This window comes from Ixodes scapularis, unplaced genomic scaffold, assembly GCF_016920785.2.
Source record: "Ixodes scapularis isolate PalLabHiFi unplaced genomic scaffold, ASM1692078v2 PGA_scaffold9__187_contigs__length_104089568, whole genome shotgun sequence".
NCBI lineage: Eukaryota > Metazoa > Arthropoda > Arachnida > Ixodida > Ixodidae > Ixodes > Ixodes scapularis.
In genome coordinates this window covers 102650880-102722968 of record NW_024609884.1, presented here as the reverse complement: position 1 = coordinate 102722968, position 72089 = coordinate 102650880, and the positions used below count along the sequence as shown (strand labels likewise).

The window sequence follows — 72089 nt, the reverse complement described above, 5'->3', positions numbered from 1 at the left end:
GAAAGGCTGTCTTCGCTATGCGAATCTGTAAACATTTTTTTTTAAAGGTGGAGACCAAGTGAGATAAGTATCATCTGCTGTCTTCTCAACTGGTTATTTCAATATTTTATTAGGAGTACTTGGCCATGACAAACCAAAGACCAGATTCGGGCTCATATTCGAGCCGGTTAATTGTTTCCTGCCAAACTTCAGTAACATTTATCTAAGCAAAGATGATAGACAAATTACTATTAAACTTAGTGTCCCGCTATTTCTGCATGCAAAGATGCCTATATCGGTACAGCACACAAAAATTTGTAGGATACTTCGTAATGCAGAGGTGCATTATTTTGTTACTCAGATGGAAAATTATGATGATTACTACCTTGTAGTAGGCCTTGTACATGAAGCGTTCCCTCACATGCACACAGATGTTAAAGCAAGCATTTAGCCCTCTCTAAATTCCATCGTGGCTTGCTTTCGTTACAACTAAAAAGGGAGCACAATAGGACGGGGACGAGAAAAGAAGAAACATGTGCTCACTACCAACTAGTTTATTCAGAAAAAAACGTCTTCCTTTCCTTCCTTGTTCCTGTCTTAATGTACTCTTTTTGTCATTGCAGTCACGAAGTAGCTCGCCCAGCAAAGAATTTTATAATGCTTTCTTTGACTGTACTAGACTCTTTCACTAGATAAGCCCCAGTCTTGCCTAGCACCTAGCTTATGCAGGGTGCTGCAGAACAGGTGCAGCTAGACTTAGTACCCTTCCCTGTTTCCTCAATAAGGACCGTGCCTTTGTGCTTCAACTGCTCTCAGTGCACTTACTGATTTATTACTTACGTTCCCTTTGAGCCTTAAATTGATATTCTTTTAAAATAAAAATTAGACAATAGCAGCAGCAGCCTTCCCCGCCCCTCCACTCTATCTCTCTCCATGCGAATGTTTTAGGTTCCTCCTGATGGCTAAAATAATTTTGAATGCAATGGTCTGCATTTTTGTGGTGTCCATCTGTAACCTGATACATCATCAGGGTGTCTACCAACCTGAAATTCTCAGGAAAATCGTCAAAAAGTTGGCTTCATCAGGGAAAACGACCAGTGAAAGTGGAACGGCGATGCGGAACAAAGCTTGACGGTTGCGCATTGGCACGACTATGCTAAATAACGTCTCCGAATTTTTATCCTTCAAGCCAAAAGTGGTCAGGAAGTTTTTATCAAAATAGTCGAGGGAAATTCTAGAAAAGTCGGGGAATTTGAAATCGGTAATTTGGTAGACAACCTGATGACTGGTTCCACCGTACGAAACACTTCACAATCAAGTGAGAATTGGGGAAAGCGAAATATAGAAGGGCAGCAACGGGCGTCTGCCTCACTTGCCTTCACTCTGCTGCATGGACTTTGCATCTATGACACTGTGGGCACTTAACATGTCCTCGACAATTTTACTTTGCTCACCTACAACTTCGTCTGACTTCCAGAACTTATTTCTTATCATTAACTTTTTTTTCATTTTTTTTTTTCAGGACATAGTAAAGATTTTCGGGTACGCGGCGTTACTTTTCACTGGAAAACACCCATGGACATCTGGCGGCATGTGTGTTTTCTGCAAGGACCTATGAATCGACGTCCTGGACTTTTCAGCAGGAATCTCTCGGGTATTAGCCATGTACTGAGCGTAGAAAGGTCAGTATGGGGGGGGGGGGGGGGGGGTCGAGGAAAGCACACTTTTTGTGCTTGAGCACCCTCATGGGTAAAAAAATACAAAGATTTCGGTAAGAGGTGTGAAAGCTGTGACAGCACTCGGAGCACATTCCTAGAACAGGGAAAAAGAATTACCAATAACGGTTACTGTTGTGATGTTTTCCATATTTATTTGGTGAATATTCCAGCTATAACACAAATGTTTGTGTGTTCCATTGTGTATCCAAACTTCTGTTAGATTTCTTTTTTTTTTGTGTGTGTGTATCTGTTGATCTGAGGATCCAATACATAAAAGAAGAAACTGCAGAAAAAAAAAACAAAGCTTTGAAAAAACAGAAAGTAATCAAACCAAGCTTTTAGGAAACTTGTCATTTTTTTATTCTAATTTAATCCTCAACACCAAGCAGGCAAAGCAAGCCTTCACAAAACTTGTCATTGTAATTTATTTTCATACTTGCCTAATAGCTATACCAGTTTTGTGTATTGGTATTATTTCTTATGATTTTATTTGTTTAGTTATTGTGATGAAACACATGTGATAAGCCGAAGCACGCTTTTGAGCCAATATGTATCACATTAGTTTCTAATAAAATAATTGTTTTAAATACTCGTGGTTTGTTTTGCAGTACCTGCATAGTAGGACTCATGAAGTGGCATTTGCACAAATGGCAGTGATATGAGCTGAGACACAACAGCTATCTTTATTGTTAAATTTGAAGATTCCTGCAATTTATCGCTACCCACCTGTTCACTCAAAGCAGCATGAAGCAACAGAACGTGCTCATTCACACCAGCTCTTGCCAATAGTCCAGACATGTGATAAAAAGATATATAACCTATTGTAAATGATAAGTATAATCAAACTAATAGAAAGTTAAGCTGCCGATTAAAAAAAAAAACTTTTACTTTTTTTATGTGTGCAAATTCCAATGTAACAAAACAATGCTGTCCTAAAGCTTCTGTTGTGTTTCATGATAAATTTTAGATCAGCATTCAGTTCAGCATCGTTAAGACAATCATCGTTCATTTTTCCATGTTTCATTACAGGAAATTGTAAGATATCAATTCTGCATTTCGACGTTTACACTTGCAGACAATTGATGTTACCGCTTCTTTTAGGTGGAATCCAAGTTTCCATTTCAACTTTTATACTTTCACACAGTTGATGTTACTACCCTTTTTTAGGGACATTCAAGTTGAACCTCGCAACCGGCAAGAAGTCACCTAACGATCACAATGCCTTCCTTTGTATATAGTATACAAGTATATAGGTCAGACCGGTAGGTGTGTTAATGATAGGCCGAGGGAACACAAACTTAAAGTAGGAAATTATCGGGACGGTCATCTGTCTGATCATTGTCAAAGCTGCAAGTGTGTGCAGGTGTTTTCCGAGAGCAAGATTTTGGCACGGCACAAGGAAAAAACTGTGAGGGAGATAGTCGAGGCAGATGAGATTAGGAAGGGTGGTGCAGCATGTGTCAGCGTGGCCTCAATTGATCTACTGGACAAGGAGCGTGCGTTCCTCAATGACGCGGCCTGGCATCGGGTTGGCTAGTGGTGGAGCGAAATCAGAAACTCGGATGGTATAAAGTGTCGTTTCATGTAATAAAATCAGTTCTTAGTAGCGCACGGTGCTGTCTGTCTCTCGCCTCTTTGTCCTTGTGCTTTTTAAGCGCTAAAATGTATTCCAAGTCACCTGGAGTCGCCCATACACTGCCATGACTCGAGTGTGATGAGAGTCGCAGGACTCCTTTTTAAATAAGATTCAAGTGACTAAAAACTGGAGTCGTGGAGGAGTCAAATCTGCGGCGCGCCAATACCCCCCAAAGAGAGTCATAACGACTCTCTTTTTTTTAAGGGTGTAGTGAGACTCAATATACACGCGGCTCAAGTCACCGGATCCTGGGAAAGTAGCGCGATTTCCTTCCCTGCCTGCGGAACACGAACAAAGCGTGCAGACGACCAAACCTCGCGAGGTGATTGCCTGGATCGCATTTCGGTTCCTTCAAATCTTCGAAAGAGTTATTGTGAACCAGTCGATCCAAGATCACTATACATAGAGCATCATCGTACGAAATCCGTTCCTCGCCAATATAAGCGTCTTTGGCAGTGTCCAATGAATCAACTTATCGATCTTGTTTACCTCCAAAGATATCGTACAATGGTTTTGTTGCTCTTGCGCATTTCAAGAGAGGAGAGTTTTTTGTTGCCGCCAAGCACTGACGCCGCATGTGGTGGCAATCCGAAGGTGTATGGTTGTTTCGTCCCAGTGTGGATAACAAAATCTGTTTGAGTGTTTATAGATAAAAGAGGCTACAAGTGGCTATTATTGGCTATAAGCATCTATTCTTTTTAGATTGGTTTGCATTGGCAATAAATGGCCATTAGTAACTAGTGTTGATAGTTATGAGAGATTTTTGTGTTTATTGACTGGAATGGCTTTTAGTGCATTTGTTGTCTATTAGCATCTATGTCTGACCAGATTGGCTTCAAATGGCTAGAAATGGCTATTAACGAGCATAATTCACAATCCTGTGCAATTTCAGTGTTTACCCTATTGGAAAAACGTACAAGAAACACACCTGCTGCTTGTACAGTTCTGGTATGACACCACCATAATTTCTTTGTGTTATGCATGCAGCTAGTTTGGTTTGGCGTTCTGCATAACTGGAGATACCGGCACCGCTATGGCTCCGGGTCTGTCTATACTGGCAGCCACTTTGCTTGCCGATATGAATCGGTGTGGCTGGTATGATTTTGCGTCCGATGACGTAGGTGACTGCCGTCTTTCCAACAAAACGCTTATACCACAGGACCACCGGTATAACCAAATCATACATGCAGAAAGACGACCGCCATCTTCCAACAAAAACGTCCATCGTTCACCACCGCTATCGTTACATACACCATACATGTCGAAAAAGAACATAAGCCACGTTTACACGAATGCCACTTAGTCGCATTGAATCCAGTTGCCGCATTCAATATGCGGTCATGTAAACGGCATATTGCGCAAAGCGCATCGCATTTTGGAACGGGGAGGATTATCGGAAGGCGCTCGCTGCGGGAGCGAGCGAACAGCTGAGAACATGGCGGCGGCCAACCTCGTCGGCGGCGCGGAGAGCGGTCCCGCAATTTTTTTCCCGAGAACGCAAGCTTTTATTGCGATCATAAGTAAGCGGAATATAGCGGAGCTGCTCGGTGAGGGCGGCCCCATCCAAACCTTTGCGAAGTACGACTTGCGCGTCCGAAGGGGTCACAAAGGCTTCAGTGCAAGCACGAATGACACCGAGAGCTCCGAGCACTGTAGAGCACTGCATGGTAGCGCAGAACGAGCAGCTCCTACCTCGGTGCAGTTCCTGACTCCGCAAGAGCCTCTCGGACTCGGGGTCCGGTTGGTCCGGTCGCGATCGGCGAGGTCTAGCGCGGCGAAACGCGGAGGCTTCCTCAAAGCGTGCACACACACGTCGCCTCTCGTTCAGAGTGAACCGGCGGCCCGGCCTGGAGTCCTAAACGCCTTCCGTCTCCCAACTTCTTCCACAGCACCGAAGACAGCGGGTACGATCTTTACGTTCACTGAATGCGTCGAAAGGCCTCCACGTGCGATGCACAGGAAAACGTGGTGCGGCTGGTGCCGGAACGGAACTGCATAACTTTGAGCTTTGAGTCAACGTGCACGGCAACAAACCGATCGTGACACCAAGCCGCGGATACCGCATCGCCGATCGACAGCGGCAAACGGCCCGTTGCTCGTATCGTGGGCCGTGACTCGTACTCGGCCAACTTGGCGTCTTTTCGTGGCCCCTCGCGTCGTCGCAACCAGCCACAAACCCGACAAACCCACCAGCCCGAAACCGTAGCGACCGTAGCCTGCGTTGGAGAAAAGCGAAACCGAAACTTAAAGCTTCCGCCCAGTGGCTTCCGCTGCCGCGGCTTTTCTAACTTTGCGGCTTCCACTTCCGGTCGTCGCGGAGATGGCGAAGATAGAGCGGTGTGGGGGGTCGTTTGCTCGTTTACGGTTACGGGACAGATGTTTTGCGGTCCGTTTCTACTGCGTCTCTGGCTCTCAACTGGACGGCGCCTCTCATAGTTCAACCAGGCGTGGTCAGCCTGCGTCAGGCCGGCTCGACTCGTCCGATCGCCGGACCGCAGGCGACTTCCAAGTACGGCCGTTAGGCCTAGGATCCGAAGGCCTAGGATCCGTGAAGCGGTAAGCGAATCTCGTCCCGTTTTCGTTCTACTTTTAAATTACGTTAGGTGCGCTACAGTATAAGCATGCGTGCCAAGTGTTCGTGACAATTTTGAACTAGAATAATTGTGCTTCATTGCGGTCATTTGCCGAAAATGTAAATCGAGCAATGAACGAGGAGCCATGCTTGAAAACGGTGTATGTACGATGTTAACTTCTACGTGGGCGGCTAAAAAAAAAAAAGTCAAGACTGGTTACGGTTGGATGCGAGGCTGGTCCCAATGCGATGGTAAGCACTTAGAGCGCCTTTCTGAACGGCATGTTAGCAATATAGCGATCAACGAGACGAGCGACGGCGAGAAGCTACGAGAGCTGGCGCATATCGCCGAAGATTTCTCACTCTCGCTGCTTGCGCCGCTCGGTTCTTGGGCTTCTAGAAAACGTCGCTCATCGCCTTGGTCGCTCGCACCAATCGCTTTCACAATGTGTGTCTCGTCGCGCGGCTGACTGCCGTGTTTATTCGAATATAAGTCGACCTTTCTTTTTTTTTTTTTTTCCGGAAATTGTGATTAAAGAATTTCGACACCTACATTAGCGACCAAATTTTGCGACCCTACCGGAGGCATGAAGCTATCGAGTCACCGAGCCGGCGTTGCCGTAGAGCCGCGCCGCTTCTTGTTTCAAAAAGCTTTTGGTTACCGAAATGGCTCGCCGACCGCGGTGGCCGGTGCCGATACCGCGTGCACCCCTCGGGCGTCCGATTTCGACATCGCGCCTCTAGCGTTCCCTTTGCTGGGCAACGGGGAAGGAGAGGAACGCGATGCGCCATGCACTTTACCCTCCATCCTCGCAAACGCGCACAAAAAAAAAAAAAAAGAAAAGAGAAAAGATGTTATTTTTGTTAGTCGCTTGAGGCGGCTCGGCTCGCGTGTTGCTCATGGCGACACGGCGGCTTTGCTTGTGTCTTTGTAGTTTGTCTTCCGTCGCTTCGCACCTTTTTTCGTTTCTTGTCGTCATTTTACAACGGTGTCAGTGAAGTATTGCTGCGAATTTGCGAGGATGTCTACCCAGCTGACGAAGCTTCGGACGATGATAACATGTCCAGAAGTTCTGACGGTGATGAAGTTTTTGGCATCGCCCCGTGATTTAGCTGAGAGTGATGTAAATAAAGGTTTTTTCCTTTCTTTTGCCCAAAATTTCCCCTGTTCTTAAAAATAAAAAAAAAGGTCGACCTATATTTGAATTTCTTTTTTTGTTGTTCTTGGTGGATCCAATAAATAGGGTTCGACCTATTTTCGAGTAAATACGGTAACTTTAATTTTTATTTTGGGTTACGTCGGACGCAACTCGAATGCTTGACAGTTACGTTGGGCGTAACTTTAATTTTTATTTCGGGTTCCGTCGGACGTAACGTTAGACACTCCGTTACACTTAAGGAAAATAGGGGCTGCTGGTTCGACATATAAACCAACCATTTGTGTTTAATTAAAATGCATCACTGACCTAAAAAAAAAAATACTGCTATCCTAGAGTTTATGCTATAGGAATGTAGCGCTTCAGATAAATTTGTTAATTTTTACTTTTAGTTCCTGCCCCCTCCAGATACAACATCTGGCCTAAAGCGGTGTTCCGGATCTCCTTCCAAGACCTCAGGCGGGTCGTCATTCAATCCATGAGTCGGCGGCGTCTCATGGGCGTGTTGCTGGTGCTTACTGGATGGTGCTACCGAGGGAAAAGTGGTCATGCTTGGGAAAGGCAAGTATGGCCGCCGTAAGTATACATATTGTCTTTACCTTTGCTCAAATCCACTTTTAAGAAATGCACAGTTCGCATGTGTGCATCTCTCAATGTTTCCACAGTCGGCTGTTTTTTTTTTTTGAGTGCTCCAACTCTGTCAGCGCTAATTTCTCTAGATCATGCAAATGGGATGCAACACTAAACCACATATGTTCTCGCAACAAACAGTGCTGTGCAGAAGCACAGTGGAATTTACTCTAGCTTTATAATGCAGCACAAAATAGTTGACTCCAAGTACAGCTACTTTTGTGACTCCGTTTAACCAAAAGCTCTGCCGAAACAAACTTGCCGCCTTATAGGTAGTGCAAAAGAACCTCGCGTGCCTAACCTGGAGAAGGGCATTTTTTTTCATAGGTCAATTTTTTCTTAAACCAATACCTTCGGCCTCCTTGAAATGTTAACATCATGTGACACACGGAAGAACTGTAAACTCTTTAATGTTGGCGAACCTTTAATTTTCGCGGCCTTTAATTTTGCAGAATTCAGTGGCTGCGATTATGTCCTCTGTGACCGATTCGAGAAGAAATAGGGGCCACGAAGATAAGGGGGTTTTACTGTACTATCGGGGAAAAATGAAATGCGAACAGAGGAGCGCGTGGCTCGCGGTACAGGCTGCGCCGCCTGGAAGGGAACCTAGGGGCGAGGGTGCGTGGCCTACTTCGATGTGTTCACGACCCTCGATTGACGCTCCCCCAGCTTCGGCAGTGCGCCTCTCAGTGCGCTGAAAGCTGTCACCGCTATCTTTGCCTGCTCGGCGAGTGCGGCGAGCTTCTGTGCACCGCACGCGCTGAGCCAGCAAAGATAGCGGTGACAGCTTTCAGCGCACTAAGAGGCGCACTGCAGAAGCTCGGGGAGCGCAGAGGGAGGGGCGTGAACACGTCGGAGTAGGCCACGCACCCTCGCTCCTAGGCTCACTTCCAGGCGGCGCAGCCTGTACCGCGAGCCACGCGCTCCTCTGTTCGCATTTCATTTTTCCCCGATAGTACATCGGAGGAAAGAGGAAGTCACTTATGTTTGTATGCAGGAGCAACAACAACAATCATGGTGTCGACACTTTGTAAGCCTATCTGTGTCTATTGAATGATATCAATTTTGTTTTAGTTCGTTAAACATTGTTGCCTGTACATTGTGGGATGTCGTCTTCAACACGAGCAGTGGTTTTCTTCTCAAGCAGGCAGCATGGATGCGTGTCGCAGCACAACATAGTTCATTTGCAGGTGGTACCGCAGGTTGAAGGATGGTGGGCACAATATGAGGGATTCACAATTCAATGTTCTACCTCGGGCGTAGACAAGATTTGCTTATTCTAAATCATTTTGTCTAAAAATCTGGGATTTGCTATGAATGTACCCGCATGGTTGGAAGGGCCAGACAAGCCTTGTGAGCGCTTCATTTTCTAACGTCTCAGTCCTGAACCCACTCACGCACCACATGTGTAGATGTTCCGATAGGTGGGAGCACTTATTTGGAAAATGGTGAATGGCAACTGTTATCTTTATCAGACTTCTGTATTATGGTCAAAGTTGGACTGCATATTTGCAATACTTTTTCTCAATTAAAAATATGTCATACTAAAATATGTAAAATAGCCGATGACAAAAAGAGAATGGCTGGGTGTCCTCCAGCACGTGCTTGTGCTTTTCACCCCACTTTGGACAGATGTGCTTGCTCCAGGCTCATGAGGCGCTGAAACGTCATCGAAGGTAGCAGACGGGCTGGTGGTGGAACAACGGAGACTTCTCCCTGCCTTTCTCATGCTGTCAGTGAGCGTGTACCTCTATACTGTAACTTAGCTTAACCTGCACAGAGCGGAGGAGGATAGGCTTGGCGAGTGCCCTTACTGCATATGCATTTGTACAGCTGAGGCACTTTCTGAATCAAGAACATTGTGTATCTTACCTTCAAAAACACATCATTTTGGGGGTGCAAAAGGAATTGTAAGGCATATCTTTGTTTGTATTGTCCTATTACGCATCGCAGGCACGTAGCCAGGGGGAGGCTTATGAGGCCCGGCCCCCCCCTCCCCCCCGATATCTTCCATTTTGCATGGGTCCTCCTCTCCCCCCTCCCCCTCATACAGCGTTTTGTTATGAGGGGGCCCCCCCTGAAACAAAATCCTGGCTACGTGCCTGACGCATCGACTCCAACTTAATGCGGAGTCGACCCACCCTGTTGATAAATTTAATGCCTGCCAGGTAATTTGTTTTGCATTCAGTTAATATATCAGTATTCAGTTAGGTATCCCATGTCATTAGTCGTTGAGATGCAGTCTCTCTGCAAGTCAGTCATGTTTAACATTCATAAAACTGCTTGTCAAATAATGGCACTGTCGAGGACATGTACTCGGCTCGAGCAATCGCTGTGCATAAGCTGGTCGTGTGGATGCAGACAGCAAACATCCCGGTTGAAACGTCCTTCCTCGCAATGTAGCTCAAGACTAGGTCAGGGCCCCACTCACAAACGTCTATACTTTGCGTCTCTTTAAGCTGGACCACATTTGACACTACAAGCCATTGCAGAAAAAACAGTGTGAGACATGATTATAAGCTCGACGTACCATGGCATCCAACTAGAAGGTCACATGGCTTGCAGCTTCTGCCGTAATAAACTTTAAACTGAGATAGTTTGGAATAATGCTCCCGGTTTTTAGTCTTGCCCGGCACGGTTAACAATTTGGTGATATAGTGCTGCATTGAAAAATCTGCATTCGTGACTGTATCACCTTATGAATGCATACTAGCTATTAAACTCTCCATTCTGCAGAGAAATGAAATGCACTTTGCTTCCAATTGCAGCTACTTCTGGAACTTCATGGTATGAAGCACCTTATGGCTGCAAGCTCTGACCGATCTTGTTCTCTGGTCTGCGCAGGCCCATTGCAGGGAGTCACTCCGAGAGCCTCACCAGAGGTTCCTGCCCGTGGTCGTTCTAAATTTTTTTGTTGTAGGTATGCATCCTTTCTGTCTTTCCCTAATGTACTCGGGCGTTTTCTTTTCATTGTCGCAGATTTGCCTCAAAATTGGTTCAGCACAAAAATGGATGCTGTACAACTGTATCCCGCATATTTTGTTCAAGATAACTTTTCTTTGCGAAAGTTAGATTTTTTTTTATGAAGGTTAGTCTTTTTTGTTTTTATTCACAAATTTATTTGAGTTTCCATGGGCAACACTAAAATGTTATGCCAAGGGCAAGGACAAGTTCACTGCTCTAACTTGTTCTCAACTGATTGCAAGAAATTTTGTTAATGTCGTGAAACCTCTTTCCAGCACTTGCTTTGCAGCATGGAAACAAATTATACATGGGACATACTCTTCTTTAGACTGCTTGTTCGTTCTGCAGGTCTGCCTTCTATAGATGTCGTGCTACTGGAGAGCAGGCGAATTTGATTGTTGGTTTTGCCATTGCTTTTTTTTTAGCCGTTGTCTTAATAGTTCTTGTAAATTTAAAAATTTTCCTAAAAAGCAAGTCGGCAAGAATATCTATTTTGACTAGTTAGCTGGAAATAATGATCTAGCACCCTTTAGTCAGTAAAATAGATAGTGTGTGCCGCTGTTAGTGCCAAGTAGAGAATCACGCTTTTTAGGCATTTTGCGCAGAGTGGTACCCATTTTTATTGGTTAGCCTCTTGGTGCGCCAACTAAACTCTTTCTATCCAGACACCTGCCCTTTGCTTTTATTTGGCAGGCTCTGGAAATAAAATATTATAGTGTTATTCCTCGGTGGCTTAAAAACCTAAAGAAAGAAGTTTCTCCATGTTTAAACGCAAACCTTTATAAAGGCAAAAATGAATTAAGCCAGTAGCAGACGACACATAGCCTCAGCAGTGCTCCGCGCCAACAGCGTTGCGTCAAAATAGCGGTCGTCTCCTTTTTGCTGCCTTCTCTCTCTTTCCTTCGGCGCTCTCCTCCCTTTCCTCCTCTCCGGCACCTTTGTCACCACACCCACTGGCTAAACTCTCCCACTATACGGCTCTGCATTGCAGTAGTAGGTTTTTTTTATAGTCTTTAGAGTTAAATGTGAATATTTGACAGAAATCTCCCAGGTTGGGGTGAAAGAGGGTTAAATGAATGCATTTGATCATTCGCCTTAATTCGGTACCCATCATTTCAAGGCCTGTGTGGCCTTGTCCTGGGGTGTGTCTATGACTGTGGCTGTGAAGGAGCAGTTTTTTAATAGGTACAAGTACAAAGTATAAAAACAAAAGGATCTATGTGCTGATCATGAAAGAATATGCTAGCCATTCTAATATAGCTCTGCCAAGTACTTGATTGTGATTTGTTTTTATTTCCAGCTACTTGGATGCCTCAAGATCTGGAGATCCCAGTGGCCACAAGCTTGGACTCAATCTTCTTCTGTGGTCCGGCCAGGACCATGGGGGAGGTAATCCCAGCAACAAGAGCATCACAGTGTCTTCCTGCCTGTGACTTTCGATTAGCATCACGACAAGGGAGTCCTCATGCCACCAAGTGTTAGGTATGCTACTCGAAATAAGCATTCTTACCTATTCTTAAGTGAAACACCAAAAGCACTACTAAGCCTAAAATGCAAAAAACACTCAAATCTCGGGTTGGATGGAGCTCCAATTACAAAAAGGCGTCTGCAGACATGATTCACATGTGAACTTAAAGTCCACAGATGTAGGTTCGACGGAGCCACAGAAATAACTTCCCGCAGATGGCTTCGCTAGTGCCATACCCAAACAAATTCTTAAAATAATCATTGTGTTACGTTGGTGTCATTAATCTTATGTACCTACCCCACCCAGCAGTCGGGAGATGTGAAGTATAAAAAAAATGGGAACTTGCACATTGTCAGCTCTGCAAAGATAATATATTGAACCGAGCATAGCACGTTCAACTTAAAAAAGCAATTCAGTGCAGGCCTAGTTTTAAGCTTCACATATTTGTTATTGCCCTTCATAATGAAGTAAAAACTGCTTAAGTTTAACCCACTACAGGCTTTCTATTAGTGTTAAAAAGTGTTATGGCAGTTTAAACAGCTCGCTCCAAATATTTTCTTGAAATGCATAGGTTCATTATTATGTGGATGTTTGCAGACAGTCATGGTGAGACCAATCTTTAGTGCCAAGTGTTCCACTTATTCAGAGTTGGTTGAGTCTGTAAATATTGTAGGTCGCAAATTAAATTTTTATGGTATGCAATGGGCACAATCATCCGTAATGACTAGCTCTACCTAGGGGAACTTTATACGTTTACAACGGCAAGATGGTTTCACAAAACTAAGTATTTAGTTTATTCAACTCCTGCACTAAACTTATCTCTAGAAACTTTTTATATTCTTTACGATGCTGAGTTAGGATTCTGGAAGTAGTTTTTCCAGAACTACGCTAGACATTTCCAGTTCATAATTTTTCTCGCGAAGAATTCGAGAGAGCCAAACCCTGTAATATACGGATGGAACTCGCAGAATGATGCGACTGGCAGTTTGAAACATTCGGCACTGTAACAGTAACAATGACATGTCACTTGCCTATGTAATGCTCATTGTCTCAGATCAAACTGCTTTTTCCGTCTGCACTCATTTTCAGTGGACTCATTCAGCGAACTCGCACCCGAGACTGCAGCGCTGGGTTGTGCGAAGTAATTTGCATGAATATAGATGCAACAGGTTTCTTTGAGTGTGCGTCTAACACGTATTCTTCATATTGAATCTGCTACTGTATTCATGACCATGTCCTTAATTGTATCCACATTCCAGCTTATTTTTATTTTGACATTTGAGTTTTCTTCAGTACTTTTCTCAACATCTGTGCTTGTTGAGCCGTCCTCAAGACCATTAATCTTGTCTTTCACTATTACATTAATATATAAAACTGTTGATGCCGAGTGAGAATTCAAGGTCCCGAATCTGTCGTGCGAGTTAAATAAGAACCAATAAAAAGCTCTACAAAGGAAATTTTGTTAAAGGAGGCTGTATAACCATTAAAAGCGCACATGCCATGCTAAAAAAAATATACAAATTCTTGTTGGGTATGCAAGGATGACACTGCTGTTTCTGATGTGTCACAAAAAAAAATCAGTGCCATACAGTGTTCCTTATGGAAGTACAAACTGTCGAATTCAAAGCCCAGAAGTTTTATTCAAGAATGTTCCTCAATACAAATGTATTTAGAGATCTGAGCCACTGACTCATACATGACTATGTGGCGAACATTCATTTTCATGTGCATTATAGTTTACAAGGTCTAGTCTGCATTGATTTATTGCATTCATGCTGAAACTGGGAGGGGTTCTCTGGGTATGAATAAAGATATAAACATTTCTTGAAATCAAAACATTTGAGAACGGACAAAAGGAAGGATCTGAGAACGGTATCTTAGATTCTCTTCTCTTTTTCTTATCTCTAATTTTCACCTTATTTCACCTGATGCATTTAGTTTTTTTAGCGCAGCTCTTAGCACCCGTTTCCGCGTTTCGCGGCGTCGCCCTCGGCGTAACCGCCCAACTAAACTTGGCAGGAAATTGAATTAATGTTGCGGTCATGTGACGTTAATATTTCCACTAAGTCTAGCTGAGAAACTAAATTTTTTATGGATGACATGACACGGTCATGCAACGTCATTTTCCCCGCTACTTTTAGCGGGAAAACTGCATTTGTGTTGAGGTCATGTGACATCAAATTCCGCGCTAAATTTTGTGAAAACTTAACCCGTTAAATTTAGTGGGCAAATTTTCCCGCGCAATTCAGGGAAATTTTTCGCTAAATGGGAGGGAGCAGAAGAGTAGGAGGGTTAGGGGGTGGAGGGTCATACCCTCCCATCCTCCTCTTCAAGATCTGTGCTCTAATTTCACATTACAGAGAATTGTAAACGTCTCATATTTCATCTCATGTTTATTCAACTTTTATATTGCAGGTGCGCTTGCGGCACAAATCTGGGTTGTGCTGATCTTCTACGCACAAGTTGGGAACTCCTGAGTGGCAAGAGTGGGAGTTTGGTCTGACAGCTCAAGGGACACCATTGTTCAGTATTGAATTTTTAATTATCTTCTTTTGAGCAAAGTTAAGCTTTGCTGCTTGCAGTTCTTCTAAAAATAAATACCTGCAACCAAATTTACCACGTCACGACATTTTGCCTCTGCTCTTAGTGCTCCTGGTGAGCCTCGGATAAGAGCTTACTGGTGTGCAAACATCATGCTTGTTTGAAACCACTCACTGATGTAGACTCGCTGACATCCAGCATTCCAATGAAACGCTGGATGTCCACAGGTCTTTCTTCAACAATGCAAGCGGGAAAAGAACCATACAATCGTATCGTATTGGGGGACATTCTAGAGAGTGTTTTTTTGTATGTTTTACAGCTTTTTTTTAAAAAAGCCGTAAAAGCTACATTTACGCGGTCTGTGCACGTGAGTTATATGGCCAGGGCGGCATAGTATAAAAGGCTAATTTGTAATGATCAGTCAGCTTATTACAGAGATGTGCCAGTCTTCTTTCAGAAAACTAGATGGAGGTTTATTCTAGCATAGTTTTATCTCGCGAATCTGAATATCCCGTTCGTTTTCCACAAAGATATAACTAAACGTGAGAAAACAAAAAAAAACATCCTACCAATAGTGACATCGTAAGAAGACCTTTCGGCCGCCAAGCGTGTCGCTTAAGGGCCGCGCGTCCAATCTCAAGTTTTCTAGGTATATTCTCCCGCATTGGCACCAGTCGCGACACATTTTTCTGCCCTTTTAAAAAATAGCACGTGCGTGCATAGCTTTGATAGGTGCTGAAGATGCATGAGCAAAGATTTCGAAAGCCACTTTTGTGAAGTCGCTCTCCAGGGAAGTGCTTTCACATCGCTTTAAAAATGACTCTATGCAGCCTCGATTCATAAAATTACCAAATAATTTTGATATTTGAGATTCTGGAGGTCATATGAAGAAGATTTAAAAGTGTTTTCTCAAATACAAAACTGCTTCAGCCTCTCCTAAGTATAGTATGTTCCTGAAATTTTTAATCAGTGAAAATAGACCCATGGTTCCAATTAGAAACTTGCTAAGCATCATCAAAACACACTAAATCAACTTTCTTTGTGAAGGTATAAAACAAGAGCAGCATTTTATGGCGTTCTAGAAAAATGGTCAATTTGGACGTGTTTCCAGACTGGTTTCTTACGAGAGCGCATCTTTGCACCTGCGGTCCTGCTGCCCGGTGGCCACAGTGCGAAGCCGCCCCTCGCCTCCCTCGTAGGATGGAGGGAAGCAAGGCGCACGTGCGTTGCGTGTCTAAGGGGGAACAGGACCTTGGGCGCAGAGATGAGCTCTGATAAGAAACTGAAACCTAGAAACTCGTCCAAATAAAGCGTTTTTACAGAACGCGTAAAAGGCTACCCCTGCATTATATCCTTCTAAAAAGAGTTGATTTTGTGGTTTTCAATGACTCAGCAAGTTTCTAATTGAAACCATATTTTCATTTTCACTAATTTAAAAGTTAATTAACAAATTGTATTTAATTATCTGACTGATTGTTACGATTAGGTCCCTATACTACGTACGCCTGGCCGTATAACTCGCCTGCACAAACCGCATTAATTTAGCTTTCACGACCTTTCTAAACATATATGTAAAGCTTAAAACTAAATCGCCCTGTACAACAGTGAAAAGGCGAAACCAGCATGTTGGAGCCATATGGCTCCACCGTGGTGGTATCGCCTTTTCGCTGGTATAGGTTGTCCCATATTACGTTATGCATGTATGGATCCACATGGTTCCGCCATATTCCACTACGCTGGTATAGGATGTCCCATAATACGACACGCTTGTATGGTTCCGCCTACCTGTATCGTTCCGCCTTAATCCATTATACTGGATCCCCCGATTCGCTTGTATAGGATGTCCCATATTACGGTTACGCTTGTATGGGCCTTTTCCGTCATCTTTCCATCATCGAAATTTTCCAACAGGGTATGGATGAAACTGGCAAAAAGTGGCTATTACTGGCTATGAACATTTATTCTTTGTTAGATTGGCCTAAAATGGCTAGAAATGGCTAGTAGTGACGAGTGTTGATATTTATAAGCAATTTTTGTGTTTACTAACTGGAATGGCTTTTGTGGCAATTGTTGGCAATTATATATTTCTGACCAGATTGGCTTTGAGTGTCTAGCAATGGTTATTAGCCAGTGTAATTGACAAATATGTGCTACTTCAGTGCTTATGGATGAAAATGACTACATGTGGCTATTATTTGCTATGCACATTTTTTCATTACATTGGCTTGAAATGGCTACAAGTCGCTATTAGTGACTAGTGTTGATAGTTATGGCGTATTTGCATTCACAAACTGGAATGGTTTTAAGTGGCTAGCAATGGCCATTAGTGTGTACAATTGACAATTGTATGCTATTTCAGTGTTCATGTAAGATAATGTCTTCAAGTTGCAATTATTGGCTATCAGCACGTATTTTTTTATTAGATTGGCAACTGAAATTGCCAGAAATGGCTATTAGCAGCAAGTATTGGTCATTATGAGCTATCTATATGTTTACAAAAGGGAAGGGCTTCAATTGTGTATTATTGGCGATTAGCATCTCTTTTTTTGTTTAGATTGGCTTCAAATGGCTACTGTGATAGTGCGTGGTTCGTGTGTTTAAGGTCTTAATAGAAGTACGGAAGACGCAGGATGCGTTACGGAATATTTCACTATTGCGACCTAGACATCAGAAGAAAAGAAAAAACAAATATTTACACCGCGGCTATTTACAGAATGTCATCGTACGTGTCGTCTCCCTCAGAGTTTTTTTTTCCTGGTCACATGGAGGGGTAGCGCCGAGGGAGGATGGTGGAGGGCTCATCGTTGATGGGCTCGGCGGCAGTTGTTAGCCTGGAGCGTCTCGTTCCCGGAGATGTTGGTGAACCCGGTCGCTGGAGTTATCTTCAGCGCCTCAGGTAGTCCAGTCGGCCTCAGGCAGGCCGGCGCCTTGACCACGAGAGGAGGTGGGGGCAGAGTCGGGCCTCTGACGCCTGGTCACCTCTACCGAGGTCCGAACAGCTGTTCGCAGCTTCGCCTTCCGAGTCCGAGCTGTGCTCGTGCCCTTCTCAAGCCCCGTTTCAAAAACCGCGCCATCCCCAGCGCATCTCTTTTCTTCCTTCTCTTCGTGGTGGATCACCCATCACAATGACCCCCCACCAAAGTTTTTTTTCCTTGTCTTTGTCTGTCTTCGTTTGAAGAACAAAAAAAAAAAAAAAAAAAACACTTCACATGGGTAGATCCCGAAGTTCCATTTACACGTTCCGCCGCAGTTCGAACAAACCTTTGTTTGTAGTCCTAATTACAATGTCACACCCTCATTCAAACACACGCACCATACAAATATTGACAATAACGTGCCCCGTAAGGGTCCTCAGCTTATGTCACACCCGGCTCAAATAATCACCTCCTACATTCCCTACTCCCTTTATATAGTGTACCCGGAATTGGTATTCTTGTAGAAGCAAACTCCATCTCGTAATTCTACTCTTTGCTGTTTTCATCTTATGTAGATGTTCCAGCGGCTGATGATCCGTTTGGACTATAAATTCTCGCCCGTATAGGTAAACCTGAAACTTTTGGATTGCCCAAACTAACGCTAGGGCCTCTCTCTCAATGGTAGGGTAATTTTTCTCGCGAGGAATCAAGCCCCTACTGGCATACGCAACTGGATGTAGGTACGACGCGTACTCCTGCTTCAACACCGCACCAAGACAGCTATCTGACGCGTCTGTCCTAAGCACAAACACTTTCGTCAAGTCCGGCTCCCGGAGAATCGGTCCTACCGAGAGAGCTCGCTTCAATTCTCAGAAAGCTTCTTCGTGCCTACTAGTCCAACGCACCTTGTTGGGTTTCGTTCCCTTCGTGAGCTCAACTAAAGGAAGAGCTCTCTCCGCATAATTCGGAACGAACTGCCGATAATAACCCGTCAGTCCTAAAAAGGATCTCACTTGTTTCTTTGTTGCAGGTCGCTTAGAGCCTACTATGGTTTGTAGGGTCTCAGGTAGTGATGCTAGCTCCCCATGCCCCAATTTGTGACCTAGAAACGTGATTTCTCTCATTCCCAGTTGGCATTTCGTCGGTTTAACAGTCAGTCCTGCTTCGCTAATTCGCCGAAAAACTTGTTCGAGCACTTTGAGATGTTCATCCCAAGTGTCAGTGGCGATAAGAATATCGTCGATGTAATGTTGTACCCCTTTGATACCTGTGAGAACCTTCCTCATTAGTCGCGTAAAGACGGCAGATGCAGTCTTAATCCCAAAAGGCATGTATTTGAAGTGATACAAACCGCTCTCGGTAGAGAATGCTGTTTTTTCTTTAGAATCGCTGGCAAGGGGAATCTGCCAGTACCCTTTTGACAAGTCTAGCTTCGAGAAATATTTTTTCCCAACTTCCGCGAACACATCCTCTATCCGCGGAATGGGCTTGGCATCTGGAATGAGTACGTCGTTTAGACGTCGGAAGTCAATGCAGACGCGATGTGACTTATCTTGCTTCTTCACTAGGACTAGAGGAGAACGATATGGTGACGTTGATTGCTCAATCACCTGTAGCGCCAACATTTTTGCCACTTCCTCTTCTATCGTCTCCCTCGTTGCGAAGGAGATTAGGTATTGTGGAGTCTGGACAGGATCGCTTGTCGTCAACTCAAGCTTGCACTCCAACAGTTCTGTTCGTCCAGACACCTCGGTAAATATCCCTTCAAATTTTTGTAGAACGCTCTTGACGTCCATTTTCTTTCTCTCCCTGAGGTCTTCACCACCACCACATCATGGATTCCCTGGGAAGGCCTGACGCCCATACACGGTATGCCCTGCTCCGCTTCACCCTCCTCGATAGCTATTATTGAGCACGCCTGATTCTTAACCTCGGTATGACTCTCTCGCTCCTCATACTTTTTTAACATATTAATATGAAATACCTTCGTATTATGGCCTAAATCTATGACGTAGTCGACCTGGCTTATTTTTTCTACTACTTTGTAGGGACCCTTCCTGTGCACGAGCAGCTTGTTCTTCTTGGCCGGTACCAATAGCAGTGCACTATCTCCTACTTTTAAAAGTCGTCTTCCTGCCTTTTTGTCGTACATCTTCTTCTGGTGTTTGCTGGCGGCTGCCAAGCTCTGATGTGCCAGTTCTGTGGTTTCTTCAAGGCGATCCCGCAGGTCCAAAACAAACGAGTATGTTGTTTTAGGATCTCGTCCTAACTCCTCATCTGTCCAGATCTCTTTTAATATCGTCAATGGTCCCCGAACATGCCTCCCATAGATCAATTCAAATGGAGAGAAAAATAGGCTCGCTTGGGGGACTTCTCGATAGGCAAACAGGAGTGGGGCGAGGTACTTATCCCATGATCGGGGCTTCTCCTGGCACATCTTGCACAACATCTGATTCAAAGTACCGTTGTAAATCTCCACTAAACCGTTACAAATGCGGTGGTACGGAGTCGTCAGCAGCTGTTGGACGGACATCATTCGAGTGAGCTCCCACATGAGCCCCGATGTGAAGCTTGTCCCACGATCAGACAAAATCTGTCTGGGGAGGCCCACGCGCGAAAAGATCTCCAATAGGCCTTCCGCTACTGTGTGAGAGTCACAGGATGGTAGCGTTACCGCATCAGGGTATCTCGTCGCGAAATCTACCTGAGTTAGAATGTAGCGGCTCTTATTTTCGGAGCTCGTAGGAAGCGGACCTCTCAGGTCAATAGCCACCCTTTCAAATGGAGTATTAATGATTGGCATACGGCCGAGGGGCGCCCTCTTGACCGTTCCCTTAGGAGTGGCCCTCTGACATGCATCACATGATTTCACGTATCTTTTAATGTCGGCCTGCACTCCTGGCCAATAGAAGGCCTCTAGTACTCTGCCAGTGGTACGCTTCATTCCTTGGTGGCCAGCCATTACGCTGTCGTGTGCTACCTCCATGACGTACGTTCTCAGGGCGGCTGGGACGACAACTTGCTTAAAAACCTTACCTCCTTCCTGTTTATAACGTCGACATAGTACTCCTTTCGAGAAATAAAAACTGTATGTTGATCCATCCTTGGCGTGGTGTATCTCTCCGATTTTGTTCCGACAACTCTCCAACGTGCGATCGCATCGCTGATATTCCTTTAGGACTTCGGTGGTGACCTCCTGCCTTTTCATTTCCTTAGATGTGCCCTTTTTGTTAGAGGGCTTCAGTTTATTTGCAGCTGACACGTCAGTCGTTGCTGCAGTGTCTATCGAGGCCTCTTCCTTTTCAGGTTCTTGTGAGGCCTGCTGGACCGTTTTGTTTTTCCATTCGGAGTCCGGCTCATCAACTCCTCGTGCACCCTGAATATTCCCTACAATCACATCATAGAGAGGTGTGTCCATGCACTATACGATCAATTCCCCAACAAAGTATAGAGAACGCAGCATTATTTTGCCTCCGGCAGCTGCAAGGATGTGCCATCTACGAGAAAAACCTTTCCTGTCTTTCCCGTGAGACAAGAATCTTATACCAAGTCGCGTCGAACTATCACTGTATTGCTACCTGTGTCACGTAGCACGCTGACTGGCTGTTGATTAAGCAACCCCCGTAAGACGGGCATGTTATATACATCGAATACCTCGTCGTTTTCGTGAACCAGGTTAACTAGCCCTGCATCGCCATCCTGTGTGGATCCAAGACCTGATCCCTTTACAAAGTTTCCAAGTGGAGTTTGTGTGCTTTCTACTGATTCTGGCTCCACCATACACAGGATTCGCGGATTTTTTTGTTTCTTGGGGCAATCTTTTACATCATGCCCTTCTCTTTGGCAAAACGAACAGGATGAAATTTTTTGCCGGAAACTACTTCTGCACTCTCGTGCTTTGTGACCGAGCTTGCCACACAGGAAACATTTAGGTTTCGCGAACGCCGGCGCATCGAGGTTAGGTCTATGGGTTGACGTGGCTCCTGCGTCGTCTCTGAAGGAAGAGAGGTTCTTTTGTTGTTGCGCCTCAAAAAATCGATCGGCGGCCCCAACCATTGATGCTAGCGTCTGGCAGTTTCTCTCTTTCAAAAATATGGTAAGTTTTGTGTGACACTGTGATAGGAACTGTTCTGCCAGGATCTTATCTCTCAGCGCTTCGTATGTTAAAGGCGTCTCCCCCACCTCCATCCACCTATCGAAGTATCCTTGAAGCCGGGCAGTGTACTGGCTGGCTGTCTCTTCTTCGGGTTTCGATTTCCTGAACTTCTCTCGATACCCCTCAGTTGCAGAACGGAATCTATCCAGGAGAGCTCGCTTGGTCGCTTCATAACTGATACAATCCCGAGGCGATAGTCTGCCGTAGACTTTCAACGCCTCTCCCGTCAGGCACATGCTTAGATGGGTAGCCCATTTAGGTTCTGGCCAGTCTTCCCCCTTAGAAATGCAATTAAAACGCTTCAAGTAGGCGTCTAAATCGTCTCGCCTTTCATTGTATGGAGAAATAAATTTCCGGGGACAGATGTGACTGGAGTTGGTTCTTCCGTTATTGCTGCCCTCTGTTGTGATCTCGGCAGTAGTTGTCGCTCCCGTCTCAGCTAGCCTTATGCGTAACTGTAATATTCGTTCTTCCACTTCAGCCTTCTCTCGGTTTGCTACTCTATCCGCAGCCCTTTCCTCCCCTCACGCGCCTTCTCTTCGCGTTCGTAAGCGACTTTCTCGTCCGCCCATTCTTGAAGTTCAACACCTTGTAGGCCTAGCTGCTTGCCTAGCTCTATAATTTCTTTGAGATCCATAGCTTAATGATTATTTCCGAACGATCCAATGTGTCCTCCGTCCTGTCGCGGACGCCAATTGTGATAGTGCGTGGTTCGTGTGTTTAGGGTCTTAATAGAAGTACGGAAGACACAGGATGCGTTAGGGAATATTTCACTATTGCGACATAGACATCAGAAGAAAAGAAAAAACAAATATTTACACCGCGGCTATTTACGGAATGTCATCGTACGTGTCGTCTCTCTCAGAGTTTTTTTTTTCCTGGTCACATGGAGGGGTAGCGCCGAGTGGAGGGCTCGTCGTTGATGGGCTCGGCGGCAGTTGTTAGCCTGGAGCGTCTCGTTCCCGGAGATGTTGGTGAACCCGGTCGCTGGAGTTATCTTCAGCGCCTCAGGTAGTCCAGTCGGCCTCAGGCAGGCCGGCGCCTTGACCACGAGAGGAGGTGGGGACAGAGTCGGGCCTCTGACGCCTGGTCACGTCTACCGAGGTCCGAACAGCTGTTCGCAGCTTCGCCTTCCGAGTCCGAGCTGTGCTCGTGCCCTTCTCGAGCCCCGTTTCAAAAACCGCGCCATTCCCAGTGCATCTATTTTCTTCCTTCTCTTCGTGGTGGATCACCCATCACACTACCAATAGGTACCGGTAGGTATAATTAAGTATGTGTTATATCAATGTTTATGCATGAGAGTGGCCTCAAGCAGCTGTTATTTGCTACGAGCATTGATTTTTAATTAGATCGGTTTTCATTGACTGCATATGGCTGTTAGTAATTATCATTGATAAATATATGCTTTTTTATAAAGGAATGACTTCAAGTGGCTATTGTTGGGTATTAGCGTTAAGTTTTATGAAATTGGTTTCAAATGGCTAGCAATGGCTATTGCTAGGCATTGGTAGCCAAACTTGTCAATAATAGCCACTAATATTCATTTTATAACATTGTAGGCTGATTTTATTAATATGTGCTAAAGCCGAGAATTGCCACTTGAAGTCATGCTCTGCCCTATGTATGAAATAGCAGAACATTGCGGCTCGTAAGCACCAAGGATCTTTGTAGCCAATTTAAGACACCCAGGTCAGAACAGATGCTTATAGCCAATAATAGCCAATCCAAGCCAACCTTGTCCAGGATAGCTGCTATAGCCAATATTATCCAGTAAAAGTCAATCATATCTCTACATGCTCAAATCGTATATACAGTGAATAATTCGTGCTGATTGCTATTAGTCATTTAGTCATTTCAAGCAAATGTGCTACAAACGCACGGTTATAGCCAGTAATAGCCATTTGAAGTAATTTTCATCCATGAAGACCGAATTAGCACAGAATTGCCATATATAATCACGAATAGCCATTCGTAGTCAGTTCCGGTCTTGTGAAAAATAGATGCCAATAGCAAAAAAGAGACACATGAAGCCGTTCATGTAGGTAGAAACCGAAATAGGTAATAATTATCAATGGTAGTCCCTTACCACCATTTGGAGTCATTTCACGCCAGCCACGTCAAGAAGTGATGCTTATAGTCCCAAAATAGCCAATTAAAGCCAACCAAGCAAAGATTAGATGCCTATAGCCAATAACATCCAGTTGAAGTCGTTCAAATCTATACTCGCTCCAATTGCATAAATTGTAAATAATAGTGGCTGACAGCCATGTATAGCCATTTCAAGCCAAACTAATAAAACATTGATGCATATAGCCAATAATAGCCATTTGAAGTCATTTTCATCCTTAAACACTAAAATGTCACGGAACCCTACTGAAAAAACCTGTACAATTGTATACCGGCCTATACCGGTTCACACCGGAGTCCTGTATTCTCATATCGGTAACCGGTAGCTCTGTACCGGCGACCTGTAATCACGTACTGGCGAAGCCGATACGCCGTACCGGCTGCCCATACCATGTACGGGCGGCCGGTAAACACGTACGGCCAACGCCGGTAGGCCACACCGGTGGCCGGTAACCACGTACCGGCGAAGCCGATACGCCGTACCGGTTGCCCATATCATGTACAGGCGGCGAGTGAACACGTACAGGCGAAGCCGGTACGCCACGCTGGTGGGCCGTAATAACGTACCGGTGGCCAGTAATCGATGCGCGGCTAACAGCAACCACGTATCGGAGCGACCGGTAACGCCTTACCGGCGCCGGCACTTAAACCGGCGGTCAGTAACCTTGTATAGGCTCTACCGGTATACACAATAAACTGATCTCACTAAGCGTTGGGCGCATGCGTAAAGCCGCCATAACCTTAGTTCACAGGAGGCAGACGGCCGTGCACGCGAGGGCTCGTGCCTTCTCGTGCTCTACACGCGAAGAGCTCCAGCGAGGTTGTCGCACGTACCCAAAAACTAAAGTTCCCTCGCTGCATTGCGGCAGCGGTGGCGTAGTCAAACTGGCCGGTGAGGTCGGTCTATTTAACGCGACCAGAAATTATCAGACCTCGACGGGAACGCGCGCACCGCGAAACTAAACTGTGATATTTTTGTCAATAAAGAATTTTAATCAGAAAATCACATATTAGGTCAGTTAATTTAACAGTTTCAGCTATCAAACTCAACCATTTTATGACATGCATATTTAAAGTCATAAAATGCGAAAACCAAATCCATGGGAAGCGAGGCCGAGATAAACGAGCTTGCTTCATAGCTTTGAGCCCTGTACCGCGGTAGTTTCGGTTTCGGTTTATTGACATCAGATTGAATTGGATTTTGTAGCTGCAAGCCAGACTGCAGAAAAACAACCGTCGACGGACAAACAATGTTTTTCTTAACAAGAAATAAACTTAACATGGTAAGTTTTTATGCTTTTAAATGTTTTAAAACTATTTTGAGCAATAATAGTACTAATATAAACTAAGGCAGATTATTTCTTCAATCCAATCCAATCCTTATGTATCCGCGCCGCTGGCCAGCTGGCCAGTTGTCTAAACCAAAAGCCGCATTGACGTTAGGGCTATCTCGATCGGTGTGTATCGGTGTCGATATGTTACGAAGCGTACGTGATTTATGTTGATGGCGCGAAGGCAATAGTCAGCGTGAACCGTATCAAGATGTTCAAACCGGCGAGCGTTGGCGACTTCGACCCCGACGTGCCGAGAAGCGTCTACTGGGAGGCTGTTGGATCGTGCACCGGGGAATGGTAAGTTGTTTTCTGCCCATCAGGGCCACGAAGCACAACGTTTACTGCAAACCGTTAATAGGGAGTTTTCGTAGATAGTTTTCGCCGTCCCGCAACGCCCTCCGCAACTCGCTATATACCTGGAACTCTACGGTCAAGGCTATCGGCGCGCAGGCGCAGTAGTAACTTCTTCGTTGCGGAAAGATTAGCGGAGGGGGAAACGCGGTCTACGAAAACTCCCTAATGTTCGCGAGCCCCTAATTTTTGGCAAATTCTACACGTCCAAAAATTAGCGAAATTTAAGGACACGTGGAAAGCGGAAATTTAGTGGGCCCCCGTTCCGGCGTCCCCCGTTCTGGCGTCTAGAATTCGCGAAATGTGGTGGGCACGAATATGTCCTTGCGCCGGATTTGTAAACAACTGGGCGGCAAAAGTAAAGGGTTTTGCATTGTTGAACTACAGGGCGCTCGAGATGGTAGCCACGACATTTAAAATAAATAACAACAAATCGGCTTTGTAAGCTACGACAACTTTGCCATATAAGTTCGACTAGGTGCTGCATTTAATTTGTAAAAAATATAGAAGAAAAGACTTGTTGAAACAAGGGTTATAGCGCAGGCTAGCTGGTGAACGATCATATTTATAAACTTCGATACAAAGGGGTGGGGGGGGGGGGGGGAGGGGAAGGGGTACAAACACGACTTTGAGATGTAGCTCAATGTGCATGTTTTGTCTTACAGAGACGAGGTGAGCTGGTTGCTGCTTTGAAAAAGAAGCACGTGGCCATCCCTATGATATTGGACTCAAGGTTCGAGGTATATGTGCGTCTTTAAACTGTTTTTCTTACCTCATTCTTAGACTCTGTTCAGAACCAGCGGCCTTAAGTTCGTCTTTTGTGTCCCTTTTTTAAATCGGCACCATACTTCACTTCTGTTACCAGTGGGCAGTAATTGTGGGTAAAATTGCACGGTTAGGCTAAGGAATTTCTTACATTTTGTTCGCCTCATGAGTAATTGTACCGATCATTCAGCCCCATATTTTGTCAAATATCGAATTTTAAATATCCATCAGCTCTTTCTTTTAAAGCTAGCGATGATAATATACCGCGAGTACAGCGGTGACCAAAATGAATTTTGTGACATCTACCACCCTAAAACAACACAATATAATTTAAGAAATGAAATATACACAAAGCACAAAATACGGACGAATTACGGCTCCCAAGCTCTAGCGTATAAAATACCACAGCTTTTGAACGATCATCCAAGTGTTTTTGAATTAATGAGGAATGCTACTTCCCTTATTGCCTTCGAAGGTAACATGAAACGCTATATTTTACAATAGGAAATTGCGTTTTGGTTATGCATTGGGTTGAATAGCGTATAATCAGCTCTGATCACCGTTATTTGTGTTAATTCGCTTGAAAGCTCATTGCTCCTGCCAGTTTGTACTTTAATAATTCATTTTTCTGTAGAAGGATTGTTTCGTTTTTCGTTTCGCACAGTGACACATTTTTTTTATAAGATTTATTGTCGTTTTTATTCTCTGCTGAGCAATGTACAGGGTGGTGGGGCCCCGTCAGGTAAATTTGTTTACCTTTTGCCCCTCCACCTGAGACTCAAGGAGTCCAAATAGAGATTATTATTATAATTGTGTCCATTCATTATGGCTGGTCAGGACTATTTGTATAGACATTTTTTATTAAATTGCTCGCTATTCTGTTACACAGATCCGGTGGGTAGATACGCTCTATGAAAGTGGACCACAAGCCGCACTTTAACACACAAAGAGCCGCAGCTTGGCCACTCCTGGTCTCGATTGTGCTGTAGCCGAAGTTCTCCGTCTTCAATTTTAACAGATACTCTCCTGCTTGTTTTTCGCCCGCATTATATTTGAATTTGACCCTCTTCAGTCTTACCAGGCGTCCTCACCTGCTCTAAGTCTCAATCTCGTTATACTCGAAGGTGCATCCCTTCTCCACTATCGCAAGACGTCCTCGTTCGTTTGGCGTCCTGCTTGCGTTGCAGCCAAAGTTTTCTCCTTTGAATCTTTTCATCCGCTTCGATGGTCCTCTTGTTGCTACTTTCCTCTCTAGCTTTCACCAAACATGTTTCATGTTGTTCCGAAGTGCCCTAGGCCCTTTGCTGTCGCTGTGCCTCAGCACGCTTGCGTGTATGTTTCTCTGGTGAGACCTGCTTTCGCATACCGACAACGATAGATAATGCTCAAGTTAGGTTCACAGTGCTCTCCTCAGATGTGGCTATGCGCGACTGCCACCAGATTTGACACTCATTGCTATGGCAACAACGGCGTTGAGCCACTGGCACGTGCATCAATGCAGCTCTTGCCTGCACCCAGTAACTCTTTCGCAAATGCTTGCCCATGTGTGCTCGTAGTGAACCGGATACGATTCCCGGCTTAGACCCCAACAGTTGTGGGTTTGAGGCACAGTGCCGGCCGCATGTTTTTCTTTTTTGAATTATAATGTGCCGGCGCATGCTGTTTTCAAAAGCAGTTACAAATCCTCGGACCAATGGAGGCCTAAAGTGCATAGGGTTTGCTATAAATGCTATCGTATTTAAAAGTACTGGATTGCAAGCACAAAGTAACTGAGAGTTTACGTACCTCATAGAAAGTACACTGGGTGCAAAGCAGTCTAATCATAATTTACTTTCTAACTAACTGAGAAGTACCTTTTAACACAATATTTTATCATACTATTTCGTTTACCTATACAGTGTTTTCTGCCAACAGGTACACGTAGCGCAAACAGATACACGTATCGTCCTTTACACACTAGAGTGTGTAAACTACGACGTAGCAATTATTTGCTGAAATGACAGTGAATACCGTATATATGGTCATGGGCATCTGGAAGCATTCTTTCAGGGGGAGGGAGCAATCACAGGTATTGGGCTGAAACATACACCTAGAAAATAAAGGGGGGAGGGGGGCAGTTTAATGTGAACTATGTGTGTCCGAATCCTGTGTCGGAAGTTAATATTAAATGAATATTGAAATGCGTGGACCTTTTTCTTTTCCAGATTGAGATGTCGCCATCCCCTGCAGTGGGTGGCAAGTACAAGAAAAAAGAAGACGGAGGACAAGACGTCCACTGTGTCGCTTGTGGAGCATGCCTGACTGGTTGAAAAGCTGCGGTCGGCAAAGCAGAGGGTGGTCAACCTGGAGCAGGAGCTCCAGATAGAGAGGATGCTATCAAGAAGACTGCAGTAGCAGCTGCTGGCACTACTGGGTAAGCGTGGAGGCACTTTCAGTTGCCCACCTCAAACACGACACATTATCTGCTCACACTTTATCCGAGGGATGAAAAGTAACTTTAATTTTTTTGGGGTTGCAAACAGAAGTAAGCATATACTACAGGGTATCCTCAAAGTATCAATGAGTTGGTGTCTATAATTCTCTTTTCTTCTCTTAGGGTGCAAATGGAGCTTTGAGAGTTTGTTTCTTGTTGCTGATGGCGATGACCCCGTTTTGCTTGGCACCACTTGTTTTGACCGAAGAAATATTTTTTTGCAGTTCGTAAAACAATCATGTCCATACCAAGACACCATGGTCTGTGCGCATAGATGAGGCTTGAAGTGAAAGTTTGTTCTGTCGGTCACAACATTGTAAATATGCACTTTCCGATGAGCCCGGCCAGCAGACGTCCTTTCGTCATTGGGGAGAAAGGAGTTCTTTTTGCTGAGGAGGAGGGAGTGAGGAAGCTGGTCGTAGGCATGACCACAGCACCAACAAGGCTGAACTTTAATAGGGCGGCAGATTGTGCCTAGCTACGCAACTGTGCAACTGGTTAAAAGGTGGCCAGATGATCTGCTACAGCATTGAATTTCGTCAAAAAGATTGAGCTTATATCTCGCAAACCGTCGGAAGTGCTAGGTATGAATATTCATGAGCCATTCACCGGTATTTTTTGTAAACATGCTTTCTGCCGCCCACTGCCGGCGAATTTGAGCGCATTTCCTTTTTTCCTCTTTTTCTTTTTTGGTTTTGTGTCTCGTCCTTTTTTTTGTGTTCTGCTCGCACCACTTTTTCAGTCCCGGTGTGTTACGGAAAAACAAATAGGCACACTGCCGATAGTCTTCTGTGGCATGAAGTACTATGAAGCCCTCATGCCATCAACGGACCAGGAAAGTGCTCAAGTCCGAATAACCAAGCATGTCTGAATTTTTGGCGTCCGAAAAATCTGTTGACTCCTGTACCGTGTCTTGTTTCTAAACAGTGCTTTATTATGTTGCAGTGGACAATGTCCCGTCTGGCGGTGTTGGGTCAGCTCCTACAGCTTGCCCAGCAGCAGTCCCTGCAGCTGGTGCTCCTGCTCCAGTTCGCGTTGTGCGAGCTGGTGTAGATCACACTCAACCCGTACCGGCCGCTGGTGCTGCTGTTCCAGCAGCGGTTCTTGTAGCAGGCCCTCTGGAGGCACCTCCCGAGTGTATGCCAGTGCTTGCAGAGGTCGATGATGAGGCAAGTTCAGAATTTCATTGAATATTCATTTCAGATATTGGGCAAGTGACTACATTTTATGGTTTCCACAGCTCCTTGAATGAGGTTATTTGTATGCTTCCTTAAATTGAACCATCGTCCTGCTTCAAAATGCTGATGAATGTAAAGAGTAGAATCGGGCATTGATAAGATATTTCTTCCCAATTAATTGGCGCTTTTCTGCAACGTCTTCTATCTAGTGTCCTCGTTTTATTTCGAGCTTGTTCATAAATCGTGTACCACGAGCCCAGATTAAAATTCCGTTATAATTAGTACCATTCTTTCGCTCTTTCTCTTTACTCAGAACTCACTTAAACGGACACTTACAACCTCCCCCCCCCCCCCCAAAGTTTCATTTTTTGCCAGGCGATTTGTTATGGTGTCGAAAGACTACATAATTAATATTTTGCAACAGAATCACATATATTTTTATTAAAGCCAGAAAACGTAACTGCTCAGAACCGAAGCAGAAACCTGTGCACGGAGGTCGAAGAAGTGGAGAGGAGATAGTGAGTGGAAGAGGTCACGTGGCTACACCCGACTGTGAGCTTTTTGTTTTCCCTTTCGTGTCCTTTTCTTTTGTGTGTACAGCAGACAATATGCATGGCTGGAACTGTTTGCTATGCGATTCCTTTGCAGTTATGTTTGTTCCGCTTTCTGTTCTGCACTTCAAGATGAGTTGTTCTGTACATTGAGAAGTTGGAGATGAGTAGTGAGTGCCCGTGGTGAATTTCCGTGATCAGCTCCGAAAAGAATACCACCGAGATGTTGCGTGAAAAGCTGCCTCGCATGTCCTGCGTCCAAAAAAAGTGTCATTGTGCGGCAGACGTCTGCACAAGTTTCCGAAAGATCGAGATTGGGACCAATGGCTGGCTGCATTTCCTGTAGAACATTTCTATCTATTTCTAGGTTCACCTTCGCAACGGTGTCTTGGTGCAAAAGTACAAACTGTCCTACGTCAGGGGAGCCCGGGGAGACTCCATCCTCGTTAAAGAGGCCACGAAGCTGATCTTCGGCAGGGAGGACCTGCATCGGCCGAGTGTGAGGGGTGCCATGACGGCGCTTCAAGGCCGCCGTGGCCCAGAGGGCCCTGACTCCAGTCCAGTCAAGTTGGCAGCAGTCAGCAGTAAGTGCCCACTTCTCACAGATGTCTCATACTTGGTGAGACATTCAAACCTTATGGCTTCCGAAGTTGCAATCTGCTACGGCAAAATGAATGGGATAAAATATTCCAAGGCTTTCAGAACTTTCAGTGTTATAGGCTGTTGAAGGGTCACAGTTCGACTAGCTCAAGCTTTAGGAACGTGAAGCTCCGAGAGCAAAACCGAAATGAAGAAGCCCTATCTCCTTCTTTGTTTTTAATATATGAAGAAAAATAAAGTGACCTTGTCACGGTCATCTAGGTCGCTTGGCACTTTCTGAAGCATTCACACTATGGAGGTTTTACAGCAACATGCTCCGCGTCGCAAATATCTGCTAATCCCTGCAAGTTTTGGGGGAGGTCCATGATATCAGTGGCCTGCTCGCAGGACCTTCTGCTAGCTCCCCGGCGGAGCTGTGAGGCACTTATTTTTTTCTTTTGAACGAAAAGCTGGCACTAGCAAAGTTATGAAACGAGTCTGTTTGTCCACTGGAGCTGCTGCAACCGAACTATGTTTGGCTCTGTCCTTTGAGTACTGCCCATTTTTTTCTAAACTACCATCTCATCGCGGGTATTCCTCCTATCACGTATGTATGGACTATTGAACGGTGGTGACTCGGATAGTAAATTTGTTAAATGATTCTTGATGTCAAATCTGTGTTGTTAATTTATATACATGCCCAGAACAACATTTGCGGCTCAAAGTCTTTCTTTCGCACAAAAACCGCCGGCCGAGGATTGTGTGTTCAATGTTCCTTTCAGTCGTTTCTATGGTGACATTGTTGGGCATGAAATGTGTTCGAGGCTCGAGGCAATCGGAGGCCCATGTTCAGAATTGAAAATACATATTTCGATTCATACAACATACTTTCATTTTAGTTAACAGGCAGGCGGGCTGGTTAAGGATAGACGTAGTAACCCGGGAGCGTGGGGACAAAAAGGGTCAGACAGACATAAAGCTCCCGAGCTTCGTGTCTTTCCGTTCCTTTTTGTCCCCGTGCTCCAGGGTCTATAATTTTTATAGACACTGAAATGCAAGGAACACTCTGTTGCTAGCAAACTTTAAGTGCATAGTTGTGGGAAGTCACACTAGGTCTTTTCGATTTGCTTGAACCAGCCGATATAGTTCAGATAGTGTAAGAACTGATGCATTAGATTCAATCGGAAGTTGCTTGGACGCTGAACTGACTTGTTCGATTTATCCCAGTGCTGCACGAGTTCAGCCTCAGTTCCATAGAATCTTGCGCTGGCTGAAGTCAGTTCAGCGTTCATGCAGTAACAGGTGGCAACCCCTCGGTCTTTCGGAAACCAATTACAGGGTCGTTTGTAACGCTGCAGCTTAACTTCACGCAGCCGCAGCCCGACTTGCGCACTGCTTCTGCACTCCTCCGAACTCGGTCTGAACTGGTTCAAAACTTTCTGGCCGAATCATGCATACCTGCTGTTTTCAGCAGACTGCGTAATCGTAAGAAGTTGCTCTTGGAGTCTACATGGTATCACAAGATATTAACCAAGCATAAATTGTAGTGGAAATTGCTTGCTTATAATTGCAGGAAGTAAAATATTAAATTTTTCAGGAAACTTTAGATATACATGACTTATTGTTGTATTATTTTCCCCTGCAGATGCCTTCAACGAGTACATATGGAGGCATCCTCGAGAGGCCTCTCCAGGAAAGAGGACAGCTCGGGTCAACCGACTGCAGTATGCCAATTTGTTAATATCCAACTGCAGGATATTAACAAGAAGCTTGACTTCTAAGCTTGCTTAGAGGTTAAGCTTCTTGTTGATGTTCTGCAGTATGCCAATTTGCCTTCACTAAATACAGATATAACCTGAAATGACCTGGTTCATGCTCATTCTTTGCATAACAAATGCATGCGAATTGTTAAACCTGCAAAGATCCGTACGTCCGTATGCAAACGTTCAACACCATGTTGAATCCTATTACTCTGTCACAACGGGTAAAGATAGAGGTTTCTCTATCTGAACAGGTGAATCTGTATAAATATTGGTTCCTATATCTGAATGGGCCAACCTGTAAGGTACGGGCTCCTATATCTAAACGGGTCAACCCGTACAGGCACGGCTTCCCTTACCTAAACGGGTCAACCCGTACAGGTCATACTTGGGTAGTAATTCAATTACAGTAATTAAATTACAGTAATTTAATTACTTTTCCTGGTAATTTGTAATTGCAATAATTACTTTTGGCTAAAATGAATTGTAATTGTAATTTAATTACTTTCTAGCGTCAGTAATTGCTAAATTTCAGGCACAATTACAATTACTTATGCAAGATTTTGTGGCGGCGGCGCTTTTCCCCCCTGACCACGGAGACGACAGCACAGTCAAAGCGACAGGGGCGAGTGTGTCTCCCAACCTGCTCGAAAAAAAGGAAAAGAGGGATGGGAAAGAGAGGCTGGGATAGAACGGAATGGAGGATTTTGTAGACTGTAAAACGATTTAATGAAGAATTTGAGAAATAATTTGATAAATGAGGGCTACATTCGCGTCCGTTTTCGTTCCTGTCGTAGTTGAATCTGACTCTTCGTCTCGTTTGCTTCCTGTTGCTCCTGCTTCTAGGGGTCTTTCTTATTTCTCATTCCCACACGGGGGCATCGGAGGTCGAAGTCGAGTTGGTTGGCTCCGATCACATCATTCGGTCGAGGCGGGGAGGTTCGAGGTTCTCCTTTCGCGTCTTCGCCGCTAGCATATTCGCTTACATATTTCAGTCAGGTTTGGAACTTTTTTGTTCATGAAATTATTCTATTTTCTTTGAGTTTTTCACGTCCTTCTCCTCTATCTCGTATGTTGATACCACTAACAGCAAGTCGAGCTACTCTAACATCGAGGCGAAGAAGCAAAGAAGCTTCAGGTCTCATTAACACGACTCACCCTGCCTTACTTCCAACTGTTCTTGCTACACTGCTCTTCCTTCTCCCAATCCTCGTCTACCTTTTTGTATAAATCTTCATTATTTAGTGTTCGCTCTACCTAACCCTTTCAACCGTTTGTCAGCCTGATTGGACGAGATTCCAAAACTTACAAACCGCGGCTTTAGCTGTAGGGAGCTTGTTTTTGCATTTGTTGTTCGTTGAAGGCTTCTTTTTTTATAGAGGGCTTGCCTTGCACTTTGTTTTTACACCTCTATCGTGACCCTCCACGCGTTGTCCTCTCGTCTTGGCCTGTGGAACCGTCCCGAGGCGCGCAGTGCTGCTTTGCATTGAGAAGCTGCAACAGTCTTATCTACAATGGAAAAGGAAAGGCTGCCGAGGCCTTGTTGCGAAAAATGCTCTAAACAGATTAGCACCAATGTAAAAAACTATAATCGTGAGGAGCAAACTCTCCGCACCGTTTCTGAAAACAAATTCAATAAACCGAAAGGGACCTCCAATTTGCGGAAACACTTGCAGGTAGGCAACTTTCTTGTTACTTTGAATAATACTTACAGTTATAAAAATAATAATAATATTAATAGCTTGTCTATATCTTCCAGCTGAAACACGATCAAGTAAATCGTGAAATCGAGGCGTCCAAGAGGCCGCAGTTTTGGAATAATTCGCGGATTCTAATTTTCGCGACGCGGTGCGGTCGCGATATAGATTCCGATATGTTTACATTTTTTTCGCGAATTGTAGGCGATTCGCGCAATTCGCGAAAATAAAGTCGTTTGCAGTGTATCATGAATTTTTCGAGGTTGTTCTTGCCATGCTAAATTCAAATCGGTCTTCTTTCTGAAACGCATAACATCGATACAACCATTGCTATCCTAATGATTAGCTACAAGACGATCCTAAATTTATTATTTATCTCAGGAGCTTTTTGGGTGTTACCGTGCACTGAATTAACCCAGAATCCCTGGCAATAGAGTTGCTGCTATTGTGACACTAGTTTTGTGGAAGCGACCACAGTTCGCGTGCTACGGTTACCCGCATCCGGCATGTTACAAGTCCACAGACAGGGAGAGGCAGCGAATCATCGTGGCTGAAATGTTTTCGTAAGTTGTCGTATCCTTTAAATGTTTGACGTCGTTTACAAGTTTCTCTTATTAGCCATTTTTACGTGAGTTTTATGATACCAGTACTGTCGCATATTTGTTTCCTTGTATTATTTTTAAGTTTATTTTTTCTTGGTTTGACTTGGATATCATTTGCATAAGCTCTAAGGAGATTCACCTCGCACCTGTGAATTTTGTCGCCATTTTTTATGTTTTGAGAATATATGAACGCAGGAGTTCATTACTCCAAACTATTAAGTTCTATAATCCATTTAACAAATTTCATAAAAGGAAAGTACAATGCGTGACATTTATACAGAGGCCATATAACTCGTTTACAGTTATATGGCCCAATGTGGGGGGTAACTCTCAGAAATAAGTAATTGTAAAGTAATTGCATTACTTTTAAAAAGTAATTTGTAATTCCAATGAACTACTTTTGCGTAGTAGTAATTGTAATTGTAGTTAAGCTACTTTTGGAGCTAAGTAATTGTAATTGTAATTAAATTACATTTTGAAAGTAATTTACCCATGTATGGTACAGGTACGGGTCCCGTTTCTGAACGGGTCAGCCCGTACAGGTACGGCTTCCTGTATCTGAATGGGTCAACCTGTACAGGTACGGGTTCCCAGTAGCATACGGGAGACCCGTATCCCATAACACCGTATGAGATATACGGGTCAACCAGTATGAATTTTTATACGGGTTTTTTCAGTAGGGAATTGTCAAGTATAATATCAAATAACCATTCATAGCCATTTGAAGCCGATCCAGTAAACAATAGATACCAATAGCCAAAAAGTGCCACATGAAGCCATTGATGTTTGTAGACACCGAAATAGCTAATAGTCATCAACACTAGTCACTTATCGCCATTTGTAGCCATTTCAAGCCAACCAGGACACGAATGAATGCTTATAGTAAATAGTAGCAAATTAAAACCAACCAAGTCAATAATAAATGCCTATAGGCTCCTTGCATTCACGTCACATTGCATACTTTTGAAAACCATTTAAAAGGAGGAGAGGAAAGCTGCTTTTGTAAGAATTTTGAGTGCCAGGTTAATCTTCTATAATCTCCTGGGAGGAGAATAGCTACGCCTGTGCAAATCCGAGAGGCATAAAGGAGGATCCTGATAAAAGGGGAGCTCCTTCCTCCCCTTTTCTATGGAGGGCACAGGAAATGACGTCATGTGCAAGCTACCTATATTCAATATTATCCAATTGAAGTCAATCAAATCTATACATGCTCCAAGTGCATAAATTGTGAATAATAGTTGCTGATAGCCATGTACAGCCATTTCAAGCCAACCTAATAAAAATAGGTACTTATAGCCAATAACAGCAATTTGAAGTCATTTTCATCCATAAGCCCACGCCCCCCCCCCCCCCACACACACACACACCGGAATAGCACAGAATTATCAACTCTATTGCCAGCCATTCGTAGCCATCCATTTGAAGCAGATTTGGCGAAAAATAGATACCAAGAGCCGAAAAATGAAAGAAGTTTACAACTCCCTGCAATGCCGAATTAGAGCGCAGCTCTTGAGGAGGAAGAGGGGAGGGTACGGAAGAGATGGTATGCTTCTCCTCCCTCCTCCTCATGTACTTCTCCCCTGCTCCCCACCTCCTCCTCCTCTTCTCTTCCTCCTCCATCTTTCTCCTCCTCCTCCATCCTCCTCCCCCTTCTCCCCCTCCTCCCTCCCGCTTGGTGCATTATGACAAAGGTCCCATAATGCAACGCGCGCGTCACCGCGGTGCATTATGGTATGTTTCCCATAATGCACCGCGCGGTAGCGCCAGCGGCGACGCGTCACGCAGGCGCGTTACGGATACCATTACGGTCGCCGTCGGCGTAACCGTAACGCGTCGGCGTAACGATTTTTCGTGACGCATCGGCGTCGTCGTCCCCGTCGGCGTAGCCGTAACGCGTCGGCGTAACGCTTTGTCGTAACGCGTCGGCGTTGCCGTCGCCGTCGGCGTAACCGTAATACGTCGGCGTAACGTTTTTTCGTAACGTATCGGTGCTGTGTAACGCGTCGTCGTAACGCTTTTTCGTCACGCGTCGGCGTCAGGTAACGCGTCGGCGTAAGGCCCGCTTCAGACGGAGCAATTTCACGCAGCAATTTGACGTCGCCACACCAGCAACGCCGGCCGCCCGCGTTCACAGGCAGCAACCGAATTGTTCCGACTTGCCATCATCATCATTAAATTTGTTTCTTCTTTCACTATTTTGACACCCAGCTACGCGCTAAAAACGCGTTCTTATATCTTTGAACGGCGTTGAGAATACTAACTGATTTTTCTGAAACTGTTCATTTCCGAAAACGATCTATTCCAAACCAGAACTAAGTCTTTAGCTGTCAACACCTTATTGAAAAAAACAGCTTAAGCTGGTCCCAACCAGGGTTGGGCAGAAATACTTAAAAATGTATTTGGAAATACAAATACTGGGATACTTTAAAATAGTGGCTAAAATACTGATACTGAAATATATATGTAAAAGTGTATCGCGATACGTATCGGAAATACATTTTAAATAGAGGCAAAAAGTATTTGGAAATACAAATACAGGAATACATTTTAGGGACGGCAGAAATACAAATACAGATATACTGATACTGAAATACATTTTTCAAATTTATTTGAGACCAAATTAGATGATGCTTGGAGTTGGAAGTGGAAGTTTTTGATCCTGAAATTACTTTCCCGTGGGCTTGGCACTTTGCCTTGAAGGTAGTGATTTCGGACGACGAGGAGCCTTTAATGGGCTCAGAAAAACGTTCCATCAAGGATTGACCGTGGTCCCTTCCCTGACAACCTGTCTGTCTGACGAGGGATGCGAAAAGACTTCGACCCCTAAATAAATTCTCTGACATCCTAAATCCCCTCAAAACGACACCACGCCCCTGTCAAATGAGGACGCCCCTGTCAACATTTATGACATGACGTCACGGTGGAATGAACTGGTAATCTTTATCTGTAGGTGTGGCCTTGAACATGAAACTTTAACACGCTGCTGTATGAAAGGACAATACATACTTTCGTTGCAGGTTACCTCGTTAAAGATCGTGCAGGATTTTCGAGAATGGTGAACCATCTGAAGCATCCTGGAACACATGCCTTATCTTCTGTTACGGTGGAAAAAACGATACGGTGGCATCCCTGTTGTGAAGGTGCTTCCTGCTGACCCTCCGCCACCGACGCATGAATTGCACTATCGAATTTCGCCTTGCGTACTCCAAATAGAGTCCTCGTGAATTGCGACCTGATATTGCCGGTAGAGGTGCGAGCTGTCCGAGAAACAGCGCGCTCGAGGCGAGTCGCAGGTGCACGAAGTCTGGGTCGGCACAGTGAGGCCACGTCTGACCTCCTTCCTGGGTTTCGGATCACCAGAGCAGCGGGTCACTTTCACGTCGGCTAATGACGTACCCTTGACCTGGGCAATATTACCGGCACAGCTGCAGACGTATTCGAATATCTGTTAAACTTCACTGCGCGAGTTATCCTAGTGTTTCAAGTCAACCACCGCCTGGCTCGTGCTGCAACGGACTGTGACTCAGCTTTGCCGGATGGGTGTAGTGTGTATGCTAAGGCAAGAGAAACGGTTAGCTGCGGGCTTTGGATGCCCGCAAACAATGACTCAAGAAACACCTACCTAAGGACCTACGGCACAAGATGCCCTGGCACGCCACCTGGTTCGAGTCCCCGACTGCACAACATATCTCAGAAGAGCGAAGAGGACGCATAGAAAAATAGTTTGGAGAACCGGAAGGAACCTAGTCAGCATGGTAACAATGCCCCAGCATCTCCTTGCCCCTGGTGCCCTCAGAAGTAAAAAAAAAAAAAAAGAAAGCGTTCGGATATTTTTTCGCCCCCCCCCCCCAAAAAAAAAAGAAGAAAAAAAAATATATATCCGAACGCTTTCTTTTTTTTTTCTCAAGAAATGTAACGAAATTTCTCAAGCAATGTAACGAAATACATTTCACCCTGATTGTATCGCAATACAAAGGAACATTCAAAATGTATTTCGATACAGAAATACAAACACTGGTGAAACAAATGTATCGCGATACAGAAATACAGATACCAAATGTATTCCTGAAATACTATCGCTATACACTTGTATCGCGATACTGCCCAACCCTGGTCCCAGCTTCAAGCTGGGTAATTGCCCCAGCATGCCCAGCTTGGCATGCTGGTCATGCTGGTTGATCTGGTCCCAGCTTCAAGCTGGGTTATTGCCCCAGCATGCCCAGTTTGGCATGCTGGTCATGCTGGTTATACTGGTCATGCTGATGGACTTCCCAACCAGTTTAACCTGTTTAAATTAATACACAGAATAAACAAGTCAAGCTCTTTAGAAAAGATAATTCGGCATCCAATTTATTATTTTCGTACATGCGGCCGCCTCACATGACTACCACAGGGGTGTCACGTGAAAATATTGCGTCTCTGGTTGGCTGCAGCTGCTTCAACCGTCTTCGAATTGCTCCGATTTGCTCGCTTGTTCGAGCCGGACCCGATCTCAGCAATTCGCGTCGATCTAAGGAAAACTACGGAACAACCCGCCAGCAACCTCAAAATTGCTGGAAAAGTTGCCCCGTCTGAAGCGGGCCTAACACTTCGCCTCGGCGTCGCGTAACGCGTTGGCGTAACGCTTTTAGAGCGCAGCTCTTAGGCGCCCGTTTGCGGTTTGAGCGGCGTCGCCGTCGCCGTCGGCGTAACCGCGCGGTGCATTATGGGTAAATTTCCCCGCTAAATTTAACTGAAACATTTTCCCGCTAAATCTAGCGGCAAAATTTCCCCGCTAAATTTAACTTTAAAATTTCCCCGCTAAATCTAGCGGAAAAATTTCCCCGCTAAATCTAGCTGAAAATGTTCCCCGCTAAATCTAGCAGAAAGTTTTCCCCGCTAAATCTAGCAGAAAAATTTCTCCGCTAAATCTAGCGGAAAACTGTCCCGGCTAAATCTACCGGAAAAATTTCCCGCTAAATCTAGCGGAAAACGTTCCCCGCTAGATTTAGCAGAAGAATTTCCCCGCTAAATCTAGCGGAAAAATTTCTCTGGGTGGCCACGTGACCCCCCTTGCCAACTCCGAGGTCTCGTGACCCCAAAGTCAAGTGACCTCGGGGCTGGGGGAGGGGTTACGTGCCCCTTCCCCCAGGTCACGTGACCCCTCCCGACGTCACGTGACCCCCCCCCCCGAGAACACGTGACCCTCAGTACCCTCCCCTCCTCCTCCTCAAGAGCTGCACTCTAATTCGGCGTTACAGGGAGTTGTAAACGGCTTGCACTTGTTTTAGTTACGCGTCAAGAAGCGTTATGCCGACACGTTACGGTTACTCCGATGGCGACGCCGACGGCGACGGCAATGGCGCTCAAGCCGGAAACGGGCGCCTAAGAGCTGCGCTCTAAAAGCAACACGAAGCCATTCATGTTTGTAGACACAGAAATTAATAATTATCAATACCAATCACTTATAAACATTTGTAGCCAATTAAGGCAAACCAGGTCAGGAATCGATGCATATTGCCAATAATTAAACAATTCATTCCAATCAAGTTAAGAATATATCGCTATAGCCAATAAGAGCCAGTTGAAATCAATCAAACCCATACACACTACAAATGCATACTTTGCCAATAATAGTCGCTGATAGACATGTATAGCCATTCCAAGCCGATTTGACCAAGAACTGCCCATAGCCTTTAGTAGCCACTTGAATCCATTTATATTCAAAACTTCATGGATACTATGTCACTAGTAGTCACTAATCTTCAATCTGAAGCAATTTAAGGCAATTTTGTTAAGACAAGATGCTATGGCCAACAATAGTCAATTGAAGCCATTTCCATTCATAAGTATAGAAATAGCAGAATATTGCGACCATGAAGCACTAATAGCCATTTTTTTGCCAATTCGAATCAACCATATCAAAAACAGATGCCTATAGGTTATAATAGCCAAGTGAAGTAAATCAAATGTATGAACATGCCCATTGAATAAAACGTTGTAGCAGAGCCGACAGCTGCCACAACCACACGGGTTGTAGAAAACACCCGAGTGAACGTTGTTCTAGATTAAACAACCGAGGCTCCACTGCGCCGGGCGCAGTGCCGGTGAGCGCGCCAGCTCACGCTACCGCGTGGCCTCGGGAGCCGCGCCCGGCGCAGTGGAGCCTCGGTTGTTTAATCTAGAACAACGTTCACTCGGGTGTTTTCTACAACCCGTGTGGTTGTGGCAGCTGTCGGCTCTGCTACAACGTCAATAATGGTGACTGAGAGTCATATATAGCCATTTCAAGCCAATTTGACCAAGACCATATACCAATAGCCAGTGATATCCACTTGAAGTTAACCCCACCCCTGAAACACCAGTGCCTCAGAAGTGTGAATTATATTCGCTAATAATGAAAGTGAAATTAATCTGGTCAAGAATAATTCCCCAAAAACCGATATAAGCCACTTGAAGCCAATCTCACCTTTGAGAACGTGAATATTGCAACATATTTAACTTTTAGCTAATAATAATGACTTGAAGTTGCCCTAATATATAAATCGTCAAATAACTGGAAATAATGACTGATAGCCTGAAAAATGCATTTAACAACACAGGGTCCTCATGGAAACAGTTTACTGATTTTCATATGAATTTGTGGAACACATCAACTAATACAAAAGTGATACAGCAAAATGTTTCTCAATTTTAATCGGTCGCTATGCATTTTTTAACGATAGTGTAAGGGGGCAGACAGTGAAGCACATGACTAAATCAATTTAATTTTCGGCACCGAGTTCACCATTCCTCGCCAAGAGATGGCACCACTTCTGTGTGTCCCGCCAATCTCATGCATTTTCTGTTGAGTTTCCTGCATTAGTCTCAACGGTATTTGTAAACACCATCGAGAAAAGGCAAATCTGGTGTTCCTTTTCAAAATCCTCCATAGCATGGCCGACTGTTTAGAACTGTTATCACAAATATTTTTACGAGTAAAACGACATTTCACGTCTTTTTGCTCTCCTTGCACGTTAGTAAACATCCTGGACCGCATGTTTCGCGTGGGTCAGACCATAGACTCCTCTATACTGACAAAGCCTAGAAGATCGTCACGAGACGCGGCCGCCAAAAGTGAAAAAGTAGAGCGGCAGACAAGAGTAGGGAGGCTCTAGTGAGGGTGGGTGCTACTCAAAACCTGGAGAGCGTTTGCAATTTAATGGCGGCGCCTGAGGGAGAGGATTCGGGAAAGGATATGCTCCAATGTTGCCTGCACGAGAGCAGACGCCCGCTCTGTTGCAACTCTGTTGCTCCATGCGCCTTTCCTCCTCTCGCCTCCCATTGCAAGCAACGAACGCCTTGGCGCAGCCTCTCTCGCTTCCTCCTCGCTCCGGGAATCGCAAACGTCGAGAGGAGAAAGCAGGGTTGCCAGACAAGCAGCAACCTCCAAGATGGCGGAATTTACCATTTTTGGCGTTAAAAAAATACTTAACCTATCGCAACAAAACTGGTGGCTATGGAAAAGTAATCATTTGTACCTTGTGTAAATTATTCAAACACCTTAATGGGCTCTTATGACCTGAGTTAGGAAATAAAACGACACTTTGCCCCATAGACTACCAGCAAAATTTAGCAATTAAATGGCGTCCATGTCACGTGATCGCCGATCTAGCAGTTGCACCCACCCTCACTTGAGCCTCCCTAGACAAGAGTCATTTAACGGGCGCCCCGCTGCGGCGAGACGCCGAAACCCACTTGTTCCGAGCGATGGATTGTCCGCTCGTGCTTCTTGCGTTCCTCGGGCGACCGCTTCTTTTCTCGTCGGGTTTGAAAACCATATTTCAGGTCCTCGCCGCTGCAAATGCTGTGCGCTCAATACCGAAATCCCCGAGAAATGCTCTGTGCTACCAGATCCTCGCGCTCCAATTTTGCGACCGGGCATTCTATGGCTCCGTCATCGAACTGCCAGGTTTTGTGAGTATTGAGGAGGCCATGGTCGGATGTATAATAGTATTGCAAGTCATTTTGATATTTTTTGGGTGACTCAATTTGTCAGATCTCTCAGTCTTGTATCAGTCTCGCTGAAACTGACGTGATTCTGATTTTATTATTTATTTGTTTTGATAAGGTATATTTGTTTTGATATACCTTATCAATTTGATAAGGTATAGTTGATTGAGCTTCAGCGGCAGCGAAGGCCACTTGTAATTCCGTCTCCCAGTCCAAACGTGCAGAACATTTCGGTTGCATTGACGTTTTTACCACTAAGTTTATCAAACGAGCGAAGTTCCGGAGCAGTGCCAGCATGCGCTACGTACACTGGGAAAGATGGCCGTCTCCGGATTGCAGAACCCACGTGAAACCACGCGAAACTGTGTCGACGTTTTCGACGTTATGCAAATCGCGGAAACTGCGACCAAGACAGGCAAGTTTTGCTGCCGGGTGCCTGTGAGCCTTCTGTGCTGAGTTCGGTTCTGTTTTCCGATGCCCACCCTATTGAAAAAAACAGCAAGGATATCAAGCTGGGCAAGCTGATTTAGCTGGTTTTTAAGCTGGTTTTTAAGCTGGTTAGAGCTGGTTCGAGCTGGTTAGAACTGGTTCGAGCTGGTTCGAGCTGGTCTAGGTAATAATCAAGCTGGTTCGAGCTGGCACTGCAGCTGGGCAAGCTGGTTCGAGCTGGTACTGAAGCTGGTTCAAGCTTGGCAAGCTGGTTCAAGCTGATTCGAGCTGACACTGCAGATGGGCAAGCTGGTACTTGAGCTGGTTCAAGTTGGTCATGCTGGTTCAAGCTGGTTCTGAATCTGGCCCAAGCTTGTTCAAGCTGGTCTTGCTGGGAGCGCGCACGCCAAGGTCGGCGAGAGCTTGTCGAACTGGCATTGCCGGGAGCGGGCGCGCTAAGGTCGGCTGGGGTGGGGACGATGCCACGTCCTGTTCTTTGTCCTCTCGTTTTTGGTAGACGACGGGGCGCTTCAGGCACGCTGCGAGCTTCCTTTGTGTGCGACGAAAGAGAGAGAGTGAGTGGTTGGAAAGGAGAATTTGAGACACGTTTGGCTATCTTGGGCACAATATCGAAAGGACGGCTGTGTGCGCGTTGTTTGGCGACTACTTGAACGGCGGTGCAAGCGAAGCGGAATTTAAGGAGACAGCGAGCGGCAGTCCGTTCAGCGCGGGAAGAAGTCAGATGCCCCGACTGAGGCGTCGTTTCGTGTCTTTGAACACCTGTGTGCTTGTGAATAACGGTGGTGCCGAGGAGTATTGCCAATGCCATCCAAGCCACACGGATTTCCTCGCCTCTGCCGACTACGCAAGAGGACGCTTCGCCCCCATTACGGGTGGGACCCAGGTTCGCTTCTCTCATCCGTGTAGTATTTTTTCATCGTTATTGCTTGTTTTCGGCGTGTGTCTAGTGTTTTCGTGTTGAGAGATAAGCAATCTAGTTTTGATAGCATTGCTTGTTTTGCACCGAGAACTACTATCTGTGCGCCGGTTAGTACTGTGTCAGCGCAGTGGATGTGTAGCATCTGAGCTCATGTGAGCAGACCGCGAATACGAAAATAATAAATTAGATTTGTTTCCCGAAGCACGGACCGACACCAGCACCTGCACCGTGTACCTCGCCAAATCTGGACACATCACCGCACTTCACCTGGCAACCGGGGACAGCCCCGGCTGAACAGTGCCTACAAAAGGAGCTCTCGCTGACCGGCCAGTTGGGGCACGTCACCGCCGAGCAAGCAATGACGCACACCCTTCTGTTTCTTCAGGTTAGTTACCTCGACAATGAACGATGTTTTCGCACTAGCGACCACTGTTTGATTATGGTGTCGTGCCCCAACGACGACGTTCGCCAGTACTTAAGATTGCTTTCCCGCTTTTGTATTGAGTGCTGTTACATTGTTTCGCTCTCGCAAATGCTTTTGGTAATGTCGGGAGACGTTGAATCAAACCCAGGCCCAAATACCAAAGCTATTGCTAACATTCTATCGACTGTTCAGCGAATTGAGGCTACTCAGGGCGACATGCTGGCTAAGGTTATGGCTCTCCAAAATGAACAAAAAAGTACGAGTGCTTTGGTAGGTCAGCTGTCAGCGAGAGTAACTGCTATTGAGGCGGAACTGGCCGAGGCAAAAGCTGTGTCAGGCGCTGCACCAAAGGCCGGCATGTCGGCTGAGATAGCTAACGTTCAAAAACAATGTTATGACCACCAAAACCGACTTCGACGGTGTAATCTGTTATTTTTTGGCTGCCCTGACGCTCTGAACGAAACTTGGAGTGAATCGGAAAAAATTGTACTTGCTTTCTGCTCAGAAAAACTGGGCATCCAGCTGGACCCCTCCAATCTAGAACGGTCGCACCGCTTAGGTAAATTTCACGATGGCAAGAACAGACCAATTATCGTCAAATTTTGCTCGTTTTAAGGACAAAGAGAGGATATTGGCTTCCGGGTGTAAGCTGAAAGGAAGCGATTTTGCTGTCCGCGACGATTTTTCCGGTTCAGTGCGACAATCTCGAGCCAAACTTTTTGAGTGCGGAAAGAGCCTTAACGTATCTTTTAAGGTGCGCTTTGATATATTACACATCGGTAACAAACACTATTTCTTTGATCAAGATTCACAGTCTGTTGTCGAGCTAAATGCACAGCAAAAAAGGCAAAAAGCTAAGGGAAAGATAATCAGTTCCCGCCACATTGAACCGCGCGATAAAAACCAACTACATTCTGTTCTTTTTACCAACATTCGAAGTGTCATACCGAAGCGCGATGATCTTTGTGCCGTCATGGCGGACAGTGAATCCGATATCGTAGTCCTAACAGAAACATGGCTTCATCCTAGTATTGATGACAAAGAAGTATTCCCCCATAACGATGACGAACATTTTTCGCCATGACAGAGCCATTCGAAGAGGGGGTGGTGTACTTATAGCTATAAAAAAAAGTATTTCTTGTTTTGATATTACGATTTCAAATAGAAGCATCGAATTTTCTGCGGTATGTGTTTGCACGCCATCCAATAAAATCGTTATGGCTGTATGTTACAGACCACCTGACTGTGATTCATCGTTCACCATCACTCTTTCCTCCATATTAGTTGATATTAAAAACCGTTTCCCAAAAGCTGACTTGTTGCTTTTTGGTGATTTTAATCTTCCACTAATCGATTGGGTCAATGTATTATCTGATGGGTCACGCACATCGACAGAATTTCTTGACATGTGTCAAACGTTCAATCTGACGCAGCTGGTTAACCAACCGACACGCTCTGGTAACATTCTCGACCTCATTTTAACTACATCACCGGACATTGTAAAAACAGTAAGTCATTGTAACGGTTTGAGCGACCATAGTATCCTTCACGTTGACCTGTCGTTCCCGGTATTTATCAAAAACCCAATCTGTAAAATTATTCACGATTATAATAAAGCCGATTACGTATCAATGAACAATGATTTATCAAATTTTTAAAGCTTGTGCGTAACTGAATTCTCGATAAGATCTGTTGAGGAAAACTGGGTACTTTACAAGAATAAAATAAGTGATCTGGTTAGATTATACGTCCCGACTTTACGTATTAGGACGGACTCTTCGAATCCATGGTATAATAAAGAGCTCCGGTCATTGTGCAATAGGAAAAAACGACTGTTTGCAAGGGCAAAACGAACTAACTTATCTGTTGCCTGGGACGCTTATTACACTACGCTCAAAAACTATACCAAAACCATTAAGCTATCTAAAATTAATTTTTTTTCCAGGACTTGCCCGGAATCTTGCAAAATATTAAAAAAAAAAAATTCTGGAAGCTTATGTCACCTAAAAGTGGCCACGTAAATATCAATCTGAAGGATACTGCTGGTGAGCCTGTACCGGAGAGGGAGTGCCCTGTAGTGCTTAACGATTATTTTTCTTCTGTGTTTTTCACTGAATCCCCACAAAATGTTCCAACTGTCCCTGAAGAGTGTTATGATCCCATGTCGTTGATTACTGTTAACTCATCCGATATTGTTAAGCATATAGAAAAACTACCGCTCACTTCTTCAGCAGGCCCTGACAATATTAATGCAAAGATCTTAAAAAATACAGTCAACGTTTCCGGTGAAATTCTCAGTCTCATCTTTAATCAATCTTTTTCCGAGAGTTGTCTGCCTTCCGACTGTAAGATTGGGAGGATCGCCCCAGTTCACAAACAGGGAACACGATCTTCTGGCTCGAACTATCGTCCCATCTCTATGCATTGCGTCAAAACTTTTTGAGCACATCTTGTATTCTAACATCATGACTCACCTAACGTCAAATAATTTTTTCTTCAGGCACCAGCACGGTTTTTGTATGGGGTTCTCCTGCGAGACCCAACTATGTGAATTTGTTCATGAACTGCAGACTAACCTAGAACGCCATATACAAACCGACGCCATATTTCTCGACTTTTCGAAGGCATTTGACCGTGTTCCCCATCAACGTCTGCTTTCTAAACTATCATCCCTAAACTTAGATCCCCTTGCATATTCATGGATTAGCAGCTTTCTCGCGTCTCGTATGCAATACACGGTTGTTAACGAGCATGAATCAAAGCTAACGAACGTCACTTCAGGTGTACCTCAGGGTTCCGTCCTTGGCCCACTGCTTTTTCTAATTTTTATTAACGACCTCCCACATGACATCTCGTGCAAAATACCACTTTTCGCCGATGATTGCGTCATCTATAACACCATCTCAACAGACACTGATAATCTTTTGCTTCAAAATGATCTCATAAAAATTAACGACTGGTGCGGAAAATGGCTCATGTCGCTTAACAAATCTAAGAGTAAGCTAATCCATCTTACCCGCAAGAAAACTCAATTACCCTTCCATTATACCCCAGACAAAGACGTGATCGAATCAGTTTCAATGTATGAATATCTTGGCCTTAGACTAACGCCTGACCTCTCATGGAAACCTCACATCGAAGCCGTTTCTGCAGAGGCTTCCCAGACCCTCGGATTCATCAGACGTAACCTGCGAGACGCCCCTCCCCAAGTCCGAAAGTTGGCATATGAAACTTATGTAAGGCCAAAATTAGAATATGCATCTGCAATCTGGAGTCCTCATCAAGTCTATCTAATCAATCACCTGGAGTCAGTACAAAACCGAGCCGCCCGATTTATCTTATCATCGTATGACCACTTCACCAGTGTCTCTTCTCTAAAAAGTCAACTCGGGCTTATACCCTTACTCATTCGAAGGAAACTCTCCCGTTTATGCCTTCTTCATAAAATTTATTATCATTGCCCAGAACTAAAAAACGCCCTGCTCTCACCCCCCGATAGAATATCCTCCCGCCTAAACAACTCTTGTGCAATAAAACGTATTTCTGGTAAAACTAACTTATTCAACGAATCATTTCTCCCATATGCCATGACACAGTGGAACCAGTTGCCATCCTCCATCGTAAGCACCTCTGATGGAACAGTGTTTTACGATAATCTACTAGCCCATTATGTATAATTTCTCATGTTCTTGTTTATAGTTACTGTTATTATTCTACTACTGCGTCTGCTATTGCATTCTTCGTTCTACTGCCCTCCCCTTATGTAATGCCCTAACCGGGCCCTTAAGGTGAAAATAAATGAAATGAAATAAATGAGATGCCGAGCTGGCTTTTCTGAAGTGTTTAACTTGTTTATCCTGTGTATTCATTTAGACTGGTTAAAATGGTGGGGAAGTACACCAGCCTAACCAGCATGGGCAGTTCACCCAGCACGACCCAGCATCCACCCACGACGGCAAGCTAAGCATGCTGGAGCAATAACCCAGCATGAAGCTGGGATACTGGGACCAGCTTGTGCTGGAGCCAGCATGGCAAGCTGAGAATGCTGGAGCAATAACCCAGCATGAAGCTGGGATGCTGGGACCAGCTTGTGCTGGTTTTTTCAATAGGGCAGTGCCAACCGGCAATCAACGTGGTTCTGTATTTCTGCGTGTCAGCAACCTAGCAGCAACATCGTTATGGCAGTGTTGTGCGTTGTGAAGAGAAGACTGGAATTATCGCCGATGTGACCGTGTTTTAGCGTGTCAGTAGTGTAACAAGTTGAGATGACGTAAACTGTAGGGCATTGACGCCGCTGGTCGGGCCGTGATCGGAGGGGGCTGGGTGTCGCAGGTTGACATTCTGCTTTAGATTAAAGAGTTTAAGACACCTTGAGGAGATTAGGTGCAATCGATTGACGTGCGGATAGTCACGTTGGAACGCTTTTCTCAACCGTAAGTTCCTTTCGTACAGTGGCCAATGTGACTGTCGGTTGTCTCCTCACGGAGAGTGGTTGCGCTCTGGGGAAAAGACTAAACAGTACGAAAATATCACGGGAAGTACGCATATTTAGTTTGAAATTTTAGAATTAAGGAAGAATGGTAAATGAATGGAAAAATACAAGAAGAAGTATCCATTATTTTGCTGTTTCAATATTATACGGTTCACGGAGAAACTACCGTCCAAATGGCGCGCTGGGATGAACACTAGAAGTTTTCGAGCTCGCCACGGCGTAGCTCAGTACACTTAAAGGGACAATGAAGGCAATTTCGGAGATCTTTTTGGCGATTGAACTGGGTTCCAGGAACGTCCCAGGCCACGTTGCCCAAATTTCAGCCGAAACCGGCGCTTGTGTGCCACGCAAATCAATTAAACAGTCGCGGTAATAATCGTACCGGGATCGACTGGGGCGACGCCCCAAGAGTTGCGGGAGAAGCCAGGAAAAGCGGAGCTCACGTGACCGACGCGGGGCCAAGGAGCGCGACGTCACAAGAGACGCGTCAGCGATTGGTCGAAACGAAAAACGTGCCCTCGGTCATGTTTTAGTTCGCGATTTTTAGAAATACTGTTCTAATTTCTGCTTGAATAACCACCAAAAGTATAAATCGGATCGGAAATGATTACTAAACCGTAAATAAAGCAGCATCTTTGTTTTTTTTCTTTGCTACGCTGGACGCGAAACCGGCAACGAGCAACTATGGGCCAACAAAATAAAATTAAAAAAGAACACGGTACTCGAAAGATTTTGCAAAATGGTAGCTGTAGATGGCTGTTCTAACGGTCGACTGAAGGCCAGTATTCGTTCGGGCGACGCTAGTTTTCACGTGTGGGTAGCTGTTCGTGTTCTTTGACGACAAAAAGAGGACGTCCGCGGAAGAACCGGATCCCGGAACGGCGGGATCGCTGCCGCTTTCCCTTCGGCATCTCCCCCGCGTCCGTCCTTTGGCATGCGGGCCGCTCGTTGCCGGCTGGGCGCAGAGCTGGGCGGTCTCCGTCGTGTGATGGCAGTGGCCGCCACACACGTACTCCCGTTCCGTTGGTGTTCGGTCACTGAACGGAAGCTCGAACTCGCTTGCGAGAGCGGCATTCGTCCATGTTGACGATGTTGACAGAGCCGGCGCAACGACCGCGCCACCGCACTGCTATAACCCACCGCGATAACAAGAGTCTCGATTTCCTAAATACTACCGATACCGACTATTCACACTTGACGTCACTCCCTACGTCACCTCCGTTTTCGGAGGCCCAGAAACGAGACTGGAGATGGTTCAGTTTCGGTTTCTTTACTTCTTTCGTCGGCACATAAATACGCGTCATAAATGTCGACAAAGAACTGGGCGGCATGCTATGTTCCCAAGAAGCATTCAAACACCATTTAAAAAAATTAAATAAAATCGTCTTCATTGTCCCTTTAACACCTGCCGCAAGTCGCAGCTTTGACTGCATTTAAGTTGATCGAAAAGCGATTTCTCTGCCCGTGAAGCATCACTTCCAGCTGAGTGCGTATCCGCACTACAGAGATTAATTAAATACGGCAATTGCAGCTGGTGCAGGAGCAGCACAAATAGAAAAACAAACACTACAATAAAGATACTGGCTACGACGTGCCGTGCGGGGAAGCAAACACATGGCTTGGAATCGCATTGAAGCGGCTTGATTTATTGGCTTTCAAATAAATACGGCTTTATCCAGCGTTTACTTTTTACTAAGAGAGTCATCCCCTGAGCGATTCAAAATACTCTTAGAGGTATGGCATTGCGGGAAAAGATCAACATGCTGGGAATATTTTTTATTGCTTAGGCAGTCACCGAGAAATTCTGTACGTTCAAAATGACCAGTATAAAAGACGGAAACGCTGAGTTCCGGAATAGTGTGCTGTTGTATGTGTGCTGTTGTATGTGTATCCGCTCAATGTATGTTCATCCGATGCTTGTTGTATGCTTAATGTGTCTACATGTGTGTATAATCAAAGTTCCCGAAGTTCCCGAAGCGCAAAATGGCGTGAGCAAATAAAAATATTTTTTTGTAGAACATGAATTGGGCGGTACGTGGCGCCACTTATCCTAGCTACTTGCAACTATTGTGCTTGACCCTGCCATCTGGTGACAAGCGATTTAACCCTCTTTCACGCTACGCGATAAGGAGCGGCCTCGCGTTTGTTCCTTTGAGAGCAGATTTTGGTTTCGCGGATTGGTTTGCTATTCCTCCGATATCTGCGCTTGACAAAGGAATTGTGACTCGAGGAATAGCAAAGGTAAGACGCAAAGTGCGCGAAGTAACTGGGTATCGGTTGTCTCCGTTTAACATCGCAGTGCTGACGACGAGAAGAATGAGTAACTGCTTTTGAAACGCAAGTTTCTTGACCTGCGGGGGGAATCTGGCTTCAGACATTAACACAGTTCGCGGAAAGCTCGTGTTACGCTTTTATTTGTTGCTCCTCTCGTCCCATACAAAAGACGTAGCGTCCTCGTTAAGCCTTATTAAGCTCGATTTGCTCGATTCCGGGCCGCTGTAATGAGACGCAGGCGAAGGAGGAACTTTGCTCCCCTGCTTCAGGAACGAAAGTTTCTCCCTTTCTACTGGAACATAGGCTACAAGACCGTACTTTCCCTTAGGGAGGACTATAAATACCCTTTTCTTTAAGAGTGTACATGTTATACACAGCTTCACTGTGAAACCATGTCTCAAAACGCTCGCGCGCACCTGGCCTTGCATTTTTTTTCATTCCAGTCTCGGCTGAGACGCTGTTTTTAGCGAGCCTGCCCAGAGTTGCGATTAGGCTCGGCGTCCTGCGACTCAAAATCAGCGGTACCACGATGCTCTTGTTCTACTTGAGCCTTCTCCTATATACAGACGCAAAGACTTGATGAGGCTGCTGAAACACGTTCAGACGTTAGATGGGGTCGGGAACTTGGACAAGATACGACTCTATACCGCTTTATTTTTCAGTCTCGTCCTTTTTTTTGTGGCGATTACACCACGAGTTCCGAAATCGGTAAGCGAGGAGGGAACTAAAAACCGGGTCAGCCCGGAGACAACACCGGAAAGCTCTTGGAGCAGAAATAGTCTCGTGTGCTGGTCGGGCCCTCCGCCGCGGAAATTCTCCATTAGGAGCTCGGCGGGCTGCTCCGATCGCTTCGAAGACTCGATTTTTTGCAGTCGCTGTAGTATACCTCCCGTTCGTGCCACGAGGTCAATCAGTGGCAGAAAGGCGTTTTCGTGTTTTTGAAGCTATCGTGCTCCGAGTTGTACGTCATGTCGAAATATGATGGAAAGTAAACCTCGGGCATGGGATGACCTATCGTTTCATCTTGTTCAAATGTTCCTCACCCAAGTCAAAATTGAAAAAAAAAAAAATGACCGCATTTTTACGTGGTGAATAATTTTGATTGGGGCGAAGCTCTGGTGGTGCTGATGATACTGATTTTATTGTTCATAGGTAGTGCTGATGCTGCTGATTTTTTTTATTGCTCAGAGGTAGTGCTGAGTTCCGGGTTGCGTTTAGACTTCCTTATTACTGCTTTATGGTCGGTGAAATGCAGAGCCAGTGGTTCTTTTAGCGGATCTGCTTGGATCCGCTATAAGGCGTGGGAACGCATCTCCACCGCTTAAGTCAACGGTTCATGTCAGAAAGAGAATGTGTGGTATGGAACGTGGTTATATACGCATTTGAGCATTTGACCGCAGCGCCCTCTCTTCTATAAACGTTGAGCCAATGAATGCAAAGTTTAACGCGATTATATACGCATTTGACCGCAGCGCCCTCTCCTGTATAGACGCTGAGCGGCTACATGCAATGTTTCATCCATGACAGAAACCCCAGCTCTTGAGTCACTACCACATCTCAGAGCCCCCTACTCGTCCCGCAGTCGTGGCCGAGTGGTTAAGGCGATGGACCAGAAATCCCTTGGGGTCACCCCGCACAGGTTCGAATCCTGTCGACTGCGCAAACATGTTTTCTTTTTCTGTGAGCACGGACGGACGGACGGACGGACAAGGCCACACCCTAAGGAGCTTCGCCCCTAAAAACAGTAGTGCGAGGGTATGTTTACAGCAGTGCACGCGAAAAGCATGTCATTATGATGAACTCAAAGAAACGCGGCGAACATCAAGAGGGAAGCAGGGGTCACGACCGCTGGGGCAATCATAATAAAGTCCCCGTCGCACAGCTAATACATCATAAAAAATCCAGTCTGCATACACTGTATGAGGCGTGTCCTGTTGCTTCTATGGCGGTTTTGTCCCATTGGCCACAGAAAAACTTGGGGGGGCACTTAAGCTTCACATTTAAGAGTGAAACGCGAGAGCCAATACATATCAACATATCAACTCCCGCTCGTGCCCAAGCCGTACAGAGGGCCTTGCGTGGCCTAATCAGTAGCGCGTCTGACTTGGAAAAGAAAGGTTCGTGGGTTCGAATCCCGCCTAAAATTTTTCAAATTTTCTTTTAAGGCAAATTAATTACTTTATAGAGTGAAATCATGTGATACATGCGGCGAACTTTAATTGCCATTACATGTCACGGTTTTTATTCACTTTTATTCCACGCATGAAGTCACGTTTCACGTGAACGTCGTAGGTTCTTCGAAATCTCAGCCGAAGTAATGTGGCTGCGACGTCGTGACCCTATCGACCAATCAGGATTTTCGCTGCACGCCACCGACGCCAAATTTCGGCGGCACGAGCTCCTTAAAGGAATACTGAGCCGAAATTTGGATTTCACAAGATAAAAGCCGCAGAAGCGTTGAAGGGGACGCTCCGAACTTCAAACCATCACTCATACATAGATATTTCATACGGATGGCCGTACATTTCGAAAAGAAGGGCGCGATCAAGTGAGGGCTATGGCTTGACGATCCTCCTGGAACATTTGAGAATGAGGGGAAGCGGCTTCTTCTCTCCTTCTCGCTTCGGTTCGCCCGCTCGACGGGACGGAGTAAGGGGGAGAGGGAATGAGAATCGTGACGTGACTCCTCTCGTCATCGGCCGTGTTCAATACCGCACTTTTTCAAAAATACGGCGATCCTTTTAAGATATTGCTGCATGAGTGATATTTTGGGTTTTGCAGTTTCCCGCCTATCCGTCCAGCCTTGTTTTGTGAGCTCGAAATTTCGGTTCAGTATCCCCTTAACTCTATCGCGTTCAACAAAAAAAAAAAAATATGTTTGCAGGTATGTTTAAAGCATACATGTAATGTATGAAGTCAACATTCTTCGAACATACTTGAGTCCACAGATCATTTCTGTGATATCTGCAGCGAACTGTGAATCGTATCATCAGTGTGGCCTTTACACGCTCTGCGCTGGTGGTCCCAATGCAGATAATAGATTTTTTCTTCTTCAGTTGAATGCAAAAATATTCCAAAAGCCGGGAATCATAATGATCAAAAAAACTGCTCCGACTTTACTCAACAAGATTAACAATTTAAAGTGAATATCTAGACTGTGACGCATCCTACATTGGGGAGACAGGCCGGAAGCGCTGCACTCGCTTAAACGAACACAAAAGGGACGTGGCGAAGGCCACGCATGCGACAAGAGCAAAGACGGAACTCGTAGACCATTGTTGGAATACGGGTCACTGTTTCGACTTTGAGAATGCGTCCACTCTTACGCGCGAACAAAGGTGGGGTCCACGCAAGTTCGTGGAATCATGGTTCATCCGAAGTGACTCATCAGCTTGCGATTCCAACCGCGGGCCCCTCCCCGATGTGTACGCGGACTTGCTTAAATAGGACTGCTGAAGCTTTTTCCCTCATTCCTGCTTGTAGGTTTCACTGACGATGTTTCCTGCATGGGAGACGAAACGTTTGATTAAATTGTTAATCTTGTTGAGTAAAGTCGGAGCAGTTTTTTTTATCATTCTTCAGTTGAGCACGTCGTTTCAACTTTCAATGTGACAACAGATTGCTGATGGAGACGAGAGGGGACGTGAGAGCGGCAAGCTCTGGCTGGGAGGATTTGTGGGTACACGCAAAAGATAGAGCTGCATTTGTCCCACTCTCGAAACGCGTTCGATCGTGGAACGCCAGCGTCCGGCGTTCCCTTCGTCTTTCTACAATGAGTACAGAACACACATGTACACGTTACCCCAAAAAGTAACTAAATATTGTTACTCATCACTCGCTGTAAAAGTAACTAAATACGTTACTCCTTAGCGATTCTCAAATGGACCGCGTTATTTTGCTTCGCCAGTAGTGAGTTACTTTTCTCGTTCTTTTGAAGGACCAAATACACAACTGATTTTGTTTCGCGTTTTATTGCGTTTTTTTTTCTTTTGCACTTGGGCAGTAGCTGGCTCTCCAACATCGGTTATGTTTCCCAGCTTCTGGGCGACGCTGAAGAGTCACTCTAGTGACGCGCTCGAAGGAACGGCAGTGCTTTCCGAAGAGCTTGCGAACCTGGGATTGCCTCCTTTGTGCTCTCTGCTTCTAATGTTCCAAGTTGACAGTGGGTTCTGTGCCTTTTCGCGTTCGCAGGCTCCGGATTTCCATTCATTCCGTACATGATTCCATAAGGTTCCAACAACGAATCTTATGAACACGAAAGCATTAATCATCCCCTTGAGCGCAGCTGGCGTTGTCTATAGACAGACACGCTGTTTCCAAACAAGCCCGCGTTTGCCCACACCAGGCGTGGGCACTGCGCGTGCGCAGAGTCGCGTAAAGCTTCTGCGTATGCGCCGTGGCGACAACACCACAGAGGCGTGACGTCAGAACCGCGTGCTCGTCTATAACCCCGGAAAACGGCACCTAGGCCTATTGGCTGAGTGGAACGGCACCTAAATGCAAGTCATCAAGCAGGCTCGTTGAGAAATAAAGCACAAAGAAAAGCAGATGTTTCGTCACGGAAACCGACGGGGGCGCTCAAGGTCAAAGCGTCCCCGAAACACAAAGAAAAGCGCACCAACAAAGATTCATCGTCATGCGAGGCATGGAGCTGGCAGGGTTTGCCGTGCCTGCGCAATGGGGCAGCGTGATGTCAACGCCGGAGCCCCGTGTGCGATAGGCAGACGTGGCGTGCTGCTTGTAGAAATGCGCTGCGTGTAGGAATGCGAGAGCATTCCTACACGCAAGCAGTCTTAAGTGTCTTGCCGAATTTTTGGGATTCGCTGGGCGAAGGATGTTTCCGAGATATATAGTTGGACTGACGTGTTCAGGGATAAATGTTGATATATAATGGCATGCTGTTTAGTGGTCTTCCGGGTTGCTCACCCGCTTTTGTCGCAATATACGCATATTCAGGCTAGAATTGAAACCGAGGCTCTTTCAACGGAGTTGCGAATGTTACTCCTCAAAAGTAACGAAATACCGTAACTCGTTCCTCTACATTAACAGTGATTAAATATGTTACTCGTTCCTTTTCTAAAAATAATAACCCTCACGCGTTACTCGTTACCCTAAAACTTAACTAGGTAGAAGTAACTCGATTCTAGTAACGCGTTACGTATGTACAGTGCTCAGCAAACTTATCTGGAACACAAGCTAAGCCTTCTCTTGGCTTGTTTTATTTTTTCTATGTGTGCGTACATAGCTGGCGCTAGGCCTAAGCTATTTCTCTTTGTGTCCCCCTCTTTCTGGAGCATAGCTTCAGTTCGCATAAATATGCGCAGTTGTATCATGTTTTATCTGCGTTCAATATTCCCCAAGTGTTCCGTATACGTTTGACGAGCACTGTCTGGTATAGCTTCCCGTCTTCCCGCTAATCAAGAGCTGAACCTCCTGCTGGCGGTCTCGTCTCTTCCTCTCTCTCTCAGTTTTTCGTCGCGTATTTGTAGCCAGGCTTTTCAGAGCGTAGCTCTTATGCGCCCGTTTCCGGCTTGAGCGGCGTCGGCGTCCCGTCGGCGTAACCGTGCGGTGCATTATGGGAAACGTCCCATAACGCACCGCGCAGGAGGGAGGAGGAGGGGAGGAGGACGGGAGAAGGAGGGGAGGACGAAGATGTAAGAGGATGGGGAGGAGAGGAGAAAGAGGGAGGTGGAAAAGGGGGAGGTGAGGAGAAGAGGGGAGCAGGAGGAAGAGGGGAGGAGGCGGGGAGCACGTTACCAGTGGATGACGAGGGAGGAAAAGAGTGTACGAATGAGGAGGAGGGGCATATCATCCCCACCGTATCCTCCTCACCTCCCCCTCAAGAGCTTCGCTCTAATTTGGCATTACGGGGGGTTGTCGACGTCTTTCATTTTTTTTATTTGTTCGCAGTGATTGCCTGTCTTCATATCTAAACGAACGGCCCGTTCACACACTTGCGACCTCTTAGCACCGGGTGCCTTGGTCCTGTTAATATCACTTACAGTGAGAGCACACACTGCGCCATCTATTGGGTAGCAGTGTAAACTTGGCAGTGTGGCATATTTTCTATTTCTCTCTCGTATTATCCTTTCTTTTTTGGCTCGGAAAACGTTTGTCAACGTTATAAACCAGCCTTTCTTATAGGTATTACGCACATTTGACCTCGGAAATCCCGCAAAACCTTCGCTCCTGTGAAATGCAGTTCCAAGGTCACAGCATAGATTGCGCCAGGGTGCCAGTGTGTTCTCTTATCCTAAAAAAATTTAAAAGGTGTCAACAGGTCTCGTCTCTCTCGGTCGTTCTCGGTTGCAAGAGTGTGAACGGGCCTTTATTCTGTGCTGCATTCCTACAGCGATCTACCAAATGGAGATGCGCTACGACTCGGATGCTTTTTATTCGAATACGTATTGTGTTCTAGAGCCATATCGTTTTTTACAGCAAAGGTGCATATGAGTCACATGTCGGATGGTAGGATGTCTGTAATGTTTTCGTGCCGTCGTCCTCACGGAAAAAAAAAAAAAAACCTTCAGCGTTTGAAGCGAAAGTGCATATCAAGCATGCAACATACAGCGCAGCATTCCCTTCGATAAAGAAGAAGCACAAAACAAGCATGCAACCCAGATAATTGATGACAAGGCGCTCCTAATAACAATGCAAAAAATGTAGCGCTCACAGCGTACGTTTCGCAGTAAATATTACTGTTGTGCAAGCTGCCGCGGCGACGGCAGCTTACGATGTCTTTCATGTATAAACAAAGTTTTGGTACACTTCATCTACTTTTCTTTGGTCAATCATTCGGTATAGACCCTTTTGCTGTTTACAAACATGAGCTGCCTCCTGCGTCCCGAGTGACTTTCTGTCGCACCGTCTTTGCAAGCCTGTTGAGCTTGCATATGTCACGATTGCTAGAAAGCGTAAATGTTAAACGGACAACAAAGTTGGAGATTGAACGAGGGCCTTCGGCTGTACAATATTACATCTTGGAGGAGGCAAGTTCTTTTACAAGAATACTCGAAATATGTTCAAATATCAAGGACTACTTCGTTCTTTTGGCGTTCACCTGGAGAATAGATGGTTAAACATTTCAACAACATTTCAAACAGCGGTTTCAAGGTGGCGCTTGCATTTTTTTTGGAAACTATAAACTCCGCGCTCGAGCTCCAAGTTGCCGTGGCGGAAACGTTTACGTTGTCGCTTCATGACAGAGCGTACCTTGCGAACGGAGTTTTTTGCGGCCAACTTTTCTACGCAGCAAACGCCGGCCTCCCTCCACCGCGGTTTTGCCGGCGTGTAACGAAATGCCTTTTTAGGTTTTACTGGAGCCAGGGCACGGAGCTCGTGACCAGAGCTGTTCTCCGTCTCTCGACGTCACTTGGAGGAAGGGGAATGCATTGTATCGACACCATGTTGAAAGTACTCGCGCTTCGCACCATATTGGGGGTGCTTGATGACACAGAACACCCGGCGCTCTGTTTGGCCTTGCATTTCGAGGGTCCCTCGCGTCGAAGGCTCGTACCTCGGGTTCTCGGCAACCTCTACCCGAGCGCTGAGATTACACCCCCTTTCTACCGAACGGTGGTGACGTTTTAAGAAGATTTAGGCAGAATGGCGCAGACCTCATTGTGCCGGACGAGCCACAGGCTCGTATAGTCGAGGAGGTCTCCTTGGCGCGGATCACAGCTGATGAGCGACTACGGGCGTGGGACTCTTTGGTTTCCTGCCGTCTTCTTGGACCCGTGGAGGACCTCGAGTGGCGTCGAGGATGGGAGGTTCTTCCGACAAGGGATCGTCTGCAACTTTGGGGCACGGTGCCCGATTCCCGGTGCCCCAACTGCGGAAAGGTAGAGACTAACTACCACGTTTTTGCGACTTGTAGCATTGCACGATCATTTTGGTGTTTCGTTCACCATGGTTTTCGCACTCTGGGAATCGTGCACTACGTCTCGGGCCTTCGCTATCGTCGAGAAGGCTTCGCCCTCCTCCTCTTGGCAGTCAGCCAGCATGCGCTTCGGTAGAATCGTTGTGCTGCTGTGAGCCAGCAGCGTCGCACGCGAGCCATGTGGCCTCTGCTGTCCCGTCTTCGCAGTTCTTTGTAGCGCTATCTAGACCGTGAACTTTTTTGGCTGGGAGGGCAGGAGTTCTTGAGAGGATGGTTCTGCCTCTACGCTCGGTTGGCAAATGGCCGTATCCTTCTTACCTTCATGCGATTTCCCTTGGTGTGAAGGACCCTTACTGATAATGCATCCGAGCTGGAATTTTTTTTATCCCTTCTCACTTATTTCTTTTTCAACTGAATTAGTGGTTTTTGCACGCTATTTTCTCGTGAGGGGTAAAATACGGTTTTCCGTTCCTGTGTAAAGCGTGCCAGCGTATCGAATGGTCCAAATACTGCAAAGAAGCTTGAAGACGAGTGAGTATATTATGAGTACAGTGCCTTTGACTCGATGTCAATAAACCTTTTCTAAACAAACCAGTAGTTTCCTTTGATGTCAAAAACTGGAGCACCACATGATGGTGCTTCCCATATAAAGGGTCTAGACTGCAGTGGGTAATGGTTTCAGGTAATACAACAGTTTTGCTGTGCAACCGTACCTTTACAGCGTGGATAGGAGCCTCAACTTGTTTTTGTTCTTTATTGCGTGACAACATATTGTCCCACTAACTGACTCCGACGTTCGGAGGAAATGCTGATGCGTCATCGTCTCCATAAATAAAGTACGTTTTGAGTATAACCCTGCTCTGCCTACTGGGCATGTCCTCGCTCGTCCCCTTTGCGCTTCACACTTTCACTATGTTGCCCTAACTAGACCACCATAACAAATATCTAGAGTACGTTTATCTCGGTTTGCTTCCTTTGTACAAAGGGTAGTGTGAACAAAATTGAGCAAACGGTAGACACAATGGGAAGAAAACTAAGCTGTCTTACGTTTTGAACAGGAAAAACAATGTAGGCGTGAGTAGCGCGTGGAGCTCAACGCAAGGTCGTGCAATCGTTACCAAGAAATTCTCGTGCTAATGTCAGACCCGACACAACATAACGAACTCGGCTCTGCGGCAGTCGAATAACACGCTGTGTCGTCTTGCGAGACGTACGAAGTAAAACCCAAAATGTAGGGAAGCAGCGCAAAAGTACAAGCACTGAAATGAAACAATAAAGGCTGGCGAATAAGCAGCCGCGTAGAGAGGTATCGTTCCCGTCTACTCACTCCTACAGCTTCACGACTCGCAGAAGAGAAAACTCAACGGCGAACTTTATGAATTACTGTCCACTGTCGGGGACCTCCTGTACACACTTTAGCTCTTTACAAATATGAACCGCTGCTTGAAATTTAAGCGACTTCCGGTCACCGCGTCTTTGCAAGTCTACCGAGCTTGCATGTGTCAGCAGTGCTAGCATAATTGCTATACGGAAAAGGAAGTTAGAAATTCAGCGAGGGCTTTCGGCTTTACTATTTAACGTCTTTGAGGTGACATGTTTGGTTTGTAAGAATATCAGAAATATTTTAAAAATTGATCTTGGGCTTCTTGGTTCTATTTGGCGTTCTTCTGGAGAATTGGTGGTTCAATGCATGTTTAAACGATGTTTCAAGCAGCGGTGTTAGGGTTGGATTTGTTCATTCTTTTTTATGAACTGGAATTTCGCTTGGACGTCAAGGATTGCAGCAGCGCCTGGTGGTGTTTGCAAAGAAGAGGGTACATAAGTCGCAGATGTTGAGGCGAATAGGCCATTGAAGCGGCGCTCACCAAGCAAGCAAGCAAACCAGTGCACGTCACTTTTCTTTCAAACTCCCGCCTTTACTCTTTTTTATACTCCGCTGTTTTTTTTAATTTTTGCTGAAATGTTTGCTGATTTGAGGATTTTAAGTGGCGGGTTTTTGTACAAAATATGTGGCGACTACACTCCAATTTGTGCAACAAGATAAAAAAAAAACACGTATATTTTTGGTCGTGAGATAGTAAAGTTGAGGCTTGGGCGAGTTGGGTACATACTTCGGAATTAAAAACCGCGAAAGGACGAGGACCAGACAAAAAAGTAAAGCGCTGCGTCCGTGTCACTTCTTTGTCTGGTCCTCGTCTTTTCGCGCTTTTTTTAATTCGTAAATTCGTGAGATAGGATTACTGCTCGCACTGTGGCGAAGAGTGGAGTTGGGCTCTATAGTTACCTGAGCTTGGAAAAGAGGGAAAGTTACCAGCGCTAAATTATGATTTCCATAGACGCCGACTATCTCTGCGCGCAGGTATATGAAGGAGAAGTGGCCTCCCGGGGATAAGAGCTCACGTTCCTAGTCTTTTGCGATTGCCGTTTTCGTAGCGAGGAGGCCATGGTCTTTACTAGCTGTGACTACATGAACGAATGGTCGCATGCCCCACAAGAAATCTTGAACAAAACATCACTTATCTCAACTCCTGAATGTGATAATCCAAGTGAATAGCCTGCGCAGAATACAGTTTGCAGATGACGACGGCTCCCCATATGCTGTTTTCAAGCAGGACGCGCGCGTGTTTTGGTAGTAGTATGTCAACATGGTCACCGCTGTTCCACTCTTCGAGTTGTGAAACACAATGAACGCAACCGTAGCTTCTCTTTATTAGTTGTCTCTTGTACTGGTTGATTTGATTTCTGTTTTCTTCCAATGTTGCCACAAGACATCCCCGTGTTGTCAGCCTTTTGTTTGACTTGGTCATCGCCAGTTTCACGAATTTCGAGTTTTGTTGTAAAATAGGGAGGGCTGTAAGAATGTGACTTTGAAATTATAGCTGATATTAGGCTTTTTTCCAGCCCCCCGTAGACATGAGGGCTACTGATACGATGCACGCAATATAACTTAAAACCCGCGTGAGAACGGAGCCCAATGCCCCGCTCACGTTGCTAATACATCATATAAAAGACAGGCACCGTCGGAAGCATTCATTGGATGACATAAAAAAAAACACTGTCATCATATATTTAAACTCAAGCTAGTGTGCTGTCCAGATGGTTCAATGCTGGCATGGTAACCGACCAGTGGGAAACAAAACCACCGGGAAAAACCAGCTAAAGAAAAACACAGCTCAAGCTGTTTCTGGAGCTTTGTGTTGTGACATTGAAACCCCTCCTGGGTTGCCATGTCTGCGCCTATGTTGGACGCATATAAATCACCCATGCTTCGAAGGCGCTTGAGGCGCGTCCGCAGATGTCGTCATGTCTACAGCCAACACCGTGTCTTTTGTTACGTTACGCACGCTGTGAATGCGGCTTATGGGAAGAAACACGCGAGATCGAACAGGCGCTGGAACAGGAAATGGACCTTAGAGAAAACCAGGCAAAGTCTAGGCTGCTTGCTAGAAGACGCTGATGCATGCCTCTAAGGCAGCTATTTCCCTCGCCACTACAGCGATCAGACGAAACGACCATGATAGCAAGACAGAAAGAGGACAGTTGTGACTGAGTGCATAGAAAGAAAACAATAAGAGTTGAAAAGCGATCAACCGACTCTCGCTAGCAACGCGGTGAAATGTGCCCCCTTGCCTAGGATTAGCCTAGGTATACGGTTGGTTTCCAAAGCAATCTGTATGTGCAACATGAAAAAAGCACTGCCACGGACTTGAAATTAACGGCGAGTTCTACCGTAGTGCAATATTTCTTCGACTCTCCTCTTAGAGTAAATTGCACCCTATGACGTCACCAGGTGGCTCAAGTATAGGTCCGTAGCTCTCGAATCTTGAACAGCGCTCCAGGCGAGCAAATTAGAATATGTGTAGCTTGCGTTTCGAACATGCGTCATTACGCTTCCTTTTTTACACTCCGTTTCATTAGAAGTGCGCCGGCGTAGCAGAGGCTGCAAGAGCGAGCTCCGAGCTTCAAGTGGCTCTGCCAAGCACGCCCGCTCGTGCAGTGTGACCATCGTTCGAGGAAACATACTTTTGCACCTAGCTTTGGCTTCGCTATCACGTAAAGTGCAACATACTTGATCACGGAGGCCATGAAGAAAGCAAAAGAAATAATTGTATTGATTTCTTTTTCTGCAAATAAAGAATTTTAATGTTTGATCGGACGCAGAGGCCCCATGGAGCACATTTTTTCTATTATTTTTCTCTACGTTATATTATTGCGCATGGACAGATGCTGATAGTCATTTCAGACGTGGATAGTGCATAATCGAACATTGCGGCACCGCTTTTATTATCGTATAGCCTGGATGATGCACAGCCAGCATTACATGGTCGCGTCTTGCGGAGGACGTGCTCGCGTCCCCTGCGCGAGAGCAACGGGCCTAGGAATCGGGACTGGTAGAAGATGTCAAGGACGCCGCGATCCGATAGTTTCGAAGGCTGCGTCATTGATGCCTGCAGCCAGTTCGCTTTCACGTTTGTGGGCCTAATAAAGGCTATAGGGAACCACTATGCAGACGACTCAGTTAAAACTTCGCTCGGGCGTCTCTAGTGCGTACTACCCTATTGGAAAAACGTACAAGAAACAAACCGGCCGCTTGTACAATTCTGGTATGACACCAACATAATTTCTTGTTATAATGGATGCAGCTAGTTTGGTTTGGCGTTCTGTATAACTTGAGATACCCGCACCGCTATGGCTCCGGGTCTGTCTATACTGGCAGCCAATTTGCCTGCCGATATGATTCGGTGAGCCTGGTATGATTTTGCGTCCAATGACGTAGGCGACCGCCAGCTTTCCAACTAAACGCTTATACCACAGGACCACCGGTATAACCAAATCACACATGCAGAAAGACGACCGCCATCTCCCAACAAAAACATCCATCGTTCACCAGCGGTGTCGTGACATACACCATACATGTAAAAAAAAAACATAAGCCGCGTTTACATGAATGCGACTTAGTCGCATTGAATCCAGTTGCGGCATTCAATATGCGGTCATGTAAACGGCACCATGCGCAAAGCGCATCGCATTTTGGAACGGGGAGGATTATCGCAAGGCGCTCGCTGCCGGAGCGAGTGAACAGCTGAGAACATGGCGGCGGCCAACCTCGTCGGCGGCGCGGAGAGCGGTCCCGCAATTTTTTTACCGAGAACAAACGCAAGCTTTTATTGCGATCATAAGTAAGCGGAATATAGCGGAGCTGCTCGGTAAGGGCGGCCCCGTCCAAACCTTTGCGAAGTGCGACTTGCGCGTCCGAAGGGGTCACAAAGGCTTCGGTGCAAGCACGAACGACACCGAGAGCTCCGAGCACTGTAGAGCACTGCATGGTAGCGCAGAACGAGCAGCTCCTACCTCGGTGCCGTTCCTGGCTGCGCAAGAGCCTCTCGGACTCGGGGTCCGGTTGGTCCGGTCACGATCGGCGAGGTCTGGCACGGCGAAACGCGGAGGCTTCCCAAAGCGTGCGCACACACGTCGCCTCTCGTTCAGAGCCCTCCAGACCGGGACCGGCGGCCCGGTCTGGAGTCCTAAACGCCTTGGTTTTGACGCTTCTTCCTTCTCGCAGTTTCTTCCACAGCACCGAAGACAGTGGGCACGATCTTTACTTTCACTGAATGCGTTGAAAGGCCTCCACGTGCGATGCACCGGAAAACGTGGTGCGGCTGGTGCCGGAACGGAATGCGTAACTTCGAGCTTTGAGTCAACGTGCACGGCAACAAACCGATCGTGACACCAAGCCGCAGATACCGCATCGCCGGTTGACAGCAGCAAACGTCCCGTTGCTCGTATCGTGGGCCGTGACTCGTACTTGGCCAACTCGGCGTCTTTTCGTGGCCCCTCGCGTCGTCGCAACCAGCCACAAACCCACCAGCCCGCAACCGTAGCGACCGTAGCCGGCATTGGAGAAAAGCGAAACCGAAACGTAAAGCTTCCGCCCAGTGGCTTCCGCCTTCCGCGCGGCTTTTGTAACTTCGCGGCTTCCACTTCCGGTCGTTGCGGAGATGGCGAACAATGGCGAAGATAGAGCGGTGTGGGGGGTCATTTGCTCGTTTACGGTTACGGGACAGATGTTTTGCGGTCCGTTTCTACTGCGTCTTAGGTTCTAAACTCGACGGCGCCTGTCATAGTTCAACCAGGTGTGGTCGGCCTGGGTCAGCGCGGCCGGCTCGCCTCGTCCGATCGCCGGACCGCCGGTGACTTCCGAGTTCTTTAGGCCTAGGATTCGAAGGCGTCTGTCTCCGTGAAGCAGTAAGCGAATCTCGTTCCGTTTTCGTTCTACTTTTGAACTACGTTAGGTGCGCTACAGTGTAAGCATGCGTGCCAAGTGTTCGTGACAATTTTGAACTAGAATAATTGTGCTTCATTGCGATTTGTCATTTACCGAAAATGTAAATCGAGCCATGCTTGAAAACGATGTATGTACGATGTTAACTTCTACCTGGGCGGCTTAAAAAAAAGTCAAGACTGGTTACGGTTGGATGCGAGGCTGGTCCCAATGCAATGGTAACCACTCAGAGCGCCTTTCTGAACGACATGTAAGCAATATAGCGATCAACGAGACGAGCGACGGCGAGAAGCTACGAGTGCCGGCGCCGAGCGACGAAGATTTCTCACTCGCTGCTTGCGCCGCTCGGTTCTTGGGCTTCTAGAAAACGTCGCTGATCGCCTTGGTCGCTCGCACCAATCGCTTTCATAATGTGTGTCTTGTCGCGCGGCTGACTACCGTGTTTATTCAAATATAAGTCAAGCTTTTTTTTTTTTACTCTTCTTGAATAAAGCTCTACGCACTCCGGAGTGCGCTTTGGACGGAAATGGCTATACGCACTCCACTAATCGCGTATAAAAAGAATGGTCACTAGCAGTTTTCCAATCTGTGGCATAGCATAGTGGTTAAGGTGTCTGATTCGTACGCATGTGGACACGGGTTCGATCTGCGATGGGCCTACCTTTTTTTTTTTTTGTTTCGCTTTCTGGAACATTTTATTTTGTCAAGGAATTGGGCGATGTTTACATTTCTTTTTTGCGATGAACACTAAAAAAAAAATTCGTTGTCGACGAAACTTCGCGGGACTAAATGGTATGGGACCCCTTTCCGGCGGTGCGATCGGGGCAGCGGGGCTTGAGTTGCCGGCTGGACGCCGCGAAGCGGCGTGTACTGGTTAAGTTTTGTAATCAGCAGCCGCATACTGTCGCCGCGAAGCGGCGTGAACGCAGGCGGGGGCTGGGTTAACGAGCTCCCCAGTGATACACGCGTCGTACTAAAAGGGTGGCCCGAGCGGCATGAGCTTTCCGAGGAGTGCGTATAGTCATTTCCGTCCGAAGGCACTCCGGAGTGCGTATAGCTTTACGTCTTTCTGGAAATTGTGACCAAGGAATTTCGACCTACTTTCGCGACCAAATTTTGCGACCCTACCGGAGGCATGGAGCTATCGAGTCAACGAGCCGGCGTTGCCGTAGAGCCGCGCCGCTTCTTGTTTCAAAAAGCTTTTGGTGCACAAAAACAATTGAAATGGCCCGCGCGCGCGTAGGCCGGTGCCGCTATCGCGCGCATCTCGGGCGTAGGGTTTCGCCATCGCGCCTCTAGCCACTAGCGTTCCCCTTGCTGGGCAAGGAGGAAGGAGAGGAACGCGATGTGCCATGCATTTCACCCTCCATCCTCGCAAACGCGCAAAAAAAAAAAAAAAAAAACGGAGGTTACTTTTGTTAGTTGCTTGAGGCGGCTCGACTCGCGTGTTGCTCATCACGACACGGCGGCTTTGCTTGCGTCTTTGTAGCTTGTCTTTCGAAGCTTCGCACCTTCTTTCGTTTCTTGTCATTTTACAACGATGTCAGTGAAGTATTGTTGCGAATTTGCGAGGATGTCTACCAAGCTGTCGAAGCTTCGGACGACGACGATGACATGTCCAGAAGTTCTGACGGTGATAAAGTTTTTGGCATCGCCCCGTGATTTAGCTGAGAGCGACGTAAATAAAGGTTTGTTTCTTTTGCCCAAAATTTGCCCTGCTCATAAAAAAAAAGTCGACCTATATTTGATTTAATTTTTTTATTCTCGGTGGGTCCAACAAATAGGGTTCGACCTATTTTCGAGTGAATCCGGTAACTTTAATTTTTATTTTGTGTTACGACGGACGTAACTCGAATGCTTGACAGTTACGTTGGGCTTAACTTTAATTTTTATTTCGGGTTCCGCCGGACGTAATGTTAGACACTGCGTTACATTTAAGCAAAATAGGGGCTGCTGGTTCATCATATAAACCAACAATTTGTGTTTAATTAAAGCGCATCACTGGCCTAAAAAAAACACTGCCATCCTATAGGAATGCAGCGTTTCAGATAAATTTGTTAATTTTTACTTTTAGTCCCTGCCCCACCAGATACAACATCTGGCCTAAAGCAGTGTTCCGGATCTCCTTCCAAGACCTCAGGCGGGTCGTCATTCAATCCAGGAGTCGGCGGCGTCTCATGGGCGTGTTGCTGGTGCTTCTTACTGGATGGTGCTACCGAGGGAAGAGTGGTCGTGCTTGGGAAAGGCAAGTATGGCCGCCGTAAGTATAGATATTGTTTTTAACTTTGCTTGAATCCACCTTTAAGAAATGCACAGTTGGCATGTGTGCATCTCTCAATGCTTCTACAGTCAGCTGTTAATATTTGGAGTGCTCCAACTCTGTCAGCGCTAGTTTCTCTAGATCATGCAAATGGGATGCAACACTAAACCACATATGCTTTCGCAACAAACAGTGCTCTGCTGAAGCACTGTGGAATCTACTCTGGCTTTATAATGCAGCACAAAATAGTTGACGCCAGGTATAGCTACTTTTGTGACTCCGTTTCACCAAAAGCTCTGCCGAAATAAACTTGCAGCTTATAGGTAGTGCAAAAGAACCTCGCGTGCCTAACCTGGAGAAGGGCATTTTTTTCATTGGTCAATTTTTTCTTAAACCAATACCTTCAGCCTCCTTGAAATGTTGACATCATGTGACACACGGAAGAACAGTAAATCCCTTAATATTGGCGAACCTTTAATTTTCGCGGCCTTTAATTTTGCGGAATTCAGTGGCTGCGATTATGTCCTCTGTGACCGATTCGAGAAGAAATAGGGGCCACCAACATAAGGGGGTTTTACTGTACATCGGAGGAAAGAGGAAATCACTTTTGGTTGTATGCAAGAGTAAAACCTACAACAACAATCATGGTGTCGACACTTTGTAAGCCTATCTGTGTCTATTGAATGTTATCAATTTTATTTTAGTTCGTTAAACATTGTTGCCTGTACATTGTGGGATGGCGTCTTCAACACGAGCAGTGGTTTTCCTCTGAAGCAGGCAGCATGGACGCGTGCCGCAGCGCAAAGTTTATTTGCAGGTGGTACCGCAGTTTGAAGGATGGTTCGCACAATATGGGGGAATCACAATTCAATGCTCTACCTCAAGCGTAGACAAGATTTCCTCATTCTAAATCATTTTGTCTAGAAATCGGGGTTTTGCGACGAATTTACCCGCATGGTTGGAAGGGCCAGACAAGCCTTGTGAGCGCTTCGTTTTCTAGCCTCTCAGTCCTGAACCCACTCACGCACCACATGTGTAGATGTTCCGATAGGTGGGAGCACTTATTTGGAAAATGGTGAATGGCAACTGTTGTTATCTTTATCAGAATTCTGTATTATAGTCAAAGGTGGACTGCATATTTGCAGTACTTTTTCTCACTTAAAAATGTCATACTAAAAATATGTAGTATAGCCGATGACAAAAAGAGAATGGCTGGGCGTCCTCCAGCACGTGCTTGTGCTTTTCACCTCGCTTTGGACAGATGTGCTCGCTCCAGGCTCATGAGGCGCTGAAACGTCATCGAAGGTAGCAGACGGGCTGGTGGTGGAACAACGGAGACTTCTCCCTGCCTTTCTCATGGTGTCAGTGAGTGTCTACTTCTGTACTCTAACTTAGCTTAACCTGCACAGAGCTGAGTAGAATAGGCTTGGCCAGTGCCCTTACTGCATATGCATTTGTACAGCTGAGGCACTTTCTGAATTAAGAACATTGTGTATCTTACCTTCAAAAACACATCATTTTGGGGGTGCAAAAGGAATTCTAAGGCATATTTTTGTTTGTATTGTCCTATTTCACATCGACTCCCTCAACTTAATGCGGAGTCGACCCAGGCTCTTGAAAAATTTAATGCCTGCCAGGTAATTGTTTTTCATTTAGTTAATATATCAGTATTCAGTTAGGTATCCCAAGTCATTAGTCGTTGAGGTGCAGCCTCTCGGTAAGTCAGTCATGTTTAACATTCATAAAAATGCTTGTTAAATAACGGCACTGTCGAGGATATGTACTCAGCTCGAACAATCGCTGGGCACAAGCTGGTCGTGTGGTTACAGGCAGCAAACATCCTGGTTGGAACGTCCTATTTCGCAATGTAGCTGCAGACTAGGTGAGGGCCCCACTCACGAACGTCTATACTTTGCGTCTTTTTTAAGCTGGACCACTTTTGACACTACAAGCCATTGCAGCAAAAACAGCGTGACACATGATTATAAGCTCGACGTACCATGGCGTCCAACTAGAAGCTCACATGGCTTGCTTTGTGCACTGAATTTGCAACGATGGCTTGAAGCTTCTATCGTGGTTAACTTTAAGCTGAGATAGTTTGGAATAATGCTCTCGGTTTTTAGTGTTGCCCGGCATGGTTAACAATTTGGTGATATAGTGCTGCATTGAAAAGTCTGTGCATTCATGACTGTATCACCTTATGAATGCATAGTAGTTATTAAACTCTTCGTTCTGCAGAGAAATGAAATGCACTTTGCTTCCAAATGCACCCGCTTCTGTAACTTCATGGTATGAAGCACCTTATGGCTGCAAGCTCTGACCGATCTTGTTCTGTGGTCTGCCCAGGCCCATTGCCGAGAGTCGCTCCGAGAGCCTCACCAGAGTTTCCTGCCCGTGGTCGTTCTAAATGTTTTTGTTGTAGGTATGCATCCTTTCTGTCTTTCCCTTAATTGTACTCAAACGTCTTCTTTTCATTGTGGCCGATTTGCCTTAAAATTGGTTAAGCACACAAATGGATGCTGTACAACTGTGTCTCACATACTTTGTTCAAGGTAATTTTCTTTGCCAAAGTTAAAGATTTTTTTAATGAGCGTTAGTCTCTTTTGTTTTTATTTACAAATTTATGTGTTTCCATGGGCAACACTAAAATGTTATGCCAGGGGCAAGGACAAGTTCACTGTTCTAACTTGTTCTCAACTGATTGCAAGAAATTTCGTTAATGTCGTGAAACCTCCTTCCAGCGCTTGCTTTGCAGCATGAAAAAAAATTATACATAGGACATAATCTGTTTTTTAGACTGCTTGCTCATTCTGCAGGTCTGCCTTCCATAGATGTCGTGCTACTGGAGAGCAGGCGAATTCGATTGTTGGCTTTGCCATTGCTTTTTTTTTTAGCCGTTGTCTTAATAGTTCTTGTAAATTTAGAGATTTTCCTCAAAAGTAAGCCGGGAAGAATATTTAGTTTGATTAGGTAGCTGAAAATAATGATATAGTACCCTTTAGTCAGTAAAATAGATACCGTGTGCCGCTGTTAGTGTCAAGCCGAGATCCACGCTTTTTTGCATTTTGCTCGGAGTAGTACCCATTTTCATTCGTTAGCCTCTTGGTGCGCCAACTAAACTCTTTCTATCCAGACACCTGCCCTCTGCTGGTAATCTCTACCCTCATGTTCAGCGAGTGTATGAACTGGAGTTATATCCCCAGTCGACGCTCGCTGAGCACGAGGGTAGGAAAATCTTTCCATTGCAGCAGATCCATATATGGGGAGAGTCTGGCAGTCTATGATTTCGCTGCCGTAACGTCTCCCTTCCGAGTGAGCTAATCAGCCTGCGGCACAGAGCGAGAGGCGTGAGCGCATGCGCGTGAACTCTAGGCTGCTCCCAGCTGAGCGGGGAGGGCCGCCATTTGCATTCATTCGCCCGGCATGGGATCGATATCCAAATTTCGGTTCTTTCCTTTCATTTGGCAGGCTCTGGCAATAAAATGATATAGTGTTATTCCTCGGTGGCTTAAAAACCTAAAGAAGGAAGTTCTTCCATGTTTGAATGCAAACTTTTATCCAGGCAAAAAAAAAAAAAAATAAGCCCGTAGCAGACGACGCGTAGCCTCAACAGTGCTCCGTGCCGACAGCTTTGCGTGAAAATGGCGATCGTCTCCTCTTTGCTGCCTTCTCTCTCCCTTTTTCGGCGTTCTCCTCCCTTTTCTCCTCTCCGGCGCCTCCGTCGCCACACCCACTGGCTAAAGTCTCCCACTATACGGCTCTGCATTGCAGTAGCAGTTTTATTTATAGTCTTTACAGTTGAATGTGAATATTTGACAGAAATCTCTCAGGTTGGGGCGAAAGTGGGTTAAATGAATGCATTCGATCATTCGCCTCAATTCGGTACCCATCATTTTAGCGCCTACGTGGCCTTGTCCTGGGGGGTGACTATGACTAAAATAAAACGATCTATGTGCTGATCACGAAAGAATATGCTAGCCATTC

At 45.7% G+C, this 72089-nt stretch overlaps 1 long non-coding RNA gene and 1 pseudogene across 1 annotated transcript; both read left to right on the top strand.

Moving 5' to 3' along the window:
* Nucleotides 1-25466: 25466 nt before the first annotated feature.
* LOC115322277 lies at nt 25467-30556 on the top strand. The gene is made up of 4 exons (XR_003918952.3): nt 25467-25494; nt 26214-26288; nt 28518-28726; nt 29732-30556. It is a non-coding gene; the product is annotated as an uncharacterized LOC115322277 (long non-coding RNA).
* Nucleotides 30557-41766: 11210 nt separating this feature from the next.
* Nucleotides 41767-45743, top strand: LOC115322276 (annotated as a pseudogene).
* The last annotated feature ends 26346 nt before the right edge of the window (nt 45744-72089 follow it).